The sequence below is a fragment of the Haemaphysalis longicornis genome, unplaced genomic scaffold, assembly GCF_048455015.1.
Source record: "Haemaphysalis longicornis isolate Haplotype H1 unplaced genomic scaffold, Haemaphysalis longicornis Haplotype H1 scaffold_2, whole genome shotgun sequence".
Lineage (NCBI taxonomy): Eukaryota > Metazoa > Arthropoda > Arachnida > Ixodida > Ixodidae > Haemaphysalis > Haemaphysalis longicornis.
Window position 1 is genome coordinate 145,619,452 of NW_027526295.1, and position 71,786 is coordinate 145,691,237.

Genomic DNA, 71,786 nt, shown 5'->3' on the forward strand with positions numbered 1-71,786 from the left:
GTCTACACAGTGCCCGCACAATATTAAGCTGTGGGTCCGGAATAGCAGTACGTCCGAAAGAGATGCATCGGGAACTGCGAGTGTGCTAGCTTCAGCGATTCACTTGGGGTGTTTTTAACATGTTTTTATTTTTTATTTATTTATTTAGCAATACTGCTAGCCCCAACGTAGGGCCATAGAGTGGGTGCACATGGTACAATAACAAAATGAACAGTACAATACTGAAGTCAGAACACAGAACAAAGCACTTCAAACAACATAGAAAAATTTTCACATGCAAAGAAAAGCAACCATAGCTAGTCAGATATCAATTTGTTAGCATCCTGGGAGCTTAATGCTTAATTTGCTTAATTTGATGCTTAATTTCAGCAAAGCATGCTCCCTGAAATGTTTCTTTAATGATTTTCTCTCTGTAGCTGTCATTTCTCGCCCTACATTGCGCTCCTTAGCTTCTCGCAACTCCCTTGAGTATGTCACCACAGTAGTGCTAACAAGGCCATATTGGCGCTTTGTAGCTGCTAAACAACATAAATAGTGCAACATCTTTTAGTGTGCGCGATAGGCAGCAACCTTGGGTTTAGTGCCTGAAAGTTCGAAAAAAAATAGAAATGACCGTTTTAATTGGTTTCCAAAATATACGAAAATGCGTTCACAGCTGCAGTACAGTGCACTTTTAAAAATTGAGCCGTGTTGACCAATAAAACTAAGAATAGCACGAAGATTGACCAAGGATAGAATAGCATTAAAAACGTTGAACCACCTGAAAAGGCCCCACATTTGGGTGATTTTTCATTTTTTTCCAATTTGATAATTTAAGAAATTCGCTCTGTGAGCCAAAAAAGAAAATTCCCCCGCATTTCCCCGAGGGGGAGAATGTGAAAGTGCGAATGCACGGTTGTCGGCCCGCTTGCGGCGCTTGCGCTCGGCCCCCGCAGCCCACCGCCTCGCCGCCTTCTCTTCCATCTCTTCCATCGGGTTTGTAGTATCACGTGTACACCACGCAGTTATCAAGCCGCTATAACGCCGCTGAGTCGCCAACGCACGCCGCTGACGACGTAGTTTGAATGCGTTAAAGATATAAGGCGCGTCACTAACACTGATATCAGCGTCGCGTCCGTGGCTTGGTCGGTAGAACGTCGCGCTGCGGCCGCAAAGTCCTCGGATCGAAACCTGGCGCCGGATGCTGTTTCTTTTTTAAATATAGAGGAGCACTGCGGACGCCGACGCCGCCGCCGCCGCCGGCGGTGGATGGTTTGGGGTCGCTTATAAAGTGCATTCGCACTTAAAACGAGTACGTGAATCATTTAGGAGTATGTCCTTTACAGAAACAAACCACGGCGATAGCTACAGTTGGTTTGTTGAACAGTGTTAGAAGCTTCAGGTTTTCTGCTAGCCACTAAACGCGCCAGGGACCCGAGCCAGCTTTGGGAATCTTTTTGAGGTAAAGAAAATATCTTTTCCCCCAGAATAACTTCAAACATGTTTTCCCCGCGCACAAGGCCCTATGTAAATAATTTTTGTTATTATTAAAAATTACGACTGCACAAGCTTCTCCCATTCCGAGGGAAAACACCATGGTCCCTGTAAATATTAACTCCCACCTCAGGCTTATTAGCGATTACGGGTTTGCCTAATGTGAACCCGAGGTTTTCTTCTGTCGATACCGAGGGGCATTGCAGTGACACGTATACGCACCTGCTGCGCCGGAACTGCTGTGAGGTCAAGCCCTGAAGCGGGACGGGAAAGTGCTGGTGAGCCGTGCCTGGAACCGGTCCTCAAGCTGACCCTGCGCGCAAGTAGTGGGCTGCTCCGGCGACGCTTCTTGCGTGACTTGGCATCAGCAGGTTGGAGCTCGTCTTTCCTGGTTGGCGAATAGCGGTACCACTTCCCCAAATCCATGAGGTTCCTCCAAGACATGGCGGGCAGCGTTCGCTTCCCTTCAGCACTATGCAGGAACGGAGCCTCTCAACTTCCGGATCAGGTTCCAGTTACTCGGCGGATAGATGTCGCTGCTACCGTTCTGGCAGTGACAGGAGCGGCGGCTTGGATTATCGGCGGTATTCCAGAGCGGCTGTACCCGATGAGGCAGTGTGTGCGGTGGCGCGTGAACAGCGGCTGTGGACCCCCGGCAATAGATGATGATGATGATAATGTTCGGACTGTAAAAGCAGGGATTGCCTCTATTTCATCCTCCCTTTTCGTCTAATCTTCTTTCTCCTCCTTGTTACTATGAATATTATCACGCAGAGTCTATTCACCGCGAGATCGGCCTATAGGTGGCGACAGAGTCGCATTGCTAGTGTGGTTGCTGCGCTGGATGGTAGCGAATAAATGCACGTTGTGGCCGCTTGCGTCGTGTGTATTTCGCGCCTTATGTTTGCACGAAACGCGTAGATGAGAATATTATGTTGTTGTTCGTCTCTTCAACGTTCACTGTATTGCACGAAAGTGGGAATGACCTTGAATTAATATAATAAAAAGGCGCCGACCCGCTGCGAATCAATGAACCGGCGAAATACCGACGCGCAACCTGTACGCTGCGGTTCGTTGCAAGCCCTTTTTGATAATCGCTTCGAACAATTAAGTCGAACAGAGAGAAAGACAAGCAAGGAAAACAAAATATCGGGGTATTCATTTGATGAAAGCAGTTTAGGCCGCTTTCTTTGCTAACACGATGCCTAACTGCATTTGTGGGTTGCATTTAAAAGCTGACACCACTTTCCTCCCCCGCACTCTTTACAGGAGTCCGGAATATTCTTTTTGATTCGTAAGTTAACGTAAAATTTCTCAATTTTAGAAGCGCATAGGTGTAAACTCGAACATTCAAAGAGATGGCGTCTCTTACATGCAGCATGGTTAAGGCAATTTTCAGCGACACCGAAAGCAGGCTTGATGAACAACGGTGATATATCAGTTATTTGGGGCTTTCATAACTTGTCACTAAAATTATTAACACGCTCACACCAGTAAACGTCTAACGTCCACTTAGATTTTGCAGTTCGACTAGGGTGTTTATAATGTTGCATTCCTATCGGCAGGGAAGTTGTTACGAATCAGCCAACGCCGCCGTATTTTCCCGCATCAGCCACCACGTGGGAATACACCACGTGCGCCCGCCTGTCGGTGAATCGTCCTTTAGTGTCTCGCCATGCCGGGTCAAACACCTCGCTTTGCAACGCGACTCCGGCGGTTGCCAGGGGCACACCCAGATACTTCACGGACGTGCGCCCCACAGACGTCAGGTGCCAGCGCGTCGGTGAGTCACGCCTTGACATCCCCGGCTCAGACGTTTCGCTATCGGCGCGATCAACATTCGATAGCGCGGCCCCGGCACCTTTCAAGGACACTCTCTCCCCTCTCTCGGACGCCACGTGGGGCGAAGCCATGAATGACTCACGAACTATGGAAAGAGCGTTGTGTGTGTCTGTGATGTTCGTGGCGTGTGGCTACTTCTTCGCGTTTAACCATTGTTGCTTTTGGGTATAAATAGAAGCAGCCCAAACGATGAAAATCATTCCTGTCTGAGCAGCGAATCCATGCGGTCGCTCTGCTCGAGTCCTGTATTGTAACCTCGCCCGTTGGGGCATTGTATGTTTTTTTGGCTTCGGCTCACCTGTTGCTATGAAGTAAACAGTTACGTTACCCTACTGCTCTGGACTTCTTCACGGCTGCAACAGCGGCAGGCCGCTCGCATCATACACGCTACCCCTCGTATGTCAGAGGCCACGGAGAAAGGATCGGGTGCCCCCGCCCGGTCGCAACAAAGTGCAAAAGTGGCAATTTCCCCTTTACCTGCCCTTTCCCCTTCCTTACGGTTCCTCAACTCCGCTGGTCCATTTACGCTTCCGCATTTTCCCTTTGAAATGGTTCATCTGTTATAAGTGCCAAAAAGTAGGCCCGTCTCGCTTCAAATACACTCAGCAAAGTGTTGTTCATAAACCACAATTTACATTTCATGTATTCAAATTAGATTCTTGTGTCATGTTTTTAAGAATCATTTTTTATGCAGTCACAGCTCACTAATAGAGAGCGTGTTCATATGCTAATTAATTGGACAAAATTTACATGTTTTCTTTATATATGGGCCTAGAGTGGCCTTGAAATACCACAGGAACATAAAAACCTTTGTAATCACGGTAAAGCCATTTCTTTCCTGTAAAATACACCGGATGCTGTGACAAAAGAAAGGTTTCCATAAGAAGGAAAAGTTTCCGCACTGACACTAACCAGTCATTTAGATTACGCTCAACCCAGGTTAATGAACTGCTGAGCCATTCAAATGAACCGGTGCACTGAAGTGAACGGACCCGTTCTGAGCCGCTCACTGAGGTAAGCCGTTTACCCATCTCTAAAAGAAACAAAGTGTGTATTTGGGGCACGAAGCCTGAGACTTTTTGGGTCACATTCTAATTGAGGAAGGCGTACCGCCGGATCCGGCCATACAAGCCACCCTCAGATATTTAACTGTTGCGCAGTGTTCTGGGCATGGCCGATCACCTAAGCCACTTTTTCGAACTTAGCGCAAACCACTTCTCGCTACGGGCGCTTTTACAGAAAGAGGCCGATTGGGTTTGGGGTCCAGCTCAGAACACCGCTTTCGATAGCGTAAAAGCTCTTATCTGCTAAGCAAAGTGTATGGCCATGTACGATCCGCGACTTCCCACGATCCTTTCGGCGGATGCCTATTGGCGTATTGGCGGAAACGTATTGGCGAGCGAAGCCCGGTCGCGTTCGTTTTAAAGTCATTGACCAAATACGAGCAGCGCTACGCGCAAGCCGAAAAGGAGGCACTACGGTTAACATGGGTTGCCGAAAGATTGGACGAATACATACGAGGTATCGATATGATGTTCGAAACAGGGGCCCTATTCTCGACTGCGCATATTCGCAGAGAATTCGCCATGTTTTTGCGTAACCACGACGTAAGCAATCAGTGACGTGATGCACGTATAGATAAAACGACACCTGTGTAATTTGACGCTTCACTTAGAAAAATCACAACCTAGGTATAAGATATAAAAATAACATATAAAAACACCTGGCATGTACTGTAAAAATGAATATGGTAGCTGAGGCTGCCAACAGAAACACATTTCTGAAGGTCAATATTGGCGTCAACATCACAAGGCGATCGAGTAACCTTCATCCAAAAGTGAACAAAAGGCGGATGTTGAGCTAAAAAGATCACACAATTTTTTACCGTGTTTTTTTTATTTCTTACAATCGCTTTTAGTGACATAGTTGGGCTCTCTGCTTCAATGCAACCCTTGTTGCCTTATCAACATGGGTTATCACCTTCCCAGCCGCCACCGCCGTCGCGCTATCGTCTGCTTTCATCTTACAAGTTTATGGCGTGATCAATAAAAAGGCGTCCGCGACCATCACTTGTATGACACATAACAGCAGCGAGGCGGAACACGTGATAACCGCGGAGCGTACCGATGTCGCCGATTCACACATTCGTGAAGCTAAACTTCAATCAGTCCTGTAATGGACAAAATAGTCACGTTTCTTTGTTATTTTTCTTGAGTTCGATCATGTTTGATTGATTGATTGTAGGGTTCAACGCGCCGACGCAACACAGGCGATGAGGCGCGCCGTAGTGCAGGGCTCCGGATTAATTTTGACCATCTGGGGATCTTTAACGTGCGCCGAAATCTCGTGCAAATGGGGATTTTTGCTGTTCGCCTCCATCAGAAAAGCGGCCGCCGCGGCCGGGAATCGAACCCGCGACCTCGTGCTCAGCAGCGCAATGCCTTAGCCACTGAGCCACCGCGGTGGGTAGTTCGATCATGTTATCCAGCATCTTACAAGGAGAAGCATGGACAAACTGCAGTGGGTTCTCTTTGTGGTGGAGGGGCTTGTACTACCCCCTTTTGTTGCGGTTGCGACAAAAAAAATGTTTCGGTTGCCAAACATGAAAAAAGTGCTGCACATTATTTGTATTCTTTGTTATCGCTGACTTCGAAACAGTTGAAACTATTATTTCTCTAGGTAGAAAACACGCCTTAATCCGCGCGTCATGCGAAACTGCGCCTGCTGCAAATTCAGACATTTCGTGGCGCCGAAGGTCGGTGAAATTTTTTGCCCTATTTTGCGGCAAAAGCAGCCGCCATTTTTAAGTGGTTACGTAACATTGCGTCACTTTTACGCATGCTGAAGTTTTCAATGTGTGACGTGATCGTTCGCGCCAACTGTTTAAATTACGTCACGCTTTGTCAGCCAATCACAGAGAGGGCGTATATTTCAAGCAGTATTGTTGAATAGCAAAAAGACCGGCCTAAGTTGTCATTTCCGGTGCATATAGTCTAGTTTTTGATTGCAGTAGAAGAATTATGCGCTTTCAGTAAAGAGAAATAAGGCAAACTTTAGAACTTCTGCCCGTAAAAGTCATGAAACGTCAAAATGACGAAAGCACACGCAACCGGTTTGACAACCGGAAGCACGCGCCCAAAATTGAAAGCCAATCAGAAAAGACTTTCGGCAAATTCCAATTTAACTAGAATTCGTGCAGTTGCGAATAGGGCGCTAGGGGTCGAATTCTCGACTACACAAATTACCGGGAAATTCGCCATGTTTTGTGCGTGAGCACAACGTAAGCAATCAGTGACGAGTTGCACGTATAGCTGTGACTATAAGCAGTGTAATTTGACGCTTCTCTCACAAAGATCATAACTAAGGTATCAAATATTCTCCATAAAAATTATAAAAACCCTTGGCATGTATTATCGTAATTCCACTGTACTGAAAGTTACTAACAGTATATCTGTAAGCAGTGTTTCTTCAGACGCTCATGCTACGGTTATACAATACGATGTAAATTGGTTTTTTGTGTCTATACAGTCGATCCCAAGGTGTGGAAGTCTCCTGTACCAACCAATGGGCTCGGCCGAAGCCGGCAGCGGCCATATTGCTGGGGGCAAGAAACCACATGCCAAGTGCTTTGCAGCGGTCCTTGCGGACTTTCCCAGCGGTTCTAAATTACGTAACGGATTTTAAAGCTATAATTCAACACTTCGTACAATGATGCGAGCCATGTTAGACGTCTCCGTACTGACTTTTACCAAGGGAATTGCGTCAAAACTCAGATCTCGGAGTACACGGATATTGTTTTTTTTTTCACCTTATAGGCTCGGATATGCAGCTGCCATAAAGTGAACATAAATACATAAGAACTCGCAAAGTCATTAACACTTATGTTGTTTATTGTAAACTGTTCAAATGCAGAAATTGATCATAAAAGTTGTCAGAACCAAACGCAATTGAGAGTTGCCACTCTAGAGTGACAAACAGCAGTTATGCAACAAACTAAGTGACCATAAAATGCAGCATATTCCGAAAAACAACAGGAAACACCCAGATTCCAGTACTATGATATTAGACATAGTAGAATGACCAAAAACAGACACACAAAACTTTCATGAGTATGACAGTAACCAATGCTATTACGTTCATTGCATTTCTGAGCAATCTAACACACAAATAAACTCAAAAAAAAAGAAACAACAACCTTTCTGGTAAATTACACTATGAGATTACATTTCCACTGACATGAACTACCGAAAAAGGATGAGGTAGTCTTTCATTTGGTAAACAAAGTGTTTATTGTTTGAAAGAAGACAGACTTATGATCCAAGACATTCAATTGATAAAAGATACTATCAAACGGCAAACAAAAGACACTGACAAAAGAAACTGACGCAGCATCTTTCGGAAACCTAGCAGGAAAGAAATTAAACCTTGAAGGCGCAAATACTGCGCGACACAATGCTACGAGCATGACCATTTGGGAATGAACTTGCACGCGTGCAACTTGTGGGAGAAATTTGACTTCCGGCGCCGCATTCACACTGTTTGCACAACCGTAGGCCACGCACGAACCAATCATACTTTTTTTGATCGCGTTATATGGCGCGCACGCTAATCAACAACTCTTTCCCGCGCACGCAGGGAACACGCGCTGCAAAAACTACGCGTCTTCTCCCCTAGCAAGATGGCGTCGCGGCGGCTTCATTTTACGGGCGCCGCCTCCCCTCCAGCAATTTTTTAACCTCCTTGGTCGATCCCAGATATATCAAACTCCTTGGGTATCGCGAAAATGTTCGATATATCAATATTTCGTAATATAAAATGTGCCCATCTTTATCTGCAAACTCCGCACATTACTGAGAGATTTCCAAGATCGCGGAAAATGGTAGATACCCGATTTCTTCCTCAAAACACGCAAATTACGAAACTAGTCGGAAAGAAAGTCAGTGAGCTTTGATTTCTGCATATTCTGCGTCAGCAAGTTCCCCGAACTGTCCTCAAGCTTACTAACGGCGTTTAAACGATAAAGCCCAGCGCCATCCACTGCGCTGCCAATGCCGCGAATCACGCAAGCTTGGTTGCCGTAGGCGAGTGGGAACGTCATCACTGTCGCTAATAAGGTTGGCTACTTCGGTAGCGACGATCTCCTCAGCCATCGCCGCATTGTTGTGATCCGCCACACTTTTGATCAACACTTACCAACTTACGTGCTGTTTCAGCATCCGGAATGGTGCATGGGAATGTTGAGCGCTCTCTATTTCACTCGAGGCATTCAACGCTGTCGTCTTTTGTGTCCGCTCACCTCTCGTTGTGATCCGCCACACTTTTGATCCACACTTACCAACTTACGTGCTGTTTCAGCATCCGGAATGGTGCATGGGAATGTTGAGCGCTCTCTAATTCACTCTCGAGGCACTCAACGCTGTCGTCTTTTGTGTCCGCTCACCTCTCGTCTAGAGCCGCGACGATGTCGCCCTTCTATAAACCAGCTGCAGTAACACGCATATGACACACTCCAGATTGGCCGGGTTGCGCTGCGTTCGCCTTACGTCACCTTGCTACGAAGGGTCGTGCTCAAACGTGCTGTGAGACATTTCGAATTTCAAATGCCTCTGCAACCGACGACTACTTTTCACTGGCCTCCACCCATCTTATGGCATCCGCCTTCGCTGCTATAGTCCAAATTCTTCCGTTCTTTCCGAGGCCACAGCTCCGAAGACACACCACCTCTAAGAAAACAAACACGCACCACGCTGCACCCGTCTCCATGCCAGCAGGGCTGATGCTGCGTCACAACGCCTCCCATCCGTTTCCCAATCGCACCGTGCGGTCGTGCTAGCCCATCGAGAAGGTCGAGCAGGCATTGAAGGCATAGAGTTTCTTCGCAAATATTGTCATCCACCTAAGTGCGCGATGGGCGGAGAGTCATCATCCGATACGAGTCTAACAGGAGAAGCGCACTTGCAGGGGAATTTTCATCATGGCGTTCGATATATTGAGTTTCACGGCGAACAAGAGTTCGGTACGCGCGTACAAAAGTGCTATACTTTTGCATAAAATTCCCAAGGGGATGTTTGCACTGTTCGACATATGCAATAATTCTATATATCCAGGTTCGATGTATCCGGGATCGATTTTATATTCTAGCGGAGCACTCATACCTGACTACGGCAGTTACGCTTCACACTTCAGATATTGATCACTGCTCTGGATAAGTCAATGTGGCATACATTTCAAGACCTTTCTACGAAATAACTACCGTGGATAATCTAAATCCTACGCAGGAATCAGCACACGACAAAAAATTATTGCTAGGTCGTCTTGTTGCGAGGTCAGCGCTCCCAATCAATCTGCTACACGTATCTTCCGCGAGCAGCGTGGATACGGAATGTTGGGTAATCCGCGTCCGCGAATAAACGCTTATTTGAAACCTCATCATATGACACAGGGAACCTGCAGAATGTGGCACAAACTGAAATCAAAGGGCCTTCTCAGATACCACTCTCTTCCAATGACACCGTTTATCGCTGGTAAACGTGCTTAATGTATACTTTGCTTACTGTGCACTTCAAAAAATGCATTCGCCGAGTGATAAGCTGTTCATTGAAGTCTAAAAACAAACGGAAAGTGAACTGGCACCTCGTGTGCTTGGTTACTAAAATCAGAGTCCTTCAATGCTTCTCTGGTCATGAAACTCCAGGCCAAGTTTCGTACAGCGACAAAGGCTACTGCGAGGGGCGCCAACGCAGATCGGAGGGCATCGGGTGGCCGCTGCTGCTCTGTAGCCAGACCGGCAGGCAGGAAGGCAGTAGCAGCATGCCCGTTCGAACCAAATTTTCTCGCCACTCACAAAATGATAAATCCATTTGAGCGGCCCACGATACGTAAATCGAAAGCGCACTGCTGATAATGCGATGAGCGTCTGTTTTATCTTACTCTGTGGTCCGTTCCCTGCCAAACGTGCTCTGACCACGCCCCCAGCTGCCCTCTGATCAACACCAGCGCCGCGGCGCGGCAGCGTACGCAGCTCTCCCATAGCGTGATGGCGACGTTTCATGGCCAGAAAGGCATTGAAGGACTTTTCTAAAATGTTCAATCCCTGATTTCGCTAGGCCTTTGTACACAAGGATAACTAAGCTTCCCCCATGTCCCCTGCACCCATGTCTTGCGAAATCAGTGCATTTCGCATGTAGTTGGTCTAGTGGGTACTACTGTGCTTAAGGTTCTACAAACGTCTTTAGCCTTTCCGAAGATACACACGGTTTTTTAATTCTCATATTGAACTGTTCTGTTCCTTCCTAACTTGCAGACCATTTATTTTTCCGTAGTTACACTAACTTTCTTTGGTGCTTGCTATAAGGCGTGAGTAGGCCCATGTTTAACGAACCACATCCTTTGAATATACGTAGCATTTTCGTGTGGCTTATATTCCCACAAGAGGCAAAAGTTATTGTCAGGTATTGGACAATCATTTTTGTCAGGTATTGGACAATCATTTATCAACTTTGTTTGGAATTACCTAGAAGACGAAGAAATGGCTCCTGTGACCTCTGTCATATCATCATTGTCATTGTAAGTTTGTTAGCGCCATTAACGGAGTTCGATAGGGGCTCTCACGGCTCTGTTCCTTGGTTGTTCAACCGCAACGGGGTGGTCGTTCCGCGACATGTGGTGCCGAAATTCAAGGGATAAAGAGTGGCTGCCAAAGACGTGGACCATCAGCGACGGCGACGACGAGTTTCTTCTGGAAACGGTCGCCAAAGCAACTCCTCCTCGGAACCGCACCCAGGGAGACAACGCACGAACCCTATACTGCCTGCCGAGCTAGAAAGCAGGACATTTTCACTCAACGATGGACCGGCTGACAGCGAAACGCGCTTGCAGGCGATCCCAAGCGACAAAGAGTTTGATCGAGGCGACAGCACTCATTGAGAGCGGCAGCTCTGACCGAATAGCAATCCAAAAGGTGATGGACAAGCTCATGGCCAGCCGCGGGGAGCTTCGCCAGGTCGACGCCCAGGTCGAGGACGCGATTCCAGTCGAGGAGCTCGAAAAGGAGCACGACTGCAGCTCACTGCAACGATAAGACGCTCGAGACTCTTACTAGTCTTAAGGGCCGGCTAGAGGACCTCAGCGAGAGCAGCACGGTGCCGGCGGCCACCTCCACTGCGATTAATACTCTGCATGCCCCAACGACGGTTCCATCCCAGATCTCTGAACCTCGTCTACCCATGCTCATGGGTAGACGAGGCTTTTTAATGAAGATGTGTGTAGATGGACGTCGGTTTCGGAGCATTTCGACAGCGCAGTCCATGCCAACCAGGCTCTAACCATCACCGACAAGTTTCAGTACCTGCGAATCTACTTGGCAGGTGATGGAGCAGCTGCCAGACACGGAGGCGTGCTATGAGAGTTCCGTACAACTGCTGAAAGAGAGTTTCAGCGACACGGGCCGGATTATGAAGCGGCATTTCCGAATGCTTCCCTGGTATCAGAACGTTTCATGTGCATCTGACACGAGAGAGCTGCAGAGTCTATACGACTCCGTTCAGCTCAGCGTCGCCTGCCTGAACGTGTTGCGCGTCCGAACGAGCAGTTTTTTTTGTGATGTTGTACGACGTGTTGCCAGAGGCAATGCCGGAAGAGATCATCGTGGCGTTTCACCGACCCGTACGCCTACAGGAGAAATAAACGGCCACGGCATCATATTCTTCCGGGGAAGAAAACGTAGCGAGCGACGGGCGGCACATCGAGCAACTCTTGTGATACACGCAGATCAAAATTGAGGCAAGAGAGGTGTGCTCCAGTGCAAACTTGGACAGATTCAAGTGGCCTTCTTCAACGTAACAGAAATCAACGTCGGCTCTACACGTCTCTCCACTATTGATGCCTAATCGTAACGAGTGCTTCTTTTGCAAATCAGCAAAGCGCAACACCTAGGCGTGCAAGGCTTCGTCGTGCGCCGAAGAAAAAAAGAAGCGGCTGACAAAGCAGCACCGATGCTTTAGATGCACCATGGTGGGCTACCGATCAAAGGAGTGCCGACGAAAGATAATGTGTTTGCCATGCAAGGGAAGGCACGCTGCCGTCATGTGCGACCCTAGCTACAAGGTTAGGCAAAATGAGGTCCATTTGCCGGTGCAGACGCTGCCCGCGAAGTCAGCATCATCTGTCCTCACTAGCTGCCAGTTGGGTGAGAAGAACTTCCGGTCGTGGATCATTGGTACCAACGGGGCATGTTACATACGAGGAGTTTGGGAATGTGGCACCCAGAGACCATTTCTCAAGGAAAACCTCGCGGAGAAGCTGGAACTAAAGGTTGTGGGGGAGACAAGCCTAGCTGTAAACTCATTTGAGTCGGCTGTCTCTTCGCAAGAAAGCCGGCATAAAGTAGTTGAGCTGAGACTACCTAGCCAGTTTGACAACGCCGAGCATTTGGTTCGTACAATTGCTGTACCAACGATTTGCCCGAACGCCCCAAATACGGGAAGAAATGGTGCTTTCGTGAAACATCTGCGGAAGTCTGGCTAGAAACCTGCCGACGAACGTACGATTTCCAAGAATGTAAGGACCAAGTTATTGACCTGCTCGTAGGATCAGACCAGCTTTCGACAATAATGACAGGAGATATCATTCGCAGCAAGCAAGTGCAAAGCTTAGTAGTTATGAAGACCTCGCTCGGATGGACGCTTCAAGGCCCTGTCCAGGAATCGAGTCCTGTAAATCAGACAACGGCGGGAGTGTCTTGCGTGCTGAGTACGCAAGTGCCACGCGACGGCCAATCAAAAGGGGACCGTGCATGGAGTCTACACAGCCGTCTTGTTGCCCTATCTCTAGGTGCTGCATTCATCGCACAGCACACGACACAAAGAAACGAAGCAAGGAAACTGGAAGGTTTTGAAGTGGGCGAACAGGGTCAAGGACAATCCAGCAAGTATATAAGTTGACCGAGACCAGATAAGACAGGTTGGATGCGTGAGCGCGAACATCTGCTCTTTAAGGAATTGAGGCGGTTGCCGACATCACCTCATGTTTTACAGGTCCTCGACATGTGCAACGAATCAAAGCGTAGGAAGGGTGATGGTGAATCCAGGGTCCATACGCATTCAATGGCAAAGTGAAAAGAAGCTTTGCTATTAAATACAGCGGCGTGGTCTTACGTCAATGGCTACCGGAACCGTGAGCACAGCAGGCACTCTTTGAATGATAATCTGAGCACTTTAGAAGCAACGTTGTTTTCAAGCTGGGTACACCGAAAGAAAACAAAAGAAGAAACCGCATTGAACGGGAAGCCACTGGAAAAGAAAGAAGGACGATCTGGTTCTAGACGGAACTCGATTGGCCATTATATTTTTATCGATAATGGTAGTGCGGTGTTTACGCCAGGAGCCGTTTACTACACAGCCGTTTGCTACCTGTATACGTTGTTCTACTGTTTTGTGGCCGTGACTATGTTGGGAAGTGCGTGGAAAAGGAAGAAATAGCTCCCGCCTAGGGCCCACTATCATTATCATTGTAAGTCTGTCATCGCCACTAAAGGGGTTCGATCGGGGCTCACAGAGCTCCGTTTCCTGGCGGCGCACCCGCAACCACGTGGTCGCTCCGTGACAAACCTGTCTGTGTCGCAAAGTGACCTGATGTTCGAGTAGCATAGGTGGTAAACAAACCATATATACAGTCAACGCTCGGTCTATCATTTTCCTAGAACAGTAGGGCATAGCTACCCGTAGCTCCATGCGTATTTACTGAAAGTTCGAGGAGTTTTATAGTGCAGGTGGTTCGAGCAAATCGTCTGACAAATCAACGCACTGTTTTTATTACACCGAAATCAGGCATACGACGTATCGTAGGGGGTTCATGCAATGATCATGACCGGGATTGTTCGTTTCAGCAACATTTTATCGTCGGCGGCGGTAGTTATACGGAGTAGACGTCCAACTGTTGTATCCTCCAGGCGCGACGTAGCCAGACGGGATGTAGCCGGTGGCGTAACCACCAAGGGGCGCAGCATTTGTGGTGTAGCCCGCGCTCCCTTGCGGTGCGTAGCCGTATCTGCCGGGAGTGCGTCCATTCAAACCGTATCCATAACCACCCCCGTAGCCGTTGCTGGAGTACGGCGCCGAAATCCTGCGGCCGTAGGCGAATGGGCTGCCGGACGCACCCTGAGCCCCCGAAGGGACCGGCGGTACCACGGGCGCAGCATTGAAGACCGCGTCGGCGCTGCCACCAGGCGCAGTTCCCGGCTCGTTGGTGGACACACTCACCCGGAAACCGTTGGCGTCAGCGATGTAGTTCACGCTTCGGTACAGGCCGTTTACGTCCCGGTAGCCGTATGTACCCGTCTTCACGTTGTTAGCGTCGCCCTGCTCGCTACGAAACTGGCGGTTGCCGTACTCGTCCACCGTATCGTAGCCGAAGTTGTACGGCTTTGGTGGCTGAAAGCAAAAGCATGAGTTTTGAATGTGAGAGCTATAAGAAAGGCAAGGATGTGACGCTGGCTCGCGCTATTGACAAACGCTCAACCACTGACAAAGACTGAAAACGTTGAATGGTTGACAGCCTTCCACAGCCGCCACGATAAAAAGAGCTCACTGAGTAATTAACAGCTGAAATGATTACAACTTATCTAACTACGAGAGCAGCGTTCAGAATTCAATATGTACATTCTAATATTTGGTGATTCATCCCAGATGCGTGTATCTTTGTAATGGGGGAGGGCGTCGTACCGAAAACTGTCATGTTGTTTTGACCCCAGTTGAATCAAAAAGAGTAAGAGAGGCAAAAGCTGAGCGTAAACAAAGGAAATCTATCTCATACCTTCGCCATTTATTTTCCACCATAATTTGTGTTTAGCGAACTAGACACCCTTAAGTGCCTGCCCATTTGCTTTCCGCAGCATTGCATTCCTTGATTGGTTCTTCAAATGATCCAAATAACAACCTGAGTGTTTTATTCACAGAAAAACAACAGGATAGAATGCAGTACAGGACCCAGTCGGGAGGGGGGGCAATAGATGTACTTGCAAATGGTTCTATTGAAATCTTTAAAAAAGGGGGCATTTCCTTTAATATCTTCCCTTGAAACTGGAAAATAGGACGCCAAAACATCCTCAGGTAACATTTGGATACCACAAGAGTATAGGAGCCAAGACTTGCCAAGGAGTAGTCGGCGTAGGTTCCATAAGGCGTCGCAGGAGCCGGACCGGCATAACCGCCGTAGCCCACGCCTGGGATGCCGGGCAGAGCGGCAGCGCCATGGTGATTCAGGGCGTAGGCTCGGGTGATGAAGCACAATAGAAGAAGTACAAGCTGGACCAAAATAAATACGGGGCCTTTCACTAAACGTTCACGTGCAGTGTAAAATGTAACGAGGGAGCGGAGGAAGAGGGTAAATAGATGAGCAAAGGTAAGCAACAAGAAGCTGTACCTGAGGTCATCTTCACAATCTACATTTTCTGGTCACTGCGTAAGTACTCCAGAGAAAAATTTACAATCCCTTCCTAAAGAAAGTTGGGAGAGGCGCAGAGGCTCAAAGTGCATCCACCATTTCCTGAAAGTGCGTCCAATCGACGTGTAACCTTCAAAGACCCAAATCCGAACAGAGCGAACCCATGCAACGATCTTTCAATCCCTAAGGAAAATGCATCTACAAATAATGCAAATCTATACCGATGGTGGAAAATTGCCTGAGCGTTAATAGAAGTGTGCGCAGGAGAGGCCGCCCTTGTACCAAGCCACTTTATTTTTGCTCTTCCAGCATTGGTTCCCCTAAACGCATTATCTGCGTGAATAGCCTCTGACACAATCAGGTTGAGTGTAGAAGGCTCCCGTATGACCTTTTCGTTTGCCGCTCCCTGAGGAACTCCAGTTGCTGTGCTCAGACCCTTCCTGTGCAACATTTCTAGGCGCTCATACTATGATTCTAAAGGGAAATCGAGGATACCTGATAAAGAATACGGCTCAAAATCATTGCTAATTACGGCTTTCAACATGGGCACCGGGTGATTTCCCCACTTAGCTGTGGTAATTTTCCACAAAATGTTCGCCCGAGGAATTAAATCAGAAACAGCCGTATCCAATCAGAACTCAATACCGCCAATAGCCTCCATTGTAAGCTACACGTTCCTCATATGATAGTCATGAGGAACACGCCAGTTGAAGCAGCCAGATTTTTTGTGCTTGAACACCTAAAAAATACCCGAACCACCTCAAATTCTAACGGGTGGCTCAGTCCATCCGGACAGAAGGGCTAGTGTAGCGGCGTATGTCATTCCAGATACGCATGTTTCCCCGGCTGCATGACTGGATCATGCAATGGCCTCTACCGAAACCGAGTGTATTGCCATTGCTGCTGTTTTAAGTAAACTGAAGTCATACAAGCCGCAAAAAGTTTTCATTCTGACAAATTTGAAAGCAGGACTACGACTTTTCCAGCGTGACATTCCCACAAAGATGGCGTGTCCGCGTTGCTTACGGCTTGTGCAAGACCTGAGGAGCAAGGGTTTCCATGGGCGGCTTCAACGAATTCCACCCCATGTTAGCGTCAAGGACAATGAGGACTATGATCAGACGGCATGCAAGGCGTTTCATTTGCAATGCGTTTTCATTTGGGTTAATCCTTCCGCCGATCAGTGAAACGACTTCAGGCGGGTAGTAGCGACCATTTCAATTCCTCGGGGGATCCTGATCACAAGATGGGAAGCACCATTTCTGTACCGCATCCGAACGGGCTTAGCTAAGACCACAGCATGGATTTTCAGTGTGGGCCTCGTGCGATCACCTCTGTGTTCATAATGTGCAGAGCTAGAAGATGTGTGTAATGTGTTGTAATGTGTTGCGTAGTGTATACGTATTGTGTTGCTCAGAGCATGCTGCAGAACGGACGGCAGTGATCATAGCGATGCGAAAGTTGGCAGCCTCACACACCACTGTCTACTCCATCGTCTTCTCCCCAAAGGGACATTAGATACTGTGCAGGGAGGTGTCCGTGCTCTTAGCTTCCTCCAGGAAACGGAACGGAAGGACTCGTGGGGAAATGACCAAAACATTAACTCATTGGTGGCCTGCGGGCGGAGCAACTGCCGGAACTTCTTGCCAGAATAACACCGCTTAATCTAACGACCACGACCACTATGTATTCGGATGCGTTGGTTTTGAGACAAGGGTATACTGTTATACTCCTTCTTCACGATCGACTCGTGTATTGTCTTATCTAGAACCATTGGTTTTTTGCGATTTTCAGGTAACCGTTTTGACACAATGGAAGCCCAGTTTCACGCACGCACCGTGTGTGTCCAGAAATCTTATCAGAGCTTTTCAGTCGGTCAACTGGTCTGTGGGGAAATAAATAAGCCTTTTGACAATTCGCCGTCGGTCCCACTAAAAAAAGTCGCTTTAAATAAAGCTTCAGCGAGTAATATATACTTTGCCATAAATCAGTATACTTTGGCATAAATATATGCCAAAGTAATATACTTTGGCATAAGTTAAAACTTCCTAAGTAACTGATTGTGAGGTTTAACGGGCCGGCACTACATAGTGGATGAGGCGCGCTGTAGTGTAGGGCTGCAGATTAATTTTCACCACATGGGGATCTTTAACGTGCGTCCAACCCTGGTCAGTGGCGCTTCTGTTTCTTGCCTCGATCAAAAAAGCGAACGCCGCGGCCGGGAATCGAACTCACGTCCTTGGGCTCAGCAGCACTACCCCTTAGCCTTTGAACCTCCATGACGGGTACTTCTAAAATAACCCGACTTCATGAGTACTTCATAAATAACCTCTCTGAATATGATTAGGTGTATTGTCTGAGGGGCCGTATGGGCCTTTTTAACGAAATATAAATGGTTATCGTGAAATCATCGGTTTATTTCTCTTTGCTGAATACCATTTTTAAACGATAGCAATATCTCCGCCCCCCCCCCCCCCCCCGACTTTGTCGTGGTTAAAGAGGGCAACCACCGAAGCCGAAGCCAGAGTTTTTTACTTTCTTTTCCCGTATTTACTAAAGTCTCCCTCGCGTTTCTGGCACATACAGTGTATGTCTTCCCATCACGGGCTAAATGACTCCCGACCTCCTCACATATCGTCTCTCACGACATTTTCCCGATCATCCAAGTCACCAAAATTTTTAGCGATTATCGATATTCTCACCTGTGGAAACATCTTGGTGTAGTTGGGCTTGCCACAGCGCGTGCTTTATCCTGCGTACACCGGTGGCGTTTATCCAAGAAGCCAGATGAATGCGGCGGTTTTGGTGGTGTCCTCTCGCCTAACGGCCAGCTTTTATACTCGGCGCGGCAACTGCAATCTGCACGGTTGCAGTAGCAAGAAAATAAACCTGCCTTTCTTTCTTCCTTTCTTTCTTTCTTTCTTTCTTTCTTTCTTTCTTTCTTTCTTTCTTTCTTTCTTCATTCTTTCTTTCTTTCTTTCCCCCTCTTTCCGCCTCTCCTTTTCTCTCTTTCTGTCTTTATTTCTCTCATTTTTTGTTTAAACACTTGGGTCACGGCCATGAGCACAGCGCGGTCATGTAACGAAAAATGTCCACTCTCTGGTGTGTTGAGAGAGCAGAAAACTACCGTGAAAGCGTTTCCCACTTACGCACTTGTCACAACATCATGGCAGGACCCCACACACGTTCGACACGAACTTCGCTCGCTTCTTTTCTTGCGCGTTTCTTGTTGTAACGCTTTCCGTGGTAAGGCTGTCGCATTACGGCCGTGGTATTTGTGCAAGACATTGCAGGGGCACAAACAACTTTTTGTTGCACGTAACAAAAAAGCAGCTGCTTGCGTGTCGTCCCTCCTGGGGCAGACAGTCGATTTTCTTGGACAACGCGTGAGGTGCCTCGCAGATACGTGTTCGTACGCGAATTCACCGGTCAGAACCCTCAAAAGAGGCAACTATATCGTTATTTGATATTTTGTAAACTTTCTTTTGCGAAACCAAGGGAATTCCGAAACTAAAGACGCATGTAGTCTAACAGAAGCCTCAGCCACCCGAATCACTGTGTCAGCAACAAATGTTATGTTCACAAATTTAAGCAAATTTAAACATAATAGCTCAATCATGACAAAATAGCATAAAAACCAGTCATTAATGCATTTCCCTCCTATTATGCGAAGCGTAGTTCAGTAAATTCGCGGAAGGGTGGAAGTGCACTCAGAAACACTTTGCTTCGTAGCCATGAAATTCAACGAGCACACCACCGCATCACAGTAACGTAAAAATGTATTTCGTTTGTAAACGTTCCTAACTTGTTCCTTCACGGGAGAATATCCACCTATACTTCAAACACTTATTTATACATCAGGATTTGAGGCCCTTTCAGTAACACTTTTTCAACCTTTTTAAACGGGGGTTAAGTGGCATCGAAGTTTACTTTTTCTCCAAATTTATTTGTTGCTTCAGTTGACTGGCACATGAAAGATTGCTCACTATAGTTTGTTCCTACTTTTGGAGCGTGCCGTATGTTTGCCTGAGATGGTAGCTGGAAGAATTGATGACGTTATTGTTTGACTTCTCTTTACTAATGGTCGGTTGCTTACGAAAGGTGTGCAGAACCTTCATGTAATAGATTTTGTCAGCTGGAAGCATTGAGTATTCTGTCAATCAAGGACTTGTCCTCCAATTGTCCTCATTGTACAAGGACTTGTCCTCATTGAGTATTCTCTCAATCAAGGACTTATCCTCCAAAGTGCCTCATACAAGCGGGGTTCTTCAAGCAAGCTGGCGTTAATAACGAAACGTCTAGTAAGCTCACGTACTCTGATGAGCCCGTCCCGCTTATGAACTGACTCCACTAATTGTTGTGGCTTGTGAGCCCGGGATATCTGCAAACAGAAGCTTTGTAGTGTCACATATCGAACGCTGTAAGCCTTTCCTCTGCAATAAACAACGTGAGTGGCTTTTGCTGACTTCACCTTCGTTTGCGTCCCGAAAGTTTCGTCTTCACTTTAATGTGGCGCGTTACATCTCTTAAGGACAGTGGTCCATTAAAACCAAGCGTCATTGTCGCACGCCGTCGTGACACAGTAGGGTTAGCCCTATTTGCTTCCAGCTCAAAAAGTAGTGGCGCTCCCTGGAGAGATCTTCCGGTTGCTCCTAAGGGCAGCCATGATGATGCTGATGATGATGATTACGTGGCTATTCCTTTGAATCGGGTCGTCCGTTGTCAGCAACCGACTTGCCGACTGGATTCCACTTACTTGCTCTACTCCTAGATTACCTTACTTGCCCTACTGTTAGCCATCTTGAATTGATTTGCGCGCCGCCTACAGGGCGCGCTGCTTGCGAATACAGCATTCCCTGTAAAGCCAAATTCGCTTTACACGATTTAGGCAAAAGCGAACGTTTTTCGATTCTGAATCAACAGCTTAGGTCGAGTATGTATCTGTACCACCCCATGCCGCAATTGCGTAAAATACGGCATAGCACAGCCCCAAGCACATGCAACAATGCAGTTAGCCTCATCTAGTTCCCTTCTGCCAGCAGCGCATACGTCTCTCCGTCAGCGCCTCTGATTTCACATTTTGTTTCGGTTCTCCACTCTCATCACAAGTGAGAAATGAGATCCTCATTTTAGCTTTGTTTTTATTGCAAGGACGATAGACCACTAATGTCCTAAGTGAACACTGAAAAACTGAAAAGGCTATCGTTCAAATTAGTAATAAAAACATCTATCAAAGACAGTTTCTTGTCAGTTTCTCAATTGCATTAACGTTGTCATTTGACTAGGGAGTCAGACGAAACTTCTTCACCACGTTTCTATTGGAAAGTAAATTTGAGTTAAAATTGCTTCCCAAAATTACATCTCACTTTTGGCATTGGCACATTCCAGAAAGTTATCAACAAAAGCACGAACTCCGGTAGCCGACCATCTGAAGGGAGTCAGCAAGTAGCGAGAAAGTTGACCAGAAATGATATAATCGAATTCATATGCAGTGGTCGCATTGCAGATTTAGGGCAAAAAGTTACATGAAGCAGCACTAATTTCTAAAACACAGACGCCACCGCCACGACGCGCCGCTTGATTTGTGAAATGCGTGTGGTAATTTTGTAACCGAATAACGCCAACAGAGTTTGAGCGTCAAAGAATCTGGCAGCATAAAAGGTTCAATCTTGTTAAGTTGACTGAGGGCGAACATTTAGTTGAAAGCAACAAAAACGTGTGTCAGACGGGATTGTGTTCCTTTTTAGCTCTTTTCAGTGTTTCATATCGTACATCCATTGTACCCTGTGGTCAAGTAGATAACTTCACATTCCTCAGTCATCTTTTCAGTCCTTCAAGAAAATTATCACCGCTGCTGATGATGCGATGCACTTCGCTGTCTTGTCGCCAGGCATACCTATGGCCATTGTCTGCAAACCACTTCTTGGCTGGTACCAGGAGGCCTTTCTTGCTTCGTGTCATATTTTCACCAACTTACAACTTGCATCCTCATTGTTTGAGTTCGTTCTTGTTCTTTAACCACTGTTCACGGGTTTCTTTGTGCGAAAAACTGACAACAGTACCGGGCTCTTTACCTGACTTCGCAGTGAGGCGGCGAAAGGCCCCAAGCTCGGTTGCCACCATCAGGCTCACTTGAAGTTTCGTTGCCGCTTTATCGACTGTTGCTGGCAGATCACCGTTTTCCGTTTTTGCAATGCTATTTTTCTCGAGGTAGTATTTCAGACTGCGCCACTGAAGTTCATTGACTTCAACCTTGAGCTGGGCAACCGTGTCCAATGCGATAGCCTTCTAGACAGCCTCTAGCCTGTTTTTTGCTGTCTTCAGCTCGGTTACAAGATAACTGAGCATGCTGAGGATATCATAGTGTTTGTTTGAGAGCATTTCGATAAACGGTTTATTGTGGCTGACCTCAGCGTAAGTGGTGCAAGTCGACATTGCTGATGCACGGTGCGTTGCTGTAACAGAACATAACGTTTTGAATTTTGACGTGAACGCAAACAAGGTAGTTTTTCGCGTCCTACTTTATTTGTAAACTATAACCTCAGAGGTATTCTACAGCAATAAACAATACGCTGGAGTCTGAAGAGCAGCTGGAGGTTTCCTGCATTTAATTTCTTGTCCTGAAGGGGTTCTTTGTCTAATGTGGGCAGTCTGGCTCCACGTGTTCACGCAACTTGAAAGGTCAGCAATATTAACGTAATTACTGTATCTATAAGTGGTCATCACGCATTTCTCGAAGCATCAGCGTAACTCATTAAGTAATGGTCGTCGCGGCAAATGACGTTGATGTCATTCATAGAGTTGAACTTAAAAGCAACACTACTATGTTTTCAGGGGAGGCCAAAGAAGGTAGCCCACATCCCCTGTGTGGGGCAACTCCTGCATGCGCTGAATGGCGCCTATGTGATTTAATCTATTGCTTGTATTCACTGGCGAGACGTTCATGCAGGCAACCGTGTGAGTGCGCCATCACTCCTTACGTCGGGCTGCGCGGAATCGCGGTACTTGTCCGTGCTAAGAACATGACTGTGTTGCACGTTAACAAACTCTACCTCACCGAACACAAAGTGTTGCCACGAGACTAATGTGAGGGCGATTAATTACATCTCTGTTAACAGCGTCGTTGAGAATCGAGTTGAAATAGAGCAGACGACGCAGGCCGGCGCTTTTTTTCTTCGGCATGCGGGCGCAGTGGCTCAAGCCGCGCCATTTCCGTTGCGCTGCGGCCATGTCTGTGGCCGTTTCTAGTGTTGCCCAGTGACGAAATTCACAGCTACGGTTTTCAACGAATACCATCTATATGGATGGAAACAGGCAGCTGCGAATTTTTAAAAAATGGGGTGGCCTCGCAATAGTGGCGCGAAGAATGGACAAACAGTGAAGCTGGCTGCTCCACCCAGCTTCTTCTTGATTCGGCTGAAATTATGCGGGGTTATGCTTGGAGACTGGGCCAAACATTCTGCGAAGTTACCTTCGAAACTCGGTCAAGTTTCCTGCATGGCGTCGTCATTAGCCCACTCTGAGCAATGAACTCTCAGTCATTAAAGGGGTCGGGAAGTGAAAATGCACAGGCCTTCGATTAATTTTGCCCGCTTAAATTACGTTTTGCGAACATAAATCCAAAATATACTCACAATTGCTTGTTTCTAGAATTTAGGAGACACCTCTGAAATTCCCGTTCTGAGGCGCATCGCAACGGACCGTGCGCTCATCAATGACGTCACAGTAACTGCATTGAGAGTTAAACCAGTTAAAGGGACACTGAAGTGAATTTGTCAAGCTCCGGTTTTTGCTTGCACTGCGTAGACTGGCTCAAATTAGCACACTTTTCATCGTTTATTGGGTTGACAAATCGGTAATTATTTTACAAAGCGCGAAAAAAGAAAAACTATCATGCGCGGTTTGCGGCGGCCGCACCAACTAAAGCTGTGACGTTAGGAGGAGCGGGCACCGTGATTGGACGATGCCCAAGGTGAGCAACCAAACAAGTTTCGGTTTCGGTTTCGGTTCTGTAAAACACAACCGTTGGCGTTGTTGGATGGGCATTCTCCATAACTCAGTAATCATCGCACCGCGCTTCTGCCATGTTGTCAGCTGCAAAAATGCATAAAGATAAGACTCCTAGGACGGATTGGAATCGTAGCATTCACTAGCCGAAACCTACGCAGTGCATGAACGCCCTCCGCGTACCTGCAGACGCCCAAATGTCATGCGCTTTTCCCCCATATTTGGAGCTTGCCTCCCTCATGCCTGTGTCGTAAAAAGCGTGTTCGCACCAGGCCAAGGGTCTGTTCATTCTGGCCTTTGCCCACTGCCTGCAAGCAGTCGGTGCTTATGGCAACAGCACGCCAACGAGAACTCGCTAGCGCGCCAGTGCCAGCCTGCGCGAGTTTTGTGAACTAGTTCGTGGGGCCATGAATGTTGCGGCCCAAAAAAGGAGAACTCAATATAGAAAACATGGGCGGAAAACGAAAAAGTTAACTTACAAAAAAAAAAGCACGTACCCGCGGGGATTCGAACTCGTGACTTGCAAAGTACTTCCGGTAGCGAACCTAGCACCCCCAACCGCTCGGCCACGGAGCGGGCTCCGCTGGCAAGGATAATATGGGTATATATTGTACAACCAGTTTACACTTTTATTTAGTTTTGGCATTTCAAGCAGCTTAGATGACTATTTGTTGTATTGCGCTCGTGCAGTAAGCGTCTCCCGAGTTTCCACAATAGCTCACGTCTAGCAATTGCATTTCGTAGACGGAAAAGCGTTCGCAGATGCGTAGTCGTGCTGCTGATCGCTGCGCTTGTTCGCCCATCGCAAAAAAGTGCTTCCCGCACCCTAGTTTTACGCTGTACGGTAAAAATATCAGTTGATTTTATTTCCTTAGTACCTATATTGACTTCGCTGACTCTTCTCCCGCCTTCAAGAGGCCTTATATTTTCCTACTGGCATACCAGTCAGCGAAGCGTCGCATGTGCGCTTGTGCAGCGCTTGTGTGAAGCGACCTTGACTTGGAGCTAGATACAGTGTACAAACTAACCAAGTAAAGAAAGGCAAATTCTACCATTCACAAGCGTGTCCTGGCTTCGTTTCAACTGAGCGAACGAATTGCGACGACCCGTCGGCGGCCGGCGGACGAAACGCTGGGCCGACTGACTCTGTCTGAAGGCCGGGGAGTCGTGCAGTGGCGCAGCCAATTGCCAGCTTATCCCCTCCTGACGTCACACGAAAACGCCGCAGAAAATGGGCGAGCGTAAAGAGAGGAGGACAGCATTTTAGAATTAATTTTTCTACTAAATAAAATCGCGTAAACGAGCCCAGGGTGGTCGAAACATGGCCTGGGGACTCCGGACTACACTTTGCGAAAGTAATCCCGCAATGTTTACATATCACTTCAGTGTCCCTTTAAACGTTCTTTGTGTATATTGTACTGCGCAGCTGCAAGCCCGATAGTTTAAAAATAATGCATCAGGTTTTCGTTTGTATAATCAGTCTTCTATCGATGTGACCGGTGTCGCGACAGCTTCAGTTGTCTGGCAACCATTGTAGCGGAACTGAGACTTCCTGGCTGTTTGTACGGTTTTAGCCAGTTTCCTTGCTGAAGTTCACGTTGTTTTGCCGAGTTTTCTTCAGAATATTACCGTTTTATTATCAAATAGCACAAAGCACTCAAGCAAAAAAAAAACGAATAACAGTGCCCCTTGGGTGATTTCAACTTGCAGCCGCCGGGCAAGCCTGCATTTAGGTCACACACTTCATCCACTACACTATCCACGAAAGAAGTACGCATGCAAGGAAACTGCGGCATAAAAGCTGCTTCGCATTTGTAACCCAGAGCTGCGGTGTGGATTCATAACTTACAGTCAACCCAGAGCTTCAACTGCCAGCTTACGGTTGAACACTTTTGAAGTAAGCCAAATCAGAGCATACCCAATCTACGCCACAACGTTAACAGCCTTGTTTATTTAAGGAAACAGGAAAACAATCGACCTGCGTGAGGGTGGGACTCGCCGACTCGGGGCGCTGTATTATTGCTTCTCGCTAGTTACGTTTGCGCTTGATGAGTAAAGGCCGATTCACAAGGCCGACGAAATCACTGATTCGGAAAGCGGAATGGGTACCAGGTGATACGACGTCAGCGATTCATGACCCTCGCCAACGGAGAGCGGACGACACGGGGTGACAATTCGAGGCTTCATTTCCCATCCCGATTTCCGCGCGGGAATACAGCAAATTACCGCACTTTGGCACGCACAAGGCTTGATAGTCCAGCAACCATGCCTCTCTGGTCTGAGTGGCGGGCGTATTGATAAGGTCCTTAGAAAGATTTGCAAATATTTATATGGAGCATAGTATCCAGGTCGCACTGCGCCTTCGTTTGCTGACATTTTTCTGCTCTTGGGTCATTTTCCAGCGGGCGCATGCTTGTTTCGGCCGGGTAGCACTGCGGTACAGGCTTTCGCGCCAGGGGCATCCGACTTGTCAGATACAAACACGAAACACTGATCGCAGCGTTCGTCAACTGCCTTGCAAGCGGTGATTCCAAAATAAGAAGTGAGACAGTCGCGCAACAACTTCGGGAGCCATATCAGAAAGCTGAGAAAGATAGATCGCTTGAAGCGACAGCAAATAATGCAGGATTTCAAGAAACGCAGAACCAGAAAACGTGGGCGCTACATCTTTCTGCCTATATCCGTTCGCACGCAGCACGTATGCATAATCTAATTCTTGTGGCGAAACCTAAGGCCATCACAGCTCTACGACGCTTTCGATCGGCGTCCCAATTTTCCGGCATTCCCAACCACTCGACCCTGTCGCGCTTTTTCCCACCTGCAGACTGCCCACGCGTCGAGAGTGTGCTCTGTTCGTCCGCGCTTTCGTCTGCTCGCTTTATCCTTCGTGTAAATGCTTCCTTGAGCCGGACCGCCTGCTGACGTCGCGCGACGTCACACGCCCGGCTCAAGGATGCTCTTAAGGATGCTACCGCAGGGCTACCGTGCCGAAACAAGCATGCGCCCCGCTGGAAAATGGCCAAAGAGCATAAAAATGTCAGCAAACGAAGACGTAGCGGCGAACTCCATACTACTGGCGGTGAGCGCGACCACGGGCGGCGCTGCGAAGCACGCCTCCATGGCGTCCGCTTAGGGATTCCCGCACTTGTCGTCTGCTTCAGTCGGGCTCGCTCTCCCTGCTGCTTCTTTGTGCTCGGTTCACCGCTGATGCTTCTCCGCGCCAGATTTCACGTGTGCGTAAATTTTTGTCATGATAATAGACCTTGCGAAGCCGGTCCTCTGCGGAGCACGAAGAGTCGGAGCTGGGCGTCAGTTTCTGTATTAAGCAATATTTCGAAGAAACGTAACAGCCAGCTGCTAGTAACCGACAACAGCGAAAATACAAGAACAAAACAATTTCCAGGCCTTCGGAGCTATCAGTTTGGGCAGAGGACATCACGATTTCCAGCAGTCATTTGGAAGGTAGAACAGTTTTTGCAGCGTTTCCAAGCACTCTGAAGTATTGTATCACATCAGTTTACGTTATCATGACATGAAAGTATCCCACATGCACTATGGCGCACAAGAAATGTAGGTTGAGTTCCAAATACCCTACTGTGTGCATAGGCGCGTGTGGTTTTATACCAGGCTTCTAACCAGTATGGAGGTTTATTGAGCAAAACGAGTCACATCTATGGTAAAGATACAGTAACACTAAGTTTGTTCAGACATGGGGTAATATTTCGGTTTCCTTTCTCGCGGTCATATCGTCCCAGTAGTCAGATATGCGTTATAGGAAAACTGCACTCAAGAGGAGTAGAAAGAGGAGAAAAATTTATTTCATTATAAAGTCGAGCTGATTAGTGGGCCGGGTCCTCCCTCCAGGACAAGAGAGTAATAGTAATTTCTTTCAGTTCAAAGAACGCCATCCCAAGTAGACGGGGATTCGTTCTTTACGACTGGAAGGGTTGGAGAACAATCAAGAGCTGCTTGGAAATATTCATCTGTTACGATTCTTGTAAAATATGCACGTAAACGACTTATTCCGTTCGTTAGCGAGTGGATAAAGCCTTTAACATCGTAATCATGTCACAACTGTGTGGGTTGGAGTCAGTTCGTCATGATAACGATAGTTACAACAGAAATTAGGAGCAGAAAAGCCGCCTTCAACTACTGTGAACAACGTTATCTGGGGCGCGATCGCGGTAGCGTAGCAGAAACCTTCTGCTTATATTTGCATGTGAATAAGCAACGCACCCTGCGGATATGCATCTTCTTGCAGGGAAACATAACGAAAGCCAATTTGTGAAGAAGGAAACGTATGCCATACACCTTGAAGAAAATATCCACACTATCTTTGGGAGCCTCCCAAACATCCCCAAGCCTATATTCATGAGGTGTTTGTGATGGGGCAGAAAAATAATGCTTTGGGCAGAGAAATAACATTCGTCAGATACAAGTCGACAACAACGAAAGAAATAGAAGACAGCCGCTTTGTTCCTATTGGGCGATGCGCGTGTAGGGGCCCGCTGCTTCGTACGTAGCATTCGACTCTTGAGTCTTCATAAGACAATCTTAAAAATACTGTAGGGAAGACTACACATTTTGAATATGTTTTAGAAGCTTTGAGCGCTGAACCTTGTGAATAAGCTATAATGGACGAGTTACAACGATCTTATGACCGATGCTATTTGTTCTCTCTCTCCTCGTGTGTTGCAAACGTGTGGGGGATACAGCTTGAAATTATTCAGATGTGTCAGAAGCTGGCAGAAATAACTGAATTACTAAAATTAGGCATTTTAATGCACTAAAGCATCAAAGCGGGTGATTTCTAGCGCAGTCAATGCTGCCCCTCACAAGCGGAGCGTAGCAGACGACAGCGGCGTGAGTACCTAAGCCGACGTCAGAGCCAGAGGGCGCCACTCAAACATCTCACCGCCAATAGGGAAACAGGGAACGTCCAAGCTTTAGAGGACTCCCCAGTCTTGCGAGAGAACTGGAGGGCAGGCAGCGGCGGTTGTGTTAGTAGCGGCCAGCGGCACGCGGCGGCTAGTGGCGCCACTAAAATAGGGTGCGGAAGCCGGCAGAAGCACGCCCGGGTGAATGGCGGTGAGCGCGACCACGGGCGCCGCTGTGAAGCGCGCCTCCGTGACGTCGGCTTCGGGATTCCCGCATTTGTCGTCTGCTTCCCTTGGGTCGCCCCCTCTGCTGTATCTTTGCGTTCGGTTGACAACTGCTGCTTGTCCGCACCAGAATTTGCGTGTGCGTAACTTTTATCATAATTAATAGATTTAAAATCGCACACACTACTCAAAATATAGTTTGGTATACCGCTACAGAAGAAACATTTTCATGGTGGGAAAAGCGCTACAGCAACAAGGACAAGTGAGTGCACGGGACAAAGCGCTTTGTCCCGTGTACTCACTTGTCCTTGTTGCTGCAGCGCTTTTCCCACCATGAACATGTACCAACACGCCGAGCTCGCAGTTCTTCAGAAGAAACATTGCCAGCGTCGCCCCATTGCTTGCGAAGGCGGTCCTGTGCGGATCGCAAAGAGTCGTAGCTAGGCGCCAGCTTCTGTATTAAGCAATCTTTCGAACAAAGGGGACAGCCAGCTGCTAGTAACCGACAACACCGAAAATAGAAGACCAAAACAAATTCCATGCCTTCAGGAATGTCGGCTTTGGCAGAGGGCATTACGATCCCCGGTAATCATATGTAATGTAAAACAGTTTTTGCAACCTTGCCGAAGGCTCGAAAGTATTGTATCCCATCACTTTACGTTGTCATGGCATGAAAGTATGCCGACATGCACTGGGGCGCGCAAAAAATGTAGGTTGAGTTCCAAATAACTTACTGTGTGAACAGGCGCGTGCTGGGTTTATACCAGGCTTGGAATCAGCGTGGATGATTATTGAGCAAAATTAGTCACATCTACGGTAAAGATACAATAACACTATGTTTGTTCAGACCTGGAGGGATACTTCGGTACATTTCCCACAGCCATACCTTCCCAATATACAGATATGCTTTATGGGAGAACTGCACTCAAGAGGAAGAGGACTAGAACGAGTAGAAAACTTTATTTATAGTAAAACCTAGCTAATTAGTCGGCCGGGCCCCTAGTTCAGAACAACAGTCTAAAGGTAGTTTCCTTCGATTCATAAGACGCCATCCCGAGAGGACTTGGATTAGTTCTTTGCGCCTGGAAGGGTTGGAAAACGACAAAGAGCTCATTGGAAATATTCATCGGTTCCGATTCTTCCAATATATGCAAGTACACTATTTATTGCATTCGTTAGCGAGTATATCAAGCCTTGAACACCGTAATCATGTCATAATTGTTTGGGTTGAGAGTCAGTAGTTATGATAACGATGGTTGCGATAGAAATTCGAGTCACAAAAGCTGCCTTCGAGTACTCTGGACAACTTTGTATGGAGCGCGATCGCGGTTGCGTAGCACAAACTTTTTCATTGTATTTGCATGTGAATAAACAACGCGCGCTGCGGATATGCACCTTCTTGTACCCAGCCACAGCGAAAGCCAATACAGCCTGAAGAAAATATCCACACGATCTTTATGAGCATCCCAACATACACAAACCTACAAAATCAGACGTTTGTGACGTGCAGAAAAATAATAGGTTGGGCACAGAAAAAAACGTTCCTGCGATACAAGTGCACAACAAGAAAAGAAATAGAAGACATCCGCTTTGTTTCCTGCTCTACGATGCGCGTGTAGGGGCCCGCTGCTTGGCACGTAGTATTAGACGGTTGAGTCTTCATAAGACCATCCTAAAAATACTGTAAGCAACCCTACGCATTTTGAATACTTATCGAGGATCTCGGAGTGCTGAACCTCGCGAATAAGCTAGAAAGGACGAGTTACACAAGATCTGACGAATTCACTAAGGAAAGTTGTTCTCTCTCTCCTCGCGTGTGGAAAACTTGTGGGGGATACAGCTTGAACTTATTCAGATCTGTCAGAAGCTGGCAAAAATTACTAAATTACTAGAAATCCGCTTTTTAATACACAAAATCACCAAATCTGGCGGTTTCTAGCACACGTACTGCTTCCCTTTCAAGCGGAGTGTAGCAGACGACAGCGGCGTGAGTCCCCAAGCCGACGTCAGAGCCAGGGGGCGCCACTCAAACATTTCACCACCAATTGTCCCTTTCTAGGGAAGATATCGCTACGCCCGTTCCTCAGAGCCGAGAGGCATGGTTGCCAGACTATACAGCCTTGTGCGCGACAAAGTGCAGTAATTTGCTGTATACACCCGCCAGAATCGCCAGCGGAAATGAACCCAGGAATTGTCAGCTCGAGTCGTCCGCGGTCTGTTCGCGAGGGTCACGAATCGCGGACGTCGTACCACATGGTACGCATTCTACGGTCCGAATCAGTGATTTCGTCGGCCGTGTAAATCGGCCTTAAAAGGCTCGGGTTGGTTTTAAGTTCCGACTACTCGAAGTTCCTTCGATAAAGGGTTTATGTAGTAAATGCTCACTTTAAGCTTTCGCTCATTTATCTCGTCACGTCAGAAGTTTCACGTTCCCGCCCCTAACATTACAGGATACGTGAGAAGACGTCGGCAAGCTTGTTCAAGAATACTGGCAAGCAGAACGGCAGTTTAGACTCGTGTAAAAGAGCGTAGAGTTTTCAAATACCCAAGTTTACTTTAAACATGATTAATTCTGACTGCGCCACTCGCCCGCGCTGTTGACTGAAAGTTCGACCGTGTTGATCAGTCGTATCAGAGCGAGACATCTCCCGTTGAGTTGCAGGGCCAGCTTCATCATGGCCCCGATGTTGTAGCTTTATCTGACCCTTTGCGAGATCACACTATGCCGACATGTTGTGCAGACGAGGGGGATCTGTGACTGGGTGCTTAGAAAGACGTCACGACTCACTTGCGTTGTTGAGGCGGAAAGCCTCGGTAAAACCGGAACTGCATTTTTTTCCGTATTTGCCGATATCGGGCAACGAAACGGGTATGCGTTGTTTGTCTGTCAAAGTTTTACAGTTATGAGTACCCACACAACACCGTTTGTTCGAAAGTCTCTTCACGACCCCTTTTTACGGTATGTGCAATGTGTTGTTTTATTTTCACTACCAGTCATTTATTTCCGGATTCGACCGAAGTCGTCGCGTCCGTTCTCGAGTACCGGCACGGCGGCTTTCGTGGCGCACTTTCTGTCCTTCGGGAGTGACGCTCTTCTTCTGTCGCCCCATCTCTCCCTTTATTGGAGTCACGGCTGTTGGCCCTCAAATAAATTTCCAACGAACTTGCCGCTCAAATTTCTCCACGCCTGTCATGCCAGGATCGTTCCGTACGCAGGTGCTACCGCACCTCCCAAAGTGGACTGCGTCAGCATGCGCTAGAACCAGCGGCAACAGGCATCGTGAACTGGGCGTCCGTAGCGCCATGTAGTTCTGTGCTTACAACTTAAGGGGCGAACGCATGCGAACTGGCGAGGAGAAGAGCAGGCGAGAAATCACGCCACGAACGCTGGGCAGAGTATTCTCGAAGGTCGAGCGTTGCCGTCGCGTGTGAAGGCGTCGCCGCGTCGCCGCGTCGGCGCAGTGGCGTCATACAGCTGAGGCTTGACTCCGCCTACGCATCGGCGCGAAGGTAGTGCCGGGCGCTAGGCGCAGGAGGACTCATTTTCTTGGTTTTGTTTTCAGCGACGCCACAGAACCAAGCTCAAGCCTAACCTCTTCCCTACCGTAGACTAACTGAGCTCGTCCAAACGGATTGTTCCGCCCTCACCGATGACGAGCTACGCTTGTCCAGGTAATGCAAGCCTTTGCGCGCTACCGCTTTCAAGCTACCATGAAATGTTTTTTTTTCATGTTTGTGATGTTCTGCATGTTGTTTATCATGTAAGTGGATCGTGAAACCGTTTTATCAATTCCACGTTTGTTATTTGGCCATCGTTTGACGACTGGATGACAGGAGATGTCGGCGTCTCCTGTTGCTTGACGGCAGTAGAGGCTGACAGCCCGAGTCTCCAAAGTGCTTCGGTCCTACAAAACTTCATTTAACCCATTTGCTCCCGTTGGTGATTATAGTCTTCTTGCCAGTTCCTACCAGAATGACCGATGACAAGTGTAGTCGTCATCGGGCAGGACGCTGTACTCGCCATCGGTCATTTTGAAGCCCTGACGGCGGGGTTCTGCAAGACATTGCGGCCATGCTGCGAAGCCATTTTCTAGCACTCATTATTACACAAAGAAATAAAGTAACCTCATTTCATCGAAATAATGTTGATGTTTGAAACCATCTCACAGCAATCTCGTTTACACAGTCATAGAAGTAAAGACACGTCGTTTTATAGAAATATTGGTGCTATTTATTTGAAAAAAAAAAAATCTGGAAATTGAGCGAAAAACATTTTTAGAAAATTTGGTACATTTTTCTTTTTCTCTCACGGTACGTAAAGGATTCAAGGTCAACTGCAACAAAATTTTCAGCCTTTCCAAGGCACTGTTTTTAGTAGTATAACATGAAAAGGTAGTACATGCAAAATTTAGAGCCACAAATGTGCATCACTGCCTCGTAAACTGATATAAAAATGCCCTTTTCAAGTCTAAACAGGAAAAAATGGCGGCCATTACGACCGGACGGACGACGTTCCATTCAGGATTTAAGGGTGCGCAGCCGGCGGATTGTCCCACGGCTAACTGCGCGGAGAGTGCGCATTCGAAGTGTTTCGGGTCGTCCGTTTCTTGAAAAACTCCAAACATAGTCGAGAAGGAGTTGGGAAGTTCGTGCAACCATTATTGCTTCACAGTGAGCGGCTGAGGCGCGCCTAAAGTCGTCCTGTAAAATGTAAACACAGGCGTCGCGAGACGTCGTGGATAAGCTTAAGCTGATTTCTGGGAAATAGGTGCACGAAGAGTGCTGAGCGCTACATGGGTGCGGGCACAGGGAATATTGACTATGCTGATTGAATCACCGTGAGTTTGTGAGAGCAGAAAACAAACAATAAATGCTACCCTGGGAAGACAGCGCCGAAACATGCCAGTTGGCGTGTAAGAATTCGATTTCAGCGTGTATAATCTAAGTTAAAATAAAGAATTTTGTAATTTTTGTTTATACGGGCAGTTTTGTTGCTATTTTCAAAGTGGCCGCGCAAATCTTTAGATAATGATGCCGCCTATCTAAAAATTATTGCAGCTACGAAAGCACTGCATTGTCTTTGCTGGCGTCGTGAAACAATGACCTTACCCTAGACTCGATGCTGGCTACCTGGTTGGTACCCATTCTGCTAAATCTGTTTTTTTATTTTAGCGTGAGCTACACTGGCCAAGGTTAAGCAATTGGCGTGGCTCGTGGACATCTGTGCTGCCCATGCGCGAGGATCAGTGACGTGTCGCATATGGGTAGGCGTACCCGAGCCGAGCTACGTTGCCTCCGACATGCGTGTGGTAGCGTGCTGAAGCGAGCGGCCAGCCAATCTTGCTGCTGTGAAGAAGACCAGAAGTGGAAGGCAAACTCAACTTGTTTACTGCATGGCGAGAGATGAGCCAAAGCCAGGCAAGAACAATGCTCCAACGGGCGAGGTTACAGTTCAGGACTCGAACAGAGTGACCGCATTGATTCACTGCTCCAACAGAAATGAACTACAGCTCTTGTGCAGGTCTTATTTATACCCAACGCACTAATGGTCAAACAAGCGTTCCCACTAGATTGGGCACACGACACGAACGCTATAGACACACACAACACTCTTTTCACAGTTCCTGAGTGGCCGGTAGTAGCGGCGCACGCTGAGTCCGAGAGAGTGGAGAGAGGAGGTCTCCGGAATGGCTTTCGCGTCCTTCGGACAAGTCTCAGCGTGTTGTGCCGGCCCCCACCGAAGTTTGAATCATGCCGGTAGCGAGGCGCCAGGGATTCGACATTTCCTGGCATGTAGCGGCGTGTTTGGATCCGTAGGCTGCAAGCGTGAGTCACCGACAAGGAGGCCTGCTTGAAAGACGCACGTAGTGGAGGCTTCGCCACACAGCCGAGGACTGCGGCAGCAAGCACTGCGGCGGCTAATTCGTAACAGCTTCTCTGCCGTGGGTCCGAGATCCCGATAAATAAGGGTCTTCAACCGTTGTCTGGAGGGATGATTTCGGAGAGAAGTGCTCGCCAGATGCTCGACTCCAGGCCTAGGCTGTACGACACCGTGTTGGAACTTCACCGGGCCACTCACTGGACGAATAGTGGCACGCCAAGAACGTCTTTGGCTTGGTTAGGCAAGCAACAGAACAACACAGGAAGACAACCTCATCGCCGGCAAGTGCGCAGACAAATCCATACTGAAGCTGTACCAGGCTTTTAGTTGCGATAAAATACGCTAATAACTAACTGCACTGGTTATGTTTTAGCCCAGCAGTGTTTTAGACAAGCACACAAACTTGAAAGGTGACATTTCGCGTGATTGGAAATGGCCCACACAAAAAGTCATGTAATTGTAAAGGGCGAAAGCTGCTCCAGGAAAAACATTCGAATTGAGAAAGTCAGGCGTCTACAAGCCATTTCTCTGCGCTGAGAGCTGCGATTTGAGCTCTCGTCATTGCCCTTAGCTTTCCCCTTTTTGAATCGCACCTTAGGTGCGCCCGTTCTCTGAAAGTGACGGTGACCGGTCGACAGGACATCGGTCTTATTCCGAGACGAATCTTGAGTGCGCGGAGAAGACTGCCCTAATTTCCACCACTCGAGCAAGGCATGCGCTTTTGTTCTCGGCCGCTCCGAGGTCCGCTGAGCGAGCGTGCGGCGCGGCAACTCGGCAGGCGCGCATGGGAGCACTTGCCGCACTTTTTTGCGACACTGTCGGTAAGCGAACACCAGAGGGTGTTTTCGTTCTCGTTACCGGCTGTCAAGACCAAACTAGGTACGGTTGGCCTGGTCGCAGGAGACGGTTCAACATCAGACGACACCGAAATCGCTACTAGCTCGGCTGGCCGTTGCTGGACATCGAGTATCTGAGTTGGAGGTGGAACGCTAACGGCTCGCTCAGTTGTGGCGCCGTCGCTACGCTTAAGTGCACCATGAAAACCGTTCAATACCTCGACTGCCGGCTCTGCCACAGCGATGCTCTGTCCTGAACACGCGTCCAGAGAAACACTATTCGTTTCAAGGGACTCGTGTTGCCTCCTTTCGCTAATTCACGGTGTAGGCTTTCCCGCGGTACGTCGTTAGCTTGTGGACTGCGCGCGTCCGCGTTGACAGCCGTTTTCAAGGCCTCCCGTATACGTCAGCACTCCGAACACGACGCTGACACATCTCCGCTCACAGTACGGGTCTTAGACACACTGGACTTCCGGTGCCCTCTGTTGTCAGCCTCCGGAAATGTACTATCCTCGCTATCTTTCTGAGACTTGCCGTTCCGCTCAGAGGTGACGACACTATCTTTACTTGAGCCCTTCGCAGCGAGCTCAGCTGATTCTTTCCTCGGCAGTGTACCGAAATTGAACCCTTATCGCGCAACAGCTGATCCGACTTGTTGGAGAATAGGTACCTGTATTCCGGAAGAAGCTGTTGGGATACTGCGGCCTGCGGGACAAGTTCACCAAACGGACCTCTGATGCTGACCTTAGCAATCGGCAGGCGCACGTTTGGTGCTGCTACGGCGTTCTACACCCAAACACTCTGTCCTCTCAGCTAATCCAGTTCTACGTATGAAGGGTGGAGCATGTCCACCGTCGCCGCGGTGAACACGGTACGGTTTACCGTTGACCACGAGCTCACGTACGTACGGCTCCAGAAACTGCCTGCTGTCCTTAGTCTTATCTAGCATGTGAAAGACGAGTTTGCCCTCCTTGCAACTCGCAGCGAAATGGCCCGTCTCAACGCAGTTGTAACACGCACCCTGTTTGCGCGCTCCAAAAGCTTTCTGGATGCGAAGCATCTCATGGTCGGGGCTGTGTCCCTCCCTCCACTGTGCGGCGTCCACACCCCACTGCGCATGCCAGGCCAGGCACCGCTGATGATGATTTTGGCAGGTTGCCCCTGGGGATTGGCCAACGAAAGAATCCGTCACGAGATGAACTATGGCGCTTGGGGGGTCTTATTTATACCCAAAGCGGTAACGGTCAAACAAGCGTTCCCACTAAATTGTGCACACGACACGAACGGTACAGACACACACAACGCACTTTCCAGAGATCGTGAGCACTCGGTAGTGCGGCGCACGCTGAGAATGAGAGAGGGGAGACAGGAGGTCTCCTCAACGGCTCCACGTCTTTCGGGCAAGTCTGCGTGTTGCGTCGGCTGCCACCGAAGTTTTAATCACGCCGGTAGTGAGGCGCCAGCGATCCGACTCTTCCAGGCATGTAGCGGCGTGTTTGGATCCGTGGGCTGCAAGCGTGAGTCACCGACAGAGAGGCCTGCTTTGAAGGTGCACGTAGTGGAGGCTTCGCCACACAGCCCAGAAGGGCGGCACAAAGCACAGCGGCAGGCTAATTTGTAAGAGACGTCACACGGCGCACAGAACGTTGCTCGCTGCCCGGCGTCTCTTTACACCCCACGCGCACAGCGTCTTCGCCGACCTCCGTTCCGCACGTGGCGTCCCGGTCCACTTGATGATCATGCGAGGGGTGGCCGGGTCTGGAACCGATGCCTCGTGCATCGCAGCAACACCAGCGTGCTACTGTGGAACCAGCTTAGCTCTGGGGTGATTGGTGGCGCTGCGCCTGAGCCGCTTGATAGATATACATGTGTCCCATAATGCGCATAGCGTGTGTGTGTCATTGAAGCAGCCGTAAGCATGATAATCAAACTAATCTTAGACAACCAGGAAAGCTCAGAACAGCCAGCTGAACCTTGGCTCAACCTATGTATATCCTGGAATAGCCGAGCTAAGCCACTGCTAATTTTTTTTCTAATCGGTAAGCGTAATGTTGGAAACAGCGACTAGTTTTTATTTATTTTTTGATAAAGTTGTTTGAACTAAATCGATTCCGTGCAGTGCACTGCGTTCTGCACTTGTTCGCGCCCCGACGGGCAGCGACAACAGTGACAACAGTGCACCACCTCGCGTCGACCGTACTCGCGCCACTCGCCCTCTCGAAGAGTCGACCGGCCGCGATCGTGCATTGCGCTGCACAGCAAGCTGCCGTAGTCGTTGGCGCCCCGACCGGCCTCTACAACAGCGATTCGTCGCGCACCAGCCTTTCTCGCTTATGGCGCAGTGGTAGAGCCGGCCGGACGGCCGCGAGTTTGCAGTGCGCCGCCTGGGCAGCCCGGGTGCCGTACTGTTTGGCGCGCCGGACGCACCGACCAGCCGCACAAAGAGCGCATCGTCACGCTTAGGCACTACTCGCGTCTCTGTGCGTGCTCATAGAGTCTATTGAAAGCCTGCTGTGGCCGTCGCAACCACGAAATCAGAACATAAAGCAACTGCCGTATTCGCTCACTAATGGCGTACCGCCTGGCGTCGACCGGCGGGCGACGCCGGAAACGTTCGAGTTTTTTTTTTTGTTTGTTTGTTTCTGCATCCCGAAGCTTCTTCATCCTCTGGCATTCGGGAAACGCGTGAAAGCGATTATTCATGCAAAATGCACCAATAACGCTGCTCACTCGCTTGAGGCCACACATTAAAGGGCGACTGAGGAGAGATGACGAAAGGACTGGAGTCCTGACTTCAACCTCAAATCCGGGAGTTCGCCGCAGTGGCAACATGTTGTGGGACACTCGTTGGCTGAATCAGCGTGTCTTAGAGCGGTTCTAAAAAAAGTGATGCGCGCGTGGAGCTCAAAATTAGGTCATAAGACTCTCCAGTGGTGTATACCACACGTTGATACAGAAATGGGGCAGCTAAAGGTTTATTGCAGTGCGCCTTTAATAAGCTGCGCTGTTAAAACCCCTGCTGCCAACAAGAGCCAAGAAAAGGAGGAAGTAAAACACATCGGTCCAATTGCGCAATAGACTGCCGGAGACTTCCTGCGCCCCGCCCCAAACGAACGCGTGTTTATTCTTATAGTATCGATTATTGAACGGAGAGGAGAAAACTACACATTGCCCAGATTACACATCACACAAGTAAACTGTTTATTAGCCCGGAAGAAGATATTCCCGGCCAGTCATCAACAGCCACTCACCCACTTACACCGCTACCTTTTTTGGGTATTACACACACTATTAACGACGTCGGTAGCCGTACGGACGAGTAGCGAAGCTGTTGTATCTTCCGGGCACGGAGTAGCCAGTCGGCGTGTAGCCGCCAGCGTATCCTCCAAGGGCTGGAGTTTCTCCAGCAAAACTGCCGTAGCCTCCGTACGGAACGGAGCCGTAAGCGCTACCAGCACGACCGAACGCGCCATGTCCGTATCTTCCGTTGCCAGCGTAGCCGCTGTAAGGCGCCACAGCTCCGGCACCATACGCGAGGGGGCCTCCAGATGGAACGGGAGGTACGACTGGCGCCGCGTTGAACACGGCGTCGGCGCTGGCACCAGGCGCCGTTCCCGGCTCATTGGTGTCCACGGTTGCACGGAAACCGTTGGCGTCCGCCACGTAGTTCACTCTTCTGTACAGGCCGTTCACGTCCCTATAGCCATACGAGCCGGTCTTCGCGTTGTTAGAGTCGCCCTGCTCGCTGCGGAATTGCCGGTTGCCGAACTCGTCCACCGTGTCATAGCCGAAGTTGTACGGCTCAGGTGGCTGAAAGAAAAACAATGGTCGGGGCGTTTAGGCGAGGGTATTGAAACAGACAACAAGAATGACACACTTTGAATGGCCTGTCAAGATTGGAGTATATTTACTACGGCTGGGCGGTGATTAAAAGTTGTAAAGAATTCATTTGAAGGTTTCAATGGACGTATTGGTCTATTGGGCTGTTGTGTAGACCACAATTCCGATACTCATTGACCAGTTTAAACTTTATTGAAACAATTGGACCCTGGCTACCCGCACAAGGCTTAGAGCCTAAACTAAAAAGCCTCAGTAACGGTGTGACAACTATTCCTTTATTCACCGTCTTTTGAGGCCGCACGAGCGTGTCATTTGCTCAATCAGTATGCAGTAACATTATAGTACCATGTTCTATTGAATTCACTCGCAGCTCGATGATGTGATTTCCCCATGTCTTAAGCAGGTAAGTGGCACTTTAGCGGTTTTGCGCGAAATGCTGTTGCAAAGAGTGCCTTGTTATTTTAAAGAAAGTTTTTTCTGAGATGGTCGCAGGAAGGCGACACGAGTAGAAGTACAAAATCAGTGTTACGCCACGTACAGAGCCGTAGTCACCGTACGACCCATAAGGGCCCCCCGGAGCTGGGCTTCTGTAGCCGGCATAGCCCGGGTAGCCAACTCCTCGGTAGCCAGGCTGACCAGCGGGGTGATGGTGGTCGAGAGCATAGCTACTGGCAAACAGGCACGCGAGGAGTAGTTGAGTCTGCAATGGAGAAAACGAAAAACCGAGATAAGACATATATTCACGCTCAGCAGTCAAAGTGGAACAACTGATTGGCGACAAGATGCTATTGACGCCGCCCAGCGGTGGCAACGACACCGTGCATGCTAGAATATTGATTTGATTGTAGGGTTTAACGCGCCGGCTCTGCGCAGGCGATGAGGGACGGCGTAGGGGAGGGATCACGATTAATTTCGACCACCTGGGTGTCTTTACGTGCGCAGAAATCTCGTACACACGGGCTTTTTAAAGACGATAGACTTTGTTGGGCTGCTTAAACGCAGAAATTTTTGTTCTGTCTCTCTGTCTGTCTGTCTGTCTCTCTGTCTGTCTGTCTGTCTGTCTTTCTGTAACTCGATTAAGCCATTCGGCCAAGCTAAAACAGAAACGGTGCAGTAGTCTATATACCCACGGCCAAATCTGACCGTCTAAGTCCGGTGTTAATGTTCATACTGGTATACATTGTTGAACAATAACAAGCAATTACACAAATATAAGGTGAAGAATCAATACATGAGTGATTCACACATGCTTCACAGATTCACAGATGCTTCACAGATGCTTCGTTTTTGCGATAGCAGATGAAATACTACGTCAGCTACAGAAAACCGTCGCCCGCTCTTGCCTGCGCTACCTGGCGGCATTTAAAAAATCAAGTGGCAACAGCAGTGAAAGGTTCCACTACATAGGTTTTACGCCCCGCTTGGAACGCTCGTGGAGCATGGCAACGTAGTTTTATAAACGTTGTAGTGGAGTGCCTCGATTCACGCGCGTCTCCGCCGTACGTCAGCGCTGGCCTCGCGACACCCGACTTGGAGCACTGGAACACGGTAAGTTTAAATTCACTTGAGCAAACCTCTAGCGTGTTTTCTTGGGAGGAATGAGACGGGAGAGGATCAGCATGAGAGTTGAGCGGGAAAGTGAAAGGAGGCATTTACTTGCCAGGCGCACCAGTCGACTATTGTCTTTCGTCGACATTTGCAACGAAGGGAGCTGATACGCAGCCCTTTTTTGGCTTTTCGCCTACGCCTTAGCCACCCAGCCCCCGCGAAGGGTTGCATGCTAAAAAAAATAATCGCTTTTTTTAAGCAAGCAGCGTACATAAACACGCATACAAAAACTTGACGTTGATGCTCTATGATCGTGAAGCAATTAACGAAGCAGAGCTGTCGGATACGAACTCACGGTGGTTGCGAAAACGTATGCAGAGGCATTTCTTAAAGAAAAAATGCTGCAAAACAACGGGCGCTAAGATATTGGACGCCAGTTAAAGTAACAGGGCTTGAGTGAATTTGTCAAGCTTCTGTTTTTGCTTTCAATGCATATACTGACTCAAATAAACGCCCTGTTAATCGCTTATCCGATCGATAAGGCGGTATGCAGTTTAGAAAGACCGAAGGAAGAAAAACTACCATGCGCGGTATGCGGTGGTTGCACCAACCAAAGCGGTGACGTCCTTACGAGGCGCTACAGTGATTGGACGATGTCCAACATTAAAATGATAACGAGTTTCGGTTTTGGTTCTCTGAAACAGCGTGCTTGTCATGCGACGTTATCGTTTTGTCGGCATTCTCGATATCTCAGTAATCGGCATACCGCGCTTCTGCCATCTTGACGGCTGCAAAATGCGTCAGATAAGCCTACCACCACGGCTTCGAATCGTAGAAATCACTAGCCGAGGCGTACGCAGTGGATGAACGCTCTTCGCGACACCGCAGACGCTGAAATGCGAGACGCTTTCCCCCCTCATTTAAAGCTTACCTGGCCCGTGCCCTTATCGTGAGAGGCGTGTTCGAACAAGGCCAAGGGTCGGCTGATTCCGTACTGTGCCCGCAAGCTGTCGGTGTTTATGGCACCACCATGCCAACGAGAACTCACCAGCGCGTCAGTGTCAGTCTGCACGGAGTTTGCGAACTCGCTCGTGGAGGAATGAACGTTACAGCACTGACAAAAATGGGGAATTCAGTATAGAAAGCAGTGCCCCAAAACTAAGAAATCACCTGAAAAAAGCCTGCACTTTTGGGGATTGGAACTTGCGAATTGCAAAACAATATACCTAGTTCTCGGGACCACTCGGCCATAAGCCACCGCTGACGAGCGCGCAAATATAACATTTTTATTTAGTTCTCGCTTTGCAAGCTCGTGCAGTAAGCGTCCCTGAAATTTCTACATATACCCAATCTCTAGCGACTGCATTCCTTGTGTAGAAGAGCGGTCGCAAATGTGTGGCGGTGATACTGACTACTGTGCTAGTTAAACCAGCCCAAAAAGTGCTTCCCCCACCTTGGTATTACGCTGTACAACAAATGTTCGGGTTGATTTTATTTTTCTTTGTACGTATATTAGCTTCGCTGGCTCTTCTCCCACCTTTTTTTGGCCGTAGATTTTTCTACTAGCATACCAGTCAGCGAAACGTCGTATGTGCACTTGTGTCGAGCTTCTTGGACTTAGATCTTGATACAGCAGACAAACTAAGAAATTAAAGGCACGCTCTTTCGGGCAAGAAACATGTCGTGGCTTAGATTTAAGTGAGCGAACAAATTGCGATAACCCGCCGGCGGCCGGCCAACAAAACGCTGGGCCGACTAATTCTGTAGGAGGGTTGGCGAGCCATGCAGTAGCGCAGTCAATCCAAGCCATCTTGTTTTGACGTCATACGAAACGTCATAAGAAATCGGCAAGAAGGATGCAGAGAGGAGCACAGCATTTTCAAATTGATGCTTCTACCGAATAAAGTCGCGTAAAGGGAGCGGGAGTTGTCGAAACATGGTTGAGAGGCTCTAGACTACACTCTGCGCTAGTAATCCAGCAATGTTTACAAAGCATTTCAGTGTCCCTCTAAGTAAACGTGTTCGTTTCTTGATGCTTTGCTGTTAAGGTATAACCGATGCGAGCTTGGTCTTTCCAATTTACTGTCCATTTCAAAATGCTTTCACAGACCCTCTGAGGAAATAAGCAGAGGATTTTTGTATTCTATATTATCTGCACAAAAACTGCGACGTCCACTGCTTCTGTCAGAAAGCAAGGTATTTCATGGATATGCGGCGCGGTTTACAAGGAGTAGCTATGGCCTACTTCAAACTACTTCAACGGAAATTGTTTTCATTCAACCAGCCGATGCCTCTTTCACTATTTCGTTTAGAGCAGGTAACAAAACAGGATATTAATTTGCCTCGTAGGTCAGCTTGTTAATACCAAAGCAAATTGATTTGTTACACGAACGTAGTTGATTGAAAGACAACTCAATAGGTCAGTACCAATCAGCTTGTTCTGTCTGCCATCATGAGAGTCCTTTCTGCAAGCTGTCTCTCCTAACTTCGTGCTTTATTTCTTTTGCGTCTTGTAAAAGTTGGCCTTCCAAGCTTTTATTTTTTGTTTATATGCATGGTGTCTCCCTCTACATCTTTCTTCCTTTAATTATTTTATGGGAATTCGTCGTAAACTAGTCCAATGCATCCGCGCATGTGACTAAGGAGTACAAAAACCTTACCTTTGGTGACATTTCTTCTGATGTGTTGGCCTAAGTAATCCGAGAGGTGAGTTCCGCAGAGCTGTGGGTTCTGTGTCTCTCCGTACCTCATGCACCGCACTTTTATATCCGAGGCATTGCGACAGAGGTTCAGCGGCTGGCCTTTTCCACAAAGAAGAGAAGATAGTGCTGTTCTTTTGTTTGTTTCGCAATGTGCTTTTAACTTTATTTCGACTGAAAGACATCGCGGACACGTAGACGTGCAAGGACAGTGCGCGTTGGGTTCCAAGAGCGGTTGCTTAAACCTCTTTCTCTGTGGCGAAAGGCTGTAACAAACACTCGTGTAAATTAATGTCACACCTACGCCATTTTCGTAACGCCGTGGCCTGAACGCGAATTTGCTTTATGTTTCTCGCACGATCGTTGTGTTGTTTTCAGCCGCCCTTGTAGAGGACACGCTGATGCCGCCGTTTTTGCGCCGCACCGGAGCCTTGTACATTTAAAGTGAATTGAAGATGTACAATGTCCCTACGTAGTGTAGTCCTTGCTGAGTCGATCGCCCGTGTACTATACAATAACATTGTTAGTCTCGCAACCGACTACATTCATCAGGGTGTTGAATAGAACCAAACTCGAAAGGGCAAACCGGAGCCGAACTGATTTTCCCCGAAATGTCCCTGAGGCTGAACCGCTCCTTTCTTATACGACGATTCAAAATTGAAACGTAACCAAACAGGACGCCTAGACAGATTCTTGTGAGATGATAACGCGAAATCGTGAGAGCGACTGCCCTTATAAAGGCTGTAAACTGAGACCCACATAAAGGCTGTATAAACGGAGACCCTGTAGAGCCGACGATGGCGGCAGTTCTATGTTAAGATTTCTGGGGATACCTGAGATCCAAACTAAGGTTCTTAGAGGTGCTCGCGCCATCTAGCTAGTTTCTCGCGAAGCACTCCTGATTCCTTCGTTTGCTATCTATTATGGAAGCTTAAACACTGCTGCTTTAGAGGGTTGCCATTCGCCTAGTGAGAGAGAGAGAGAAAAGGCCTTTATTCGGCCGAAGTTACAGGCCGAGCATGTCCACCGCCTGGGTGACCAGTCTGCGCTGTTCTTCTTCTCCTTCAGAGCCAAGCCAGTCGGTCCAGGTGGTGATGGAAAGGGATGGGAGGGATATGAGTCGGATAGCTGAGCCACCGGGCAGTTGAATAAGCAATGAGGTAAATCAGCGTAGGCAGTGGGGCAGTTGGGACAAGAGGGGTCAGACCTATAGCGATAGAGGAAAAGGCGGGAGGGAGTGATAAGGGCATTCATTTGGATGTGCCGGAGGAGTCGAGCCTCCGTTACGGTGAGTGATGGGTGAGGAGGCGGGTAGAGGCGTTTGTCAAGACGGAGCTGAAGGTAGACCTCCTTGACGGTACGGCGAAGGGAGAGCCTCGCACCGTCCTCCGAGGGCCCGGGCCAGGGGATCAACGGTGCCCGGTGAAGAGATTCGCGGGCGAGTTGATGCATGCGGCAACTCATTGCCGTCAATCCCGGAATGTCCAGGGACCCAACGGAGGAAAACGATGGATGGCTGTAGAGCGGAGACCGCTCGTTCGACCTCCTGTTGAAGGATAGAAGGTAGTGAGCGATTCTGTATCTGTATAATAGCGGCGTGAGAGTCAGAAAAGACTGTGTATTCGGGGACGGGGGGGAGAGAAGCAAAGGACTGAAGGGCATGGGCAATGGCGAGAACCTCAAGAGACATTGCTTCCGGAGGGTGAAGGTACGGGCCGCTAGTGTGGGTTTCTGCTTCATCAAGGTGAGGGTGGTACAGAATGTAACCGCACGAGCCTCGAGGTGCCACAAAGGAGGCATCTGTGTAAGCAATTCCCTGGGTCGCGAAAAGAGGAGAATGATGCTGCGCGGCCGCATGACGACGACCTGCATGAAGGACAGGGGACATGTTTGACGGGAGAGGGAGAATACGAAGGTTGGGCGCCGAAATTGCGTCGGGAGGGGTAATGGGGGAGACGGGAATCCGAGATATACCCGCCTGAACCAGTAACCATTGACCTTGACGGGTAAGGGAGAGCCGAGAAATCTGGGAATCTCGATGGAGATTGAGGAGAGAGCGAAGGGAATGAAAGAGGCCCGTGGCAAAAAGCTTATCTGTAGAAGTGGTGATAGGGAGGTTCAGTGCTGCTTTGTAGAGTCCCACCAAGGCGGTCTCAAGGGTATTGAGTTGAGTGTTGGTGAAGGAGATGTGAGGGATAAAGTATAAGAACTTGTTGAGCGTGAGGGCGGGAGCAACCCTGCAGGCATTAGCTTCGTGAAGACCCTCCCGTCGAGTGACCACACGACGTAGAAGGCGGGTTACCGAGTGGCAGGTCGCGACGGCGCTGTGTAGGGCTTGTATGTTCTTGGCTGCATGCAAAGGAAAACCAAGAACCTTGCATTTGGTGACGACAGGAATGGGAGAACCAGAAATATGGAGAGAGATGAGGGAATTGTGGGCACGCTGGTAAGAGGAACGGTTGAGAAGGAGAAGCTCGGACTTTTCCGGAGCAGGGGAAAGACCAACAGGGGTGAGAAAAGAGTCGATGAGATCCAAGCCACGTTGCAGGGTGCTCTGCACATGGCCCGGAGAGCCAGATGAACACCAAAGGGTGATGTCGTCGGCGTAAAAAATGTGATGAAGATCAGGGATTTCAGATAGTTGGGAAGCCAGAGCAGTCATAGCAATATTGAAAAGGGTGGGGGAAAGAACAGCACCCTGAGGAGTGCCTCGAGGGATGTGGTGGGGGTCGGACAGATGAGAGTCGACTTGAAAGCGAGCCACTCGGTGACAGAGGAAGGAGCGGAGATAGGAGTACATGCGGGAGCCGCAGGACATTGCGGCAAGCTGTGCCAGGATATGGTCATGGCACACACCATCAAAGGCTTTACGGACATCGACGGTCACCAGAGCGTGGATTTCGGTGGGGGTGCAAGAGAGAAAGGTGTGCTGGAGAAGCAAAAACATATCCTGAGCACCGACACGGCGACGGAATCCGATGAGAGAATGAGGGAAGAAGTCCCTCTTTTCGAGAAATTCAGAGAGGCGAGTCAGAGCCATACGCTCAAGGGTCTTACCAACGCATGACGTTAAGGATATAGGCCGAAGGTTAGCGATGGAAGGAGGTTTCCCAGGTTTGGGAATCATGGTAATAAGGGAAGATGTCCAGGAGCTAGGTAGGCTGCCACTGTCCCAAGCTTGATTAAAAATCTGGAGGAGGAACTCTTTCGCATTGTCGGGGAGGTTGCGGAGAGCCGTGTATGTGATGGCGTCTTCTCCAGGAGCAGAACGCTTAGCATTTCTAACCAGGGCCGCCTCGAGCTCCCGGAGAGTGAAAGGGCGGTCCAGATCAGAATTAGGTTCACCTGAGTAGTCCATATAGCTAGGAGTAAGAGGGGGCGGGAGATAAAGAGAGGCTAGTTGGTTGAAGAGGTCGGAGGCTGTTCCTTGAGCAAGAGCTTTAGCTAAAGTGGGAGCAAGCATGGGCGTAGTGCCTAGGAGAGATTTAAAAAGAGTCCATGTCGATCGTGAGTGCAAAGCAGAATCAAGATTGTCGCAGAGAGCACTCCATCGAGAATGTTCGAGGGAAGCGCAGTGGGCAACAATCTCGTCTCGTAGAGCAGCGATTCTGGAAGCGAGCTGAGTATTTTGGGGTTGCGAGCAGAAGGAGCACTGCAGTCGTTTACGCCGGCGCCATAAACGGAGAAAGTGAGGGTCAGGGTCTTGGATTGGATGACGGATGCGAGCACGACGACTGCTGCTCGAAAGCGCAGCGGCAATGCCCGACATCCAGTTCTCATACGACTCAAAAGAGTGGGAGGCCAGAGCCGTGCGGAAGGCGTCCCAGTCAATGTGAGTGACGAGGCGACGTCGCGGGATGTTGGAAACGGATATGGAAAGATGAATCAGAAAATGGTCGCTGAGGAGGTTTTCCGCTTTGACCCGCCACTGAACTGAAAGGGGCCCCCGAGAGAAAGTAAGGTCGGGTGTCGTGGGCAGCTGTGAGGTAGTGCCGGCTCTGGTATGGGAGCCCGGAGTATTAAGATGGGTGAGGTGGCGTTCCTGTACAAGACAGTGGAGAAGGCGGCCAGGTTTGAGGGTCTGCGGGTAGCCCCAAAGAGTGTGAGGTGCATTGAAGTCACTCCCAAGGATTAGATTGGTGGTGGACGGAAGTGAGTGAAGGAACTTGCCTAGCGCACTGAATAAAGAGGAAGTTACAGGCGGGTTGTAGAAAGAGAGAAGGGCCAGTGAGATTTTAGAAGAAGGATCATAATAGACCACGCCGACTAAATATTTGAGAAGGGTACAGGGTATGTCCAGTGGTTCCACGAGCATGTCGCCACGCACATAAATGGATGCTAGCGGCGTGCTTGTAGCGGCATGATGGGCGCGGTAACCTGGGATGGCACTAGTGGCACGGGCCTCTTGTATCAAAAGAAAATGAGGGAGAAAATGGTGGTTAAGGAGGTACTGATGGAGAGGCGTCTTATTATTGCGTAAGTTTCGGCAGTTCCACTGCACCACATCCAAACCCTCAGCACTGGATATCTAGGTAGCGGTGGATGTAGAAGGACGGTCCTTTTTCTTAGCCGGGGGGAGTGATTCTTGTAAAGAAATAGCAATGGAACCAAAGGACTTAAGTTGCTCGGATTGGGCATTCAGCGCGGTAAGAACTTTGAGGATGGAGGTTTCGAGCTGAACCAATCGAGTGTGCTGGGCGGTGGACGTGCTTTCGACTAAGTCTGCCAAAGGCATGAGTTGGGTTGCAGAGGGAGCTGTGGTGAACGTGGCAAGGTGCTGATTGAGCTGCGCAAGTTGGGAGGTAAGACAGGTGGTGTTTGCTTGGAGTGTTTCGGTGAGAGACTGAATCTGCTGTTGCAATTCCTGGGAAACGCGCTGCTGCTCACGCAGCTGGCGTTCGAGCATCGCGAGTCGGAGGTCGAAAGAGTGACGGTTCTCCTCATTCAAGGACGGTGAGGGTGTAGCATTGGAGGAAGCGGGCGGTGGCACCGACGGTCCTTTCAGTTTAGCAGCGTACGAGCCCGGTTGGGATGTGACCGGTGAGTCAGATTTAGTCAGGTTTAGAGGACGGAAGGCAAGGGGTGTCCTGCGTGACCCGGCGCAAAGCTATGCGGCGTTCAAACGCAGCTTTAGCACATGCGCGTTGCTTTTCGATGAAGAAGGGGCAGGTAGGGTCAAGAGAGGGGTGAGTGTTCACCTTGCAATGAATGCACCAGGGCTGAGAGCATACGTGGGTGCTAGGGTCAGGTGGTAGAGGGGCAGCACAACGGCGGCACTTGGCCGGAGCACAATGGTGCGGGCACTGGTGAGCCCGGTGTCCCAGAGCGAGACAGCGGGTGCACGTGGGAGGTTTAGGCTTGTGGGGGCGACACCGAAAAGCAACACGTTTGAAATATACGAAGCGGGGGATTACGGTGCCAGCAAAAGTAATGAGAACTGATTGGCTGCTACCCATCATGCGTGCAGCAAGAATATCGGTGGTATACGACTCTAGTTCCTGCATAATCTGAGGAGGAGTAAAATGGCCGCCGACGTTATGGATGACACCAAGGCAGGAGATGGGAGGGCTGCGAGCATAAGGTTTGATGCTGATGGTCTTACCGTGAAGCCGAACGTGAGAGAGAGAGAGTAGGAGGTGAGCGGTAAGGGGGGAGTGAGTTTTCAGAAACACAAGGCTCTGAGTGGGCTTCGCCTGGAGAGTGATTTCTTTACTTGTCTGGGAGGAAAGTTGTGCAGCGGAGGCAATAGCGGTGAGCAAGTCGTACAGAGGTAGCTTGGGAGTAAGGGTGCCTGGAGGAAGTTGGATGCCGACAGTGATCAGTTCGGTGCGGGATCGGGCGGTGGAAGCGGGTTTACGGGCGGAGCCAACAGTGGTCCAGGCGTTTTCCGAAGATTGCGTTGTGGCGTCATCTCCTGGCGGCTGAGTGAGATCCATTTCGGCCGACGCGTCTTCAGTCGGAGGCACGGCGGGCTTAATGGAATGTTCTTGTCTATCATAGGAGGAGGCAGCACTACGTAAGGACTGCGTAACGGAACACACGGTAGAAGGTGTAGCTATGAAAGGTCCAGTACCGGCGGCAGCGTCCAGCGGCGACGCGGTTGGTGGGGGAGGAGGGCCCTTGTCTTGTTCCGCGGCCAAGGTCATCGTCGGAGACGCTATGGCGGCGCAATCTGCGGTGAGGAAGGCAGACGCCCGCAACGGGGCCGTCGGCCCTGCGCTGTCGGCGCCACTCACAGCGTTCGGAGCAGGCATCGCGGCGTTTGCAGAGACGACTTCAAGATTTTGGCTTGCGGGGTCGGCCATAGCACTGAGTGTGATGGGAGAAGGTGCAGCAGCATCGGAGGCAGGAGGTTGGAAGAACGGCGAAGCGTCGGTGGTGATCGGCTGTAGGGGCCTGGTGCTGTCTTGCATTCCCGGAGTGCCAGGGCGACGCTGTAGTCTTAGCGAGGCGACGCGGTGCTTCGGACTTTTGAATGGGCCTGGGGGCCCACCCCGTCGTCGGACCGGGACCCCGATGGTGGCTGGATGATCCTGAAGGCTTCGTGAAACGAAGGGTAATAACTGCGTGGGCGAACAAGGCCCTCAGCAAAAGCAGGGGCAAAGAAAAACGGAGCACGATATGCGGCTATGAAACCTGGACTGCGCCACCTAGCGGCGTCCTCGCCTAGTGACGAACTAATAGTGTCGAATCGATTTGCTACGACCAATTGCTTCGTTTGACCAGCATAATGAGGAAATAATTGTAGCAAAACAAATTTTTGGTGTAATAACGGACGAGGATGTTTACGTAAGCTTTTCAGCACTTAGTGGTGTTAGGGGATTACCTACCTCTGCAGAGTATTTTTTGATTGGCAACGCCTATCCTGTGGAACAGTGGATGATGATGATCATGAACACATAATAATATGCATCACTATTATTTCCACCAGACCACACGGTGACATACACGTTTTTTTCTGTGGAGCGTACCAAGTTATACAGTTTACACTTATTCGTCGAAAGCACCCTAATAGATACCAACCCCCACGTATTTCTATAAATTATGCTTATAATTGATTTAAGAGCACCGGTTACAGCAGAAAATTCAGTACAAAAGTGTTGAGACTCGAACCCAAGCCGTTAATGCCAAAACCTAAAACCGAAGATTCTACTGCTCCGCAACGGAAGCCAACGTACGTGGAATTGTTAGCGGTAACACAAAACAGAATCAAACCCTGTAGTCTGGACCGCAAAATAAAGCTGAACATTATTCGGCAGCCTGGTCCACAGAATAGGCAGTGCGTTTCTGCTACATTGTCGTCTTGTGTTAGCCTAGTCCATTTACCACTTTTGCCAATGTGTACTTCTTGTAGGGAGAGCAAAACTCAGTTAACTCCGCAGGAGCTAACAGTCACCAAGGAAGCCTAAAAAGGCTTAGGACGACCTCGCAATTTTGTTGATATACATTCACTCTTTTCTCGGTGCCTGTATGGAATCGGAAGATACATGGTTATAGGCGGCACTGAGCTTACCATCATTTACTGACCGCAGACATACTTTCTCTTAACTCACATTTGCTTTCCGATTACTCTTACAGTGGCACTGGAATACGCCCACTGCTGCCTCTGAAAGGCCACCGATAGGTACATTATTGCTTCGATGCTATCCCACAAACACGTTGACAATGCCAAGCTTTCAACAACGCAGAGAAAAAGAAGCAGAATTTCAGCAAGTTTGCGAATTTTATATCCAGCTTTGTCTTCCTCACTGATGGCACCGTTCGTCCGCGTAACACGCACTGCAGAAACACCAACTTTATTTATTTATTTATTTATTTATTTATTTATTTATTTATTTATTACAGATACTTTCAGGGCCCATAGGGCACAACAGAAAGTTGTGGTAAACATAAGGGAATACAATGTGTAGTTTTTACGACAGTGGAATGGTTCAGATGTGCGTACGACAACAATAAATGTACACTGTTTACACAACAGCAAAGCAATACACAATTTCCTATGATATTCTACAAGCAATAGGTGTTATGTACAGCAGTTTTGAAAAGGGTTGTATCAGTAATGGATGCGATGGCGGCGGGGAGGTGGTTGCATTGTACACTCGTTTTAGGAATAAATGAGTCATTGTAAACGTTAGTACGACAAGACGGCAAGGCGACTTTGCAACTATGGTCCGTTCGAGATGAAATATAGCGAGGCGGGGTAATAAGTTGTTCTTTTAAGGTAGGGTTATGGTGATATATTTTGTGAAATAAGCACAAACGAGAACATTTACGGCGCACTGACAGGTCAGGGAGGTTAACTGTTTTTTTTTTCATTGACGAAACACTGCCAGTACGTGAATAGGACGATAAGATGTAATAGGACGATAAGATAAGACTTTACGCAAGGAAATTCAACTAACGATGATAATGATGCGCGAAAGCACATCTGACGCCCCAAGAAAAAAAGAATTAGCCCAACTTCACTGAATTAACGTCGCGAGCGCTAATGTTAATATCGAAGCTGCCTTGTGTTCCCTAACCGCAAGTGTAAGTTTCATAGAACTTCTCGAAGGCAGCAGATCGATCCCAGCGCCTGCCGATTCCCGAGTTCCACTGCTCGCGCAATACAATGGAACCGTTTTTTACTTTTGGAATCAAACTATGACACAAGTGGGCCCCGATAGTGCTTTTTGCATTTTCACTTCATATTTTTATTTGAAACCTCGGAAATCTTGCAGCCAGGTATTTTTAATAAGAAGAGGAATGCAAACATCACTTATCTATTGATGTGTTTACACGAATATGCTTAGTGTATAATTGGTAAGCAACGTTGACAAGTACAAGCACTGTTACAAAATTTAGTAGTTTAGCAAAGCTTTCGCGGTGTGAGCGCCGCGTTCAAGGATTATTTGAAATCGATACATGTGTATACTTGGTGATTGCTCTGTACTCCTCGCTGCGTAACTACTGAATCCTCAAAGCAGCCTTACCAAGCCCATCGCCATCGTTTATACCAGACTAACGTTTTGCCGGCAGAGTTCTTGAGAGTCCGGCAGGTACAGTTATGGCGTGATCGGTCTTCACAGAAAGGAGCATTAACGCCCGAAACACAAGCCTTGGCGTTACGAAATGACACAATCACTTTCGTTCCCTCCTTTCACACGTTTTCATTGCTTCATAATGCTAAACATGGACCAACTAGCGAACAATTATCTCTAGCGTACATACGTTATACACCACTAGATCTAATGACTTGAATCCAAGATTTACCTACGAAGTTTATTTCCATGTTCGATTCAAGTGTGCTACTTTTCGCACTTATGTCTTCTCTAATGTTATTCGCTAGCCCACTGTTTGTCCAATGGTCACATGTGCAGCAGACCTCCCATTTTTTTATTTCAGCTAACATATCTTGTCAATGATGGAACAGTGCCAAAATTGACGGGGCGAAGAGAAGACAACACAAGCGTCGCGTTGTTCTTTTTTCATTTCTCGTCAAGATTGCACTGTTCCATTATTAAAAATGGACACGAACTGGCACAGCTCTCCGCTCTTTTGTACTTGATTAAGATCTCGAGTCTAAACTACTTCTCTTTTTACTTCATGACGCTCATTCCCTGTCATCAGCGTATCTTTCCGTCCCATCGCTTTTCCCTCAGGACTGACTATCCCGAAGTTAATCAGCGCAGCAGTATGATTATCGCACGGTACATTTTTAGAGAAAAGGCGTGTTCTGTTTGTTGATGAAGTTTAGAATGTTGCTTTAAAAGGTTCCAGAGTAATATAAACTATCCAATTAAGTGTACGGGCGCATACTTTGGAGGAGGAACTACGCAAATATACTTGTGGTTCCTCAAAGCTTTTTTTACAGTGTTCAGATAGCGTTCGACTCCTCGATTTGCGCTAAAAATGCTGTTTTATATCGATTCAGTTTTCGAGGGGGCGTCTTTTGAGCGGGGAAGCTGTGGATGGGACATCCGATATATTTTGCTTCTTTGCCGTTTGTGGAGACCCGAGTTGCTTGTCAACTACCTTTGTAAGGCTTCAATTCAATTGGCATCTGGCGCATAGGTACGCGTTGAACGGGAAGAATACTATTGTGTCATAGGTGACCAAAAGGTATTTGAATTCTATCCGTATCCCAATTGCCTTTCTTATTTATTTCAATCGCCGATAGTCAAGCTGCACAAATGCTAAGCATGTTGAATCATTTTCTCCCCAAAAAACAGCACCGCAAAATATGGCAGATGTCACATTCGCTGCTATATTTAAGGTGTAAAAAAGATAAAATATAACTCAATACTAGTCATGAGTAAAGAGTGATACTAGAAATGTCAATTCAAATGACGAGTGCAGTTGCACCTTGTAACTGCACGAACGCTGCGAATGGGTCCGCATTTACTGGGACTTCCAAGGCAAGCAGAGCGCAGAGAAGCTGCTTCCACAGAATGTTTCCCCAGGACGAAGTCACATGGTCGCTATGCTGCTGAGCATGGGAAGGGTGCATACGCGGGCAGCTGAGAACCCTCATTGGACCTTTCGGCCACTCTGCTACCGTAAGACCGCATTAACCGCCGCTCAGCGAAAAATGCGGTAATAACGGCTTAGAAGGTCGCATTTCGACTCCTAGAATACCTTTGGCCACTGAAAGAATGCCATCCACGTGTCAATTCCACAACCTCGAGTGTGTTGTTAATAATAATAGATTTCAAAAACTGAAGGCCCATCCCGGGTCCCCCCTTGGCTCTGCGTTCGTCAGAAAGGTCCCTGTCGCTGCCGTCGGAGTGGATGCCTGCGCATCCGCCTGCCTCTGGAAACGGTGGAGCACTACAGCCTCCCGAAACAAGCCTTTCTCCGCTGCCACCATCACAACCACTGCCGCTGAGAGACACGACCGCATCGCGAGCGTCGGCAACGTCTCCGGCGAGAAACAGACACCTAGAAACTCTTAAGCTCAGCCGCACTCGCAAATAGAAAGGTGAGGGTGCGTAAGCAGCCTGGTTATAGCAGTAGAAGTAGAAGCATCAGTATTATAGTATTGTAGGGACCCCGATGGAAGAAGAGAGCCAAGAATCATCATCTATTTCCTTCGTCTCCGAAATACAATCTACGTTAATATTTCCGGGCGTCCATTTTTCGTTACATACCAACAGTTACGAGTATATAATGTTCCTGCTGGCAGATACATTCTTAGCTCTACTACAGTGCCATATTTAATGCTATAGTGTCATGTTTTCATTACGTGTATCGAACAATAACTTGTTCCAGCGGCGTGCTTCCGTTCCAAAGAGACACGACGCCGCTGACTCACCGGTGTGGCTAGAATGGCTCTCATTTTTCGGAAGAAAGGGAGCAAGTAAAATTTAGCTATGTCTACAGCCGTAGCCATCAGTAGTAGCACCCTTTCGAGGTAATAGCTGTCCGAAGCGAAAGCTCGAAGGGTGGGTTTAGTGCAGTCTGGTAGCAATCACCCCCTGTGTGTTTAGCGGTCCCAGGATTTTACCGGCAGTGATCCCGTGTTTACACTCAAGCCCGTAGGAACCCAGAGCGAAAAAAAGAGAGGGAGATTGCGAGAGAGGGAGGACAAGAGAGAGAGAGAGAGAGAGAGAGTGGGATAGAAAGAGTGAGTGGGTGAGTGACTGTCTGAGTGAAGGTGTTTTTCTTTGCAGCTCCGACCAGCGGCCCCTCCAGCGGGGCCGCTTTTTTTCGAAGGTGGTGGCGCGGATGACGTCGCAGCGTGAGCTGCTGGCCGAGCGTGCCCTCCGCAAAGCGACATTCTCGGAGCGCTTGCGCCACGGCCAGGGGCTCCTGTCATCATCCTCCGTCCTGCTGTCCCGCCTGCGCTCCTCGTCTAACACTTCGAGCGACGTCCCCGCCCCACCGCCGGAGTGATCGCGACAGCCCGCCTCGGATATGTCGCCACCACCGCAGGCTCAAGCTCCGAGGGCGGAGATTGAGGGCGTGTCGAGCACGTCCGGTGTGCAGAGGTATTTTCTATACGCTCTTGATACTCGATGTATGCATATACACCGAAATGTGCTGGCATTGCTGCGTCTCGTAGCCTTTCCTTGCGGAGTTGCACCAGTGGGGAGAACTTGGTATAAATAAACGGAGTAGTGCCCCGGAACTGTGAACAGATGACAAGGGCACTATTCCTCACCACTATTACAGAGCACTGAGCTGCGCGCCCTTGTGCCCCGTCCTTTCGTCCCCCTGTGTACTACGGCGGTCAACTCTGCCACGTATGGGCCATACACTGGGCGAATTCATCACGTGATGAACTCAGATGGAACGACGGTGGCAAATTGTACACGGTATGGGCTGCGTACATGGTTACAACAGGACAAAAAAGACGAAGACTAGAAAAACATAAAACACAAACTCAGTGCCGCGTTTGGGTGATTGATTTTTCTAGTCTTCATCTTCTTTTCCTCTATTGTCACCACGCCCAGAGACAATGAGTTCAGGCGGCTTAGTCTCACATGCACGACCGCCACGTGCCAGGCGACTGGGAAGCGTTTACTGACGCCATTAATGACACCCAGCCATGCACCCCTCACGGCGTGTTATGTCGTTAAGGAACTATCTTGAAATGCTCACGACTCCGGCAGGCTGATTCGTCAGCGAAAAACACGTCAACACAACACAGGCATCCCCCAAGCGGCTGTTCTGTCATCCCCACCATTCAAGCTCGCCATGCCCCCTCCCGTGAGTGCTCTAGAAAATATACCATGCCTGCACTCCACAATGTATATACGCGGATGACATCACGCTTTGGGTCACACAAGGCAGCGACGCCTACTTAGAGAACACTCTCAGCAGGAGCTGCCACTTGCCCCCGCTTGCGGCACAGAAAGGCTTGAATTGCTCGTCCTCTAAACCGGTACTGTCCCTTCTCCCCCCACTTCGGTTTATACTCGCACCCGCGATCTCCATTCAAATAATGCTGGAAGGACAACCGATCCCTGGGTCGTCCAGCTTCGCCTCCTCGGCATGCATCTCCAAGTCAAAAGAAGCCGCGCGAACATTATACATCTTTTGTGTACGCACACCATCCGAACTATTGTCTAATTAAACGCATGGTGTCTCGGAGACATTAACTAACGCAATTAGAACAGCTGCGACTGGTGCGGTGTTTCATTGTGAGTCATTTTTTCTATAACCTCTCGCACGCACAGCTCACACCCTCCCAACGCACCTCCCTCGATGTCTTACTTTGAAGGGGCTATCGCTTCGTACTCGTAGTGCCACTACACTTGCCCACCAATCAATTCCTAGTGTTTGGAATACAAAACGCCATAGATGATCTAATCGAAACACATTCCCTGACCCAGCTCACGCGCCTTATCTAGACTCCACCTGCTCGGCAGATCTTCGAGCGAAACCATGCCAACCTCTCGCTGTCATTATACCCTCCAGCTCACATGCGCCAGCCTCTCCGCGCACGTCTCCGCATGAAGCCGATCACTCGAACTACTCATCAAACCTACCTCCACGGACGTCGTCAAGCCCGGGCCGAAGCACACCTTTCCCGCTACCCTCCCTCTGAACACAAGCTCTACGTAGACGCAGCATCCTACCACTACCGTCGTGTTTTCGCACTCGCAGTAATATGCGGTTCTCGGCCATTCCCTCTAGTCTCAGCTACGATTGCCTATACCTGCTCAGTGACTTAGGAGAAGGCGACCATTGCCCTTACTCAATTGCTTACCTTCAAATCATTTTATCTTATAACCAAACTACATTACGAAATTACATGAAGGGCGTCGTTTCCGTTGCTGCCCTCAAAATTCTTAAGGTTCCCCTTCCCACCCCGTGATGGTGAGTGGACTCCGTCCCTACCGGCGTAGGTTGAAATCATACGGCAGACGAACACGCCGGGGCTTTGATATCCCTCGCTCGCGTTTCTTTTAAGCGTACACACGGCATCACACGAATTGTCCCACTCGATCCTTCTCACGTAGCGGGATATAACTCAAGACTACCGCCTCCGCAGGAACATACCTCACCCGCGTCCTTTGCTTACTCCGCCACAAACGCACAAGTGCGGCTCTTACAACCACACACTTCCCCACACCGCACTCTCCTTGTGCACGCCCATTCGCCTCCCGTCACTGCCCCTAACGTGGTGCGCTGGATACTCTTGCGTTCCCTATGTGATAGTACGTCCACCCCCTTCCCCATTCCTCCTCCTCCCCTCACTGGAAGCCGGCGTCTGGGAGCTCTGATTTGGCCACCCAAGAACCCTTCACATCCATGGCCCAGGACGTTGAGCAGGACCTTCGGGCCACCACAACCCCCTAACCTTACCCAATGTAAACCAAGTTGATTGATTGTAGCGTCTAACGTGCCGACGCAACGCAGGCGATGAGGTGCGCCGTGGTGGAGGGCCCCGGATTAATTTTGACCACCTGGGGATATTTAACGTGCGCCGAAATCTGGTACACACTGGCGTTTTTGCTTTTCGCATCCATCACAAAGGCGGCCGCCACGGCCACGAATTGATCCCGCGTCCTCGTGCTCAGCAGCACAACGCCTTAGCCACTGAGCCACCGCGGTGGGTAATGTATAATAAGGTGCGCTACTACTGCTACTACTGCTACTACTGCTACATCATCACGTTAACGCAATCACGTTATGAGACGAATATTGGACGATGGAGCAACGATGTATTTACATTATGAATATGTACAAGCGACCATGACAGCTCGAGCTGAGCCCGTGCAACACGCTGCTTCATCGTTGTCGGCGTGGATCCCCTGCAGCTACGTGCCAGCGTCCCCTTCTGCTTGTGACCGCAACAATATAAACGTAGACTAACAATAATTGCAAGAGCGAACAAAAAGCAAGCAGCAGGGGTGGCGTCATCCAACTGTATTTTAGTTGGGGTTACGACTTCAGACAGCCTCAAGGCATTTTCATAACATGTTTGTGTATCTGATCATGAAAGGATAAAAAAAAATTACGCCCACCTCCCCTCGCGGGAACCCTGGTGTGATGCGACGCTGAGGAGGGTTCAAGCGCAAGCGGAGAGCAACCGTCGACCGAAAGGCCGCCGGAGAGCGGCACACCGGTTATATGCGCAGCGCGCCCGAAGGAGAGGAGACCGCGGAGAGAGAGAGTGCCGCGGCTATGACGCAACACAATCCAACACAATCCACTTTAATCCAATCCAATCCAAATCCAATCCAATCCAAGTCAAGTCAAGCCAAGCCAAGCCAAGCCAAGCCAATCCAATCGAATCCAATCCAATGCCCCTCGCGAGAGAGTGCTCGTTATCGGAGAGGAGAGGGGGGAGTGGTTGCGGACAACGGACGCACGTGGACAACAACGGACGCACGCAGGAAGGAAAGGGCCGCCGACAAGAGATGCTCTGAGCGTCGCATCTAATAAATATATCTCATAGTAATGACGTCAAATTCATAGTACAGCAGGAAAATATTGCTGCATGAACAACTGTACTAAGCACAGATGCAATGTTTCAGAGTGTAGCGTTGTGAAACTACTCGACCAGCATTTCCCTCCGACATGTATGCCTGGTGACCGTTTCATGGGCTTGAAAGTTTGAGAAAAAAAACTCAAAAATGGTCTGTTTCAGCTCCGTTACAGGCAACTATGTACGGTCTAACTGCCGGCACGCCGTGCGCGCCACACGGCGTCGTTTTTGGACACGGTGTACAACGCCTGTCCTGAGGTTATTCTTCTGTCTGTCCCGTCTTTCGCGCTGTGATCAGTTATGGACATAGTAAGCAGAGTCCACCCGCAGGCGCACGCCGTTGCATTTCATTGCGAAGCGTACGCGGCCACAACACACACACAGCTTAGACTTCTGGCCTGGCTGCAAAGCTTTGTTCGGGCAGACAACGATGCCAGGGAAATTGGGCGCTACGAGAGGGCGACGTGCGAAACACGCCGCGCATTTAAAACCACGAGAGCAAGAAAACGTCTTCTATCAGACACAAATTTCTGTACGGAAGATCGTAACCGTGGTATGCTGACGCTCTTCTTGCCGCCATGGCGTCAACAAGGAGATACACCAGTCCATTATGTACGCGCGAACAACGCAAAAAAATAGCGCACGGAAACCATTGCGTACGGCTGCGTACACCATTACAAGACTCTCCATTCAAATTTACTGCTCTACAGGCCGGGTTAAAAGAAATAAGAACAACGACGCGCACAGCCTCCGACATATGTTGCACCGTGTGGCTTTTGCAAAGTAAGTAAATAGCGCTCATGCGCACTTATTCGAGAGCTTCTGTGCGTGCGGCCTATATTTATAGAAAATGCTTGTTTAAGAAGAGACGCTGGTTGTTTATTTTGGGGCCCCTTTTCACGCTGCGTCGCCACTGAGCAGGATGATCGTTGAAGAGCATCATGCAAGCTGCAATCCGCCTGCTGCGCGCTTGGCTCCTGAATGTAGTAGATAACAGGATGCGCAGTGGCGACAGAGCATGAAAAGACGCCTCAAAGTAAATGACCGGCGTCGCTTCTTCATTTACAATTTTCCCTAAGAGTAGGCCACACTCTCAAACGCTCTCAAAGAACTACACACGCGCGCAGTTTACTGACAGTGCAGCCAGACGGTGCGGCATGCGTCGGAGGCTCTGTGCTCTCTCGTTCGTATTTCTTTTCATCCTCCCTGTACGTAGCACAGCTTTAATATATGTAGAGTGTGAGGTAGCAAGCATGTGACTACGCCGAACGTTCAATAACCATTGCCACCACCACCGGCACCGCGGCTTGACGGCTTGCGAATGTCGGCCTCAGTGGCTAAGGCGTTGCGCTGCTGAGCACGAGGTCGCGGTTTCGATTCCCGGCCGCGGCGGCCGCTTTTCTGATGGAGGCGAAAAAGCAAAAACGCCCGTGTGTACGAGATTTCGGCGCACGATAAAGATCCCCAGGTGGTCAAAATTAATCCGGAGCCCTCCACTACGGCGCGCCTCATCGCCTGCGTTGCGTCGGCGCGTTAAACCCCACAATCAATCAATCAATCAATCAATCAATGCGAATGTCGGCGGGGCTTGAATTATACGTGTACATTTATAATTATTCATCACTTATGAAAGTTAACGTGCTAAGAAAGATTTCTCCTGTTTTGTTAAAATCTTCTATGCGAGCGTCTCGTTGTTGTTCGTCACGTGTCTCTTCGCCCATCCCTTTTCGCTTTTTACGTCATTTCTGCTTGGACGCTGATAACTTATATTTTTTACGAGATTATTTATAAATACTGCCCCAGAGACTGGTATTTTTTTTTCTCGGGATGTCAGTCTATCTATCCAGACCAACTTCGGTCTTACCTTTAGTGTTTCTTTTAAACGTAATAAGGATTCGGATAGAAACAGGTTGGTGAGTCACCACTCCTTCACCTGTTCTTTTATCGCAATTGTCTAAAGTTTTCCTTAAAACTGCAATCGTTTTATTGGTACAAAAGAGACTTTTCGATAAGCCAACCTGCATTTTTTTGGTCTGTTTAATGTTTTCAACCGAACTAAAATTTACCCTCCTATTAAAGACCTGCCCAGTCTGCCTGCTACTATTGGGAACAAATTCCTCGCGTAATTTTTTTTTCTAAGCGTCGCCATGATTTTCAGCGAGTTAAAGGGACACTGAAGTGATTTGTAAACAATGCGGGATTACGAGCGCAAACTGTAGTCCGGAGTCCCTGGGCCCTGTTTCGACCACTCTGTGCGCGTTTACGCGAATTTACTTAGTAGAAAAATCAATTCGAAAATGCTGCCCTCCTCTCTTTACGCTCGCCCATTTTCTGTGGCGTTTTCGTGTGACGTCAGCAGGAGAGGAGCTGACAATTGGCTGCGCTACTGCACGGCTCGCCGACCTTCCGCGACCGAGTCAGTCGGCCCACCGTTTAGTCCGCCGCCCGCCAACGGGTCGTCGCAATTCGCTCGATCAGTTGAAACTAAGCCACAACACGTTTGGGAATGGAAGAATGCGCCTTTATTTACTTCGTTAGTTTGTACACTGTATCTAGCTCCAAGGCAAGGTCGCTTCACACAAGCGCTGCACAAGCGCACATGTGACGCTTCGCTGACTGGTACGCCAGTAGGAAAATATAAGGCCTCTTGAACGGGGAGAAGAGTAAACGAAGTCAATATAGGTACTAAGGAAATAAAATCAACTGATATTTCTACCGTACAGCGTAAACTAGGGTGCCGGAAGCACTTTTTCGCGCTGGGCGAGCAAGCAGAGCAGTCAGCAGCACGACTACGCATCTGCGAACACTTTCCCGTCTACGAAATGCAATTGCTAGACGTGAGCTATTGTGGAAACTCGGGGGACGCTTACTGCACGAGCGCAATACAACAAATAGTCACCTAAGCTGCTTGAAATACTAAAACTAAATAAAAGTGTAAACTGGTTATACATTATATACCTTATCTTTTCCAATCGCCGCCAGCGGCCGCCTGTGGCCTAGTCGTCTGGGGTGCTAGGTATGTCATCGGAAGTGTTTTGCCAGTCACAAGTTCGAGTCACCACGGGTACGTGCTTTTTTTTTATGAGTTAACTTTTTTTGTTTTTAGCCGATGTTTTCTATACTGAGTTCACCTTTTTTTGGGCCGCAACGTTCATTGCTCCACGAACTAGTCCACAGAACTCGCGCAGGCTGGCACTGCCGCGCTAGCGAGTTCTCGTTGGCGTGCTGTTGCCATAAGCACCGACTGCTTGGGGGCAGTGGGCACAGGCCAGAATCAACAGACCCTTGGCCTGGTGCGAACACGCTTTTTACGACAAAGGCATGAGCGAGGCAAGCTCCAAATATGGGGGAAAAGCGCATGCATTTGAGCGTCTGCGGGGACGCGGAGGGCGTTCATGCACTGCGTAGGCCTCAGATAGTGCATGCTACGATTCCAAGCCGTCCTGGGAGGCTTATCTTATGCATTTTACAGCCGACAACATGGCAGAAGCGCGGTACTACGATAACTGGGATATTGAGAATGCCCATCCAACGACGCCATCGAACGTCAAACATGTTGTTTTACAGAACGAAACCGAAACCGAAACTTGTTTGATTGCTAACCTTGGGCATCGTCCAATCACGGCGCCCCCTCCTCGCAACGTCACAGCTTAGTTTATGCGACCGCCGCGAACCGCGCATGGTAGTTTTTCTTCTTTCGCGCTTTGTAAAATAATTACCGATTTGTCAACCGGATAAACGATGAAAAGTGTGCTAATTTGAGCCAGTCTACACAGTGCAAGCAAAAACGGGAGCTTGACAAATTCACTTCAGTGTCCCTTTAATGGGGTTGTACACTCGAGCAGCAAATTCAAATTTCCCCCGCACGGAGCACCTTGAGTAATCTTGGTTGGCGACACCGCGGACCCCGAGCCCCCATACACTTGCTGTCATCTACCGTGGCTACGAGTTGTAAGGTGAAGGGCAGAAACCACAAAGGGTGGCCGTCGAAACCCAGGCCAAGCTCCGGCGGATGGGCTCCCTGTCTGTCTACCAGGCAGGGAGCTCCGGCACCTCTTCAGCTATCAGGGTAAAGCTGACGAAGAAAGTACCCCCGTCTCCCTGCTTTTATACTATGATATATGGTATTATCTAAACGCCAACCCATTTGTGATCGGCCCCTTAAAAGGGGCCGCACCGAACTTTATTTTCACTTCTTCCTAACTTGAGTCCCCCGAAACCGAACAACTACCCTCGCTTCATCGTGATGGAATCGGTCGATCAATCAAAACCTCTTGCTTCACAGTCGGTATTTCTTATGACAAAGTTTCTTGAGGGTATCGTTGGAGAGTCGTATAAGGCCAAAAACATCGAACCGGTGAAATCCTTGTCGAGGTCAGTAGCCAGGATCAGGCCGATAAACTTCTGGCTCAAACCCGCATCGCCGATCTGGCCATCTGAGTCACGCCCCACCAGAGCCGAAACAGCTCCCAGGGCGTGGTCTCCGAACATGACCTACTGAATGAAACTGAAGTTGACTTGCTGGAGGGTCTTCGTGGTAAGGGCGTAACAGCAGTCCAGGGCATAACTATACGATGAGACGACAAATACCCACAGGGCACCTCATCTTAACTCTTGACAGGTCGAACCTTCCAGAATACATCAATGCAGGTTTTGTACGATGTCCAGGCCGGCCTTACATCCCGAACCCGCGGCGCTATTTTAACTGCCAACGGTTCGGGCACGGCACAGACACCTGTCACGGCCGAGTTACCTGTGCAAAATGCGCCCAGCACGACCACCCATCCGAAAACTATAACGTGCAACAATTTCTTTGCGTAAACTGCCAGGGCCCACACGCGGCCTACTCCAGGAAATGTGAAAAGTTTCAACTGGAAAAGAAAATCACAAACATCAAGGTAACTGAAAACATCACATTCCCAGAAGCACGGAAGAGGTTTGCTCTTCCCCTCTGGGAAGGTACGCCGACCCAGTTCACCGGGGGGCGGAGCGGGGTCTGGCTTCGGCGGGGACACAGTACTGAAAGTCAGACTTTGTTCCGCCCCCACCATCCGCCCCCCTTGGCTGCCTCTGGCGGCCCATCCCATCTCTACACCGTTTGCTGAGCCAGCCGTGGTTGTGAAGACTACCACGTCTGGTGGGAGTGATGCTGCATCCTCCACTTTCCCTCCACCGTCCCAAACAACACGTGAGGGCCCGGAGTAGATGGAGACCGGGGAACCAACGTCAGCTCCCACCCCCTCCGCACCGCCTGCCCCATTCGAGGCATTCATGAAACCCTCGGCGGTTGCGGGCAAGGAAAAGCGCGCCCAAAAGGGTCCGTGGTCCAAGGAGCCTGATCTTTCCGGCGCTCGGAGGTCATCCGAGGATAAAATGGACATCGGACGATTCTTGCCTGCGGTGCACAGCAAGAAACGCGTATGGTCCCAAGCGTGGTTTTATAACGTGTACCTTGTTATCTGTCTGTTCACTCCAGTGTGTTTGCCATGTTCTACGCAAGCGTTGTCTTATGTGTGGCTTGAGGTCTGTATATGGTACGGTTGTTATGTCTACAGTGTTCCTGATACAGCAGCAGCGGCCCTCTCGTATGCCAACTCGTTCCCAACGATCCCAGCGTGTCCTTGGACCCAGCAGAGGAGCAGCTCATGCTTTCGCGCTTACATAGGCATGATAGTGTTGAACACAAGATTGACTATGCGGTTTTGGGGGGGGGGGGGGCTTGAACAAGTGCGCGAACAACACTCGAGGAATCTGCATAGATGATACAATTTGGAATTTGATTTTCGAGAATGTGTCGTACAACCAGTAAAACTCCATACGCTTCAGCTGAAAAAATTGTTTTGTGTCAGGCTCAAGGTTCTGGCTGCATTGAAATTTGGATCATGAGCAGCGCAGGACACCATAGTGCAAGTTTTAGAAGCGTCACTGTTAAATTCTTCGCATGGGTATTTACAACGGAAAGACAGAAAGTGCTGCAGTATTGCAGCTCGCGGTACCCGATTTATGTCAAGTTTCATAAAAGAAAGTCGCAGGAGACAAGGCGAACTTTCCAAGGCGGTAAAATGTCGGAAAAGGATGATCTGTACACATTTAAAAACGAAGCGCTGAGATCCGACGCTCGCGCTGTCACTCTAAGCGAAAAGGGCAGAGGAACGGATGGGCGATTTACAAAGAGTAGAGATATGGATGTATTGATCAAGGCAGGATAAAAAGGATGGTTGTTCAGCGGTGAAATTTTAAAACCATAAAGCAAGTCCATGTACGTCCGTTGGTTCTCAAGGGACCACTTGTTACACTCGACATACAAACTTTGGACCGGGCTAGTGCGAAAAGCACCCGACGCAAAACATAGCCCCAAGTGTTCGTTCGAAACGAACTCTGCTCAGTCTATATTTTTCGGAGCCTGTTTACTCAGAGCGGTTGCTATTTTGCCTAGACCCAGGGTGTCGAACTAGAACACCCACAGGAACATGTGCGTTTTGAGAATAGTTCGATAGAATTCGTTATTTCTCATAGGAATTTGTAAATTATATTGTGCGTTATACTATATTAAACGTGCGCAAACCTCCTGTGCATGAACAGCGGTGTTTTTTTGAAAGGCTGCGTGGCATCGTCATGGGACGTATATCTTCCTTACGATGGGTCCCTCACCAGTGGTTCGTTAACGTCCTTAAGCATGTAATAGCTGGAGTTTTTCTTCCCTGATTTAACTGGAATCTAACTGTGAAATTCGCTTTCTTTTGTAGCGACACCTTTGCTATCGTCATCATCAGCGCCCAATAATCATCAATGTGCCTGGCCAGCGGTCGCACGCGTCACAAGGTGGAACGCTACTCAGCAGGTGGGCGGCCGCTCGTTCTGGCCGGGTCAACGCCACCTAAATAAATGTGGGAAGCCACATCCGTTTCCCGCCTCCTTTCTACAAGGTGGTGACCCGGACTTTCCGCGCCTGTCACCTGGCCAGCGGCACAGCGACATAGCGACGTGGGGGGACCCGTCCATACCGAGTTCGAGTCACGCGACCTCCGAGGTTGGTTTATTAGGCTTGAGGCTACGTTCTCGCTGAACTACGTCACCATACAGCCGTTCAAGCACTCCATCCTTTGGGAAACGCTTCCGCTCGAGCTCCGCTGCGCCCTCGGTGTACCACCGCATAGCGAAACTCCGTACGATAACCTACGCGCTGCCGTGCTCGCGCACTATGCCGCTGCCCCGTAGGGGAGCGTCCAACCCCGTAGGGAGTAACGAAGGGGCGGCCCCAGTAGGGGTGACGTCGGGATCAACGAGTGGCTACGTCCGGGCGCAGTGTACACACTGTGTCTGTTGCAGGCATTCATCAAAGTCTTTCTTCGTTCCTTCGCGCACTATGGCCTCACGGACGACCTGCTTCGGGCGGCATCAGCAGAGGTGCACCCACGCTCCGCACACGCTTCACAGCCGCACACTCTACACTCTACGCCATCGCCCTCGTCCGCTGCCACTAGAGCAGGGGACGAGAAACTCCACCAGGTGGAGTGCAGGGACTTCACCCTGGACTCCACCTCCAGTGCGGCAGCCACAGCTACACCTACGGGACTTACAGCCGACGTCGTCACGGACGCCAACCGGCCGCAGCCATCCTCCTCCCCTACTACCAACCCATGCCCGGGCTCCATGCAGTCGCAGCATAACTTGCACGAGACACACGTCGTGGCTCCCGACGCCGACACCGATGTGCTCACGTCTCCTATTCTGGTGCCGTCAACGCCTGGGCCGGGGTCTGGAGGGACTGAGGCCGCAAACCATGGCGACTGCATCCCGTCCTCACAACTCTCAGAGCAACACGCCCAGGTGCGCCCTGAGGAGCGCTTTGGCAAGGCATCCGCGACTGCTGCGCTGCCGCGGGCGCCACGAGAGCGTTCCGGTGCGCGTGGCCTGCGGAATAACCGATTGCAGCGCGGCGCACCTGCGGAGCGCTTCCAACGTCATCAGTCGCTGATGTCGCCGCCAAGGGAGCGCGATGCTGCACCTCGACGCCGACATCGCCATCGACGTCGGAAGCACCCGCCAAGAAAGCGAGTTTCGTCGCTGACACTCCTGTGGCGCTCCCGCGAGTCATCAGCGTCGTCTTGCCCTGCGTCTCTCGCACGCACGCTGTTGGCGGTGACTCAGGATTCGTGCAGCTGCTCATTGGAGTTCTGGGACTTGGACGTCTCACTGTGGCCGAGGTCAGTGCAAGCGTCTTGCCACGGCCTCACGTTGAACCCGCGGCATGGGGCTGCACCTGAATCCGTGCTCGGCACTTCATCGTCGGAAATACCAGCCTTTACCCGCATGCAGCCGAACGTCGGTGTACCTGTGTAGCGAGTTGCTGTTCAACGAGCGCACATTCTGCAAGCATCGCCTCGTCGTCTATGCAGTGGCCGTGTCTAGCGTCACTTTTAAATGCAGAGCATTTCAGTAACTCACGATGTCACCCGCGTTGGCGTCCGTAGTCCGCATCGCTCCCCCTACACTATATAAAAAATAATACTTGCCGGCGCCAGGTTTCGATCCAACGACTCTGCGGGCGGAACGCAAGGTACATGGTACTCTACCAACTGAGCCACAAAGCCGACACAGAACGGATGGTTACGAACGTGCCTTATATCCTGACTCATTCAACCGTCGGCCACAGGTGCGCCCTCTCCCCCGCGTCCTCCTCGCCTTCTCTCCGCTCGCAACGCCCTCTCTCGCCGCGTTCGGTTCGGGCGCACAACAGGTGGGGACGTGCGCAACACCCTCTCTCACCGCGTTAGGTTCGCTCGCAAGAACAGGTGGGGGCGCTCGCATCGCGCTCTCTCGCCGCGGTCGGTTCGCGCTTAAACCACATATGTCATTCGCGCGCGCTGCGGTCGCTGAAATCTGTGGCGTGACCGTGACGTCAGCATCACGCGTTCGTGTGGTGGCGATTTCGGCGCTATAACACTCTCTCGCGAGGGGCATTGGATTGGATTGGATTGAATTGGCTTGGATTGGATTGGTTTGGATTTGGATTGGATTGGATTAAAGTGGATTGTGTTGGATGGTGTTGCGTCATAACCGCACCAAGTTGCGTCGTAGCCGCTCCACGTTGCGTCATAGCCGCGGCAGGGGGTTCACGGCACGTTTCACCATTGACTTCATCGAGAATGTCTACGCTGGAAGACAACAATTACAACAACAACAACCAATACGTAATCCATACGACTTGCAGGCGCGCCCCCCCGCAGAAATGCTCTGCATTTGATCGTGCCCCTCGCGAGGGGGATGTTTTTTTCATGAGAGCTTTTCTTAGCTGCAGTCTCTCCAACGACGAATGCGCTGTCGCGTAACCTGGCCACGTTACGGGCAGCGCTTCACGTTTACGAGCCATTCCTCCTTTGAGCCTAACAAGGATCACCCATTCTGCACGGCGTGTTTGTACAGGTCTAATCCCTTGCCAGTAAAGTTTACCTCCAGAGCCAGCAGTTTTGTGTCCGGGAAATCTTTGCCGTTTTTAAGTTATCGAACAAGAAACAGCATTTCGTAACGTTTAACGAGTGGGAAAAAATGTTCCATCCTTGTCGAGTTTTTGGGGAGGGGTGACATGTACTAAAACCGCGTCTTCACATAGCCGCTGACATCACAGTTTGAGTTAATACACAAGGGACCCGAAAGTTCCGGAACGTGTTTTCTTTAGATGCGACTGCATCTCATTCACTCGCCTTGTCCCTGCATCCGGCGTCATCGGCGTTGTCCTCGGCGTCCGCCCCTCCCCCATTCTCCTCGCCGCGCGAGCTGCGCTCTCCGCCACTCACCCCCTCTCCTCTCCGATAGCGAACACTCTCTCGTGAGGAGCATTGAATTGGATACGATTGGATTGGATTGGATTGGATTGGCTTGGCTAGGATTGGATTGGATTGGATTTGGATTGGATTGGATTAAAGTGGATTGTGTTGGATTGTGTTGCGTCATAGCCGCGGCAGACGCACTGGCGCCGGCGCGTCCCCTCACCGTTATGTGCGCTATAAAATGCGGTGCCAGCGCCGCCCCGCTCCATCGTTCCAGCGCCGTTCCTCCGCTGTCCAACGCTCCAACGTGAACCCCCTATGCGTCGCATCTACACAGGGGTTCCCGCGAGGGGAGGTGGGAGTTTTTCAACAGACGTCATCCCGGTTGCTAGTTTATTAAAGACGGTAGTCTTTCTTGGGCAACTTAAACCCAGAAATTTTGGACTGTCTGTCTGTCTATCTGTGACTCTATTCAGCCACCCGGCCAAAGTAAAATGCGTAATAGTCTTATATACTCACAGCCAAATGTGAGCGTCTAAGCCCGGTTTGTATGTTCATACTTGTCAACTTTGTTGAACATGAACAAGACATTACGCAAATATAAGACAGAAATTCACACACAAGGGATATTTACAGTTCCTTTGTGGACGCTTGGTTTTTCGATAGCAAATGATATTCCATCTACTGCAAAAAACCAACCGCTGTCTGCTGTTGCCCGCGCCCCCTACAGGCGGCATATGAAAAATCACGCGGCAACAGCAACGAAAGGTTCCACTAGGTATGTTCCACATTCTGCTTGGAACGCACGTAAAGCTCGGCCACGCGGTTCTATAAACCATCAAGTCGGCCGCCTTGATTCACGTGCGTCTCCGCCATACTGCAGCGCTGGCATCGAGGAACCGGCCTGTAGCAGTGGAACGGGGTAAATTCAAATCGCCTTGAGTAAACCCTTGGTGTGTCTACCTTGGTATGAGCGTAACGGTACAAGAACACCATGAGAGGTGAGCGGGAAAGCAAAGGGGGGCACCTCCTGTGCAAATGTCTACAAAGACTATCGTCTTTTGACGACATTTACTACGGAATTACCAGATACGTGGCCAATTTTTTTTTTCTGGGCTACTACACCCTACGCCAACCCATGCGATCCTTCACTCCCAGCCTCGTCCACGAGAGGTTTCCCCACATCCCGGACGCTACCTTGCCGACGTCCAGGACCGTGCCATTAGTCAAGCCCGGACACGGGACCACTGACTGTCCACGGACTCTTCCTGACTACGGACAAATTGTAGATACCATTACATAGTGCATGGTGCATTATCGTGGTGGTGGTAACACGCATTTATTTTACGTTCAAGGGATACAAAGACGCCATGTTACGCTTTAGCAAATTTTGGTGTCTAGGGAAGAGGGATAAGGTAATGGGGGTTGGGAAAAAGTAGAATACATCCAACGGTACATCCAATTGGGTGTGCCATTAAAGGAAATGGTGAAGACCAGAGTCCTCGACGAAGTTTTGTAGAGCGACGTGCAGGCGCCGTTTTTCGCTCTGATTGGAACTGCCTTGATAAAGCCAGTGATTAAGGCTCGGTGGGATTGCCAATCCTACGGTTTTGAAAGCTTGTTCGCGACACTCGGCAAAACGAGGACAGTCCCACAGGATGTGTGCAATGGGATTATTGGCTGAGCCCCGCGAACACTCGGGGTCATCTAGGCTGCCGAATCTTGTGTCGCGAAAGTCTGGGGTTCTTGCCGATACAGTTCTAATCCTGTGAACGATCGTGTGTCATTTCCGGGGCCAATGCTGAGGTATGACTGGACACTTCACTCCTAGAGACGCTAGTAGTTGCAACTTCCTTTCCACCTTGCGGCGGGTGTAAAATTCCGAGCTCGAAGTAGGGGAAGGTTCCTCCGCTGTGTTTTCACAGTTCTCATCCGTCAGCTCATCCTAAGATGCAGGTGATGGCACTATGGCCGAAGGAAGCTCAGGAGAATATCCATGCTCAGAAGAGAAGGGGTAAGCCCGGGTGATGCCGCTTTTCCCAGTTGATGTGTCCCTTGCGGCTTGTAGCGCAAGTGCGTGAGCCTTGCCATTGTCTGAGATTCCAGCGTGAGCCGGTATCCAAAAAAAGGCCACAAGACGTCCGCAGGTCCGCAGCGTGCTAACGCATTGCCGGATATTTAAGATGACCTCGGAGGTTTCATCTGGTCGTTTTAGACGGCGTAGGACATTGATAGCGTCTGCAAGAATCACCGATTCTTTGGAACGTTCTTGCGTTTCTAGCCACTGAACAGCTTTCTGAATGGCTATCAGCTCGACCATGTCAGGTGTCGTGTTGTCGAAAAGGTGTATCTTACACTTTTCATCGCATTCTGGACACACGAAGGCAGCACCCGCACGCCCAGTGACTGGGTCAACTGAGCCGTCCGCGAAAATTCTGGGAGCGGTTTTATACTCCTCGTCTAGCCGTTCAAGTGCCAAGGATGCTCGGGTCAGTATCCGTTGTTCGGCCCTCTAGCCATGAAGGCCGGTGCGGTGTCCAGGGATTGGAGCACATGCGGGCACATCTGCTGTCCACGGTGCTTGCGGAAACTGCCTTCTGGGTCCTTGCGGTTGCAGTTTGAAATGTTGCTTAATGATGCAACGTCCGGCTGGTGTCATAGCTAGGCGATGCTGCTGTGCTACATGCCTGTCGGAGGTGAGGTCGGCAAGGGGTTTCATACCAGCCTTCGTGCATTTCCGTGCATTGTTATTTACATTTGTTACTTTTCCGCGCTTCACGCTAGGGGGATGCCTGTAGCGACACCATCGTCATTGTCACTGTCAGCGCCCAATCATCATCACGGTGGCTGGCTAGCGTCAGTGGTTGCACGCCCCACAAGTTTGAACGCTACTCAGCAGCTGGGCGGCCGTTCGTTCTGGCCGGGCCTA

At 49.4% G+C, this 71,786-nt stretch overlaps 2 protein-coding genes across 2 annotated transcripts; both read right to left on the bottom strand.

Annotated features, from left to right (window-relative positions):
• Positions 1 to 14,207: 14,207 nt before the first annotated feature.
• On the bottom strand, positions 14,208 to 18,036 carry LOC144168336 (uncharacterized). The gene is made up of 3 exons (XM_077697342.1): positions 17,992 to 18,036; positions 15,465 to 15,617; positions 14,208 to 14,744 (listed from the first exon to the last, which is right to left on the bottom strand). The coding sequence occupies exons 1-3, from the start codon at positions 18,034 to 18,036 to the stop codon at positions 14,208 to 14,210; spliced, it is 735 nt and encodes a 244-aa protein (XP_077553468.1).
• Positions 18,037 to 38,873: 20,837 nt separating this feature from the next.
• LOC144168337 (uncharacterized) lies at positions 38,874 to 40,085 on the bottom strand. The gene is made up of 2 exons (XM_077697343.1): positions 39,975 to 40,085; positions 38,874 to 39,392 (listed from the first exon to the last, which is right to left on the bottom strand). Exons 1-2 carry the CDS (start codon positions 40,083 to 40,085, stop codon positions 38,874 to 38,876), a joined length of 630 nt encoding a protein of 209 aa, XP_077553469.1.
• Between the last annotated feature and the right edge of the window lie 31,701 nt (positions 40,086 to 71,786).

Excerpts from the sequence above, each read along its gene's own strand:
- LOC144168336 (XM_077697342.1), bottom strand. The coding sequence starts at position 18,036 with ATGGAGGTTCAAAGGCTAAGGGGTAGTGCTGCTGAGCCCAAGGAC. Across the intron at positions 15,618-17,991 it reads GTGCTGCTGAGCCCAAGGAC|CTTGTACTTCTTCTATTGTG; the intron begins GTGAGTTCGATT and ends ATTTTGGTCCAG. Across the intron at positions 14,745-15,464 it reads CCTACGCCGACTACTCCTTG|CCACCAAAGCCGTACAACTT; the intron begins GCAAGTCTTGGC and ends TTTTGCTTTCAG.
- LOC144168337 (XM_077697343.1), bottom strand. The coding sequence starts at position 40,085 with ATGCTCTCGACCACCATCACCCCGCTGGTCAGCCTGGCTACCGAGGAG. Across the intron at positions 39,393-39,974 it reads GGGCCCTTATGGGTCGTACG|CCACCTGAGCCGTACAACTT; the intron begins GTGACTACGGCT and ends TTTTTCTTTCAG.